This window comes from Aegilops tauschii, chromosome 3 (genome assembly GCF_002575655.3).
Source record: "Aegilops tauschii subsp. strangulata cultivar AL8/78 chromosome 3, Aet v6.0, whole genome shotgun sequence".
NCBI lineage: Eukaryota > Viridiplantae > Streptophyta > Magnoliopsida > Poales > Poaceae > Aegilops > Aegilops tauschii.
The window spans coordinates 221,735,875-221,807,963 of record NC_053037.3 but is presented as its reverse complement, the minus strand read 5'-3'; positions in this window follow the sequence as shown (position 1 = coordinate 221,807,963).

Sequence of the window (72,089 nt, the reverse complement as noted above, 5' to 3'; positions counted from 1 at the left end):
GATGCGGAGCATCCTACGATCATCCCCATGTACACTCGAGCCTACGCCTTTGGACCTAAGGTGAACCCACTCTTAAATGCTTCTCCTTTCCATTCATGTGAGACATGGTTGCTACCTAATGCAAGGACACTACATATGCCTAGGTACCAAGGAGACCCTCTCGGAGATGCTCGGAATGATGGACATGTCCCCAAGTACAAGGATGAAGGAGCACGATGAGAGGAACCGGAGAAAGGCTACAAGACCTGGACATCCGGCCAGGCCCCGGACATCCGGCCCCTCCCGCAAGCCCGGAAAATCCGGCGCCCATCGCAGAAGGCACACGAAGCTGAACAACGTCAGCTCGGACATCCGGCCAGAGGCCTGGACATCCGGCTCTTCCCGAGCGCCGGACATCCGACACCCCAGCCCGGACATCCGACCCCGCCTATCCAGAGTCTACAGAAGTTTGCACCACCAGCCCGGACATCCGGCCCCCATCCCGGACATCCGGCCCGTCGCCCGGACATCCGGCTCCGCCTGTCTGCACATAGTAAAGGGCCGAGGCCCGTGTACCCCTTCGACCCCCTAGACTATATATACTCCTTCTCCTCCATCTTTCTAGGGTTAGCAAAGGATTAGCTCATTTAGAGATAGATCTTTGCTCATCCATATCAGATCTACTCCACGAGAGAGACTGCGGCCCCACTACGGAGAAGATCCACCTTGGATTTAAGACCCCTCACGGGAAGATCCCCTCGTGGATTCAAGACCTCCTCACGGAGAAGAACCGGTTACCGTTTGTATCGTCCGTTGTTGACTTTGGATCCTGTATCTTACCTTTGTGTTCATCGATCTAGCGCATGTGTGATCTATTCTTGTTGGTTGTGTGATTTCTCTCGTGTTCCTCTCATGTTTCCCTCGTGTTTCCCCTCGTGTTCATCACATTCCTCGTAGGGATCCGCTCCTTTCGTGAAAGAATCGGCCATCTAGGGTTCCACCCTACATCATCTTGGATCAGAGCTTAGGTTGATCACGATTTCGGAGCCTCCCCGTTGTGTTTTCTAGCCTATTTTTGTTGATTTTGTCCCAAATTCGAAAATCCCCACCAAAAAATAGCCCCAATTTTTTTTTTTGGTTTGATGATGTTTTGTTGAATTAGATCCGTGGATTTGCTTTGTTACTTGTGGATCTAGCTTTCCCCCCAATTTTCCCCACTTTCCATCCACGAAATCTCTCCAATTTTGCCCCCGAAATCATCAATTTCTGCCCCCAAAATCGAGTTCCTCGAGTTCATCCTCGGATTTGGAGCCCGGACATCCGGCCCGTAGCCCCGGACATCTGGCCCCCCGGACATCTGGCCCGTGGCCTGGATATCTGGCTCCTGGAGCACATTTTCGCGCGCGGTTCTGGACATCAGGTCCCGGAAATCAGGCCAAAGCCCCGGATGTCCGACCCCTGTACATTTCAGCTTTTCCGTTTCACCGTTTTGTGCATAACTTCCATATCCGGAGTCCGATTTTCGTGTTCTTTAGCTCGTTGAGTAGCTATTGACATCCTCTATCCCTCTAGATAGGTCCCATCACCATTTGACTCCATCAAAGTTTTGGCACTTTGGCATCTTTGCCTAGGGCTTCCACCATAACTTTCGCATAACCACCACCGACTTCCACAACCTCACCAATTTTGTTCCCCATAGCATTTGTGGTTGTTTGAGTTGTGATTCGAGTCTCCTAAGGTGTTTCGGCTACTTAGGGACGGTTGCTTCTTCATCAGCCACCACCATAACTTCCGCATAGGCTTACCCACCATACACTTCCGACAACAACCTAACCCAATTTTGTTTGTGTTGTGAGTTGATTCTCCTAAGGTGTTTCGGCTACTTAGGGACCGTGCATCCAATTCCGACACCGTGTATAGTTCACCACCTTACCCTCGACTTCCGCATTGCGTCTCAAAACCAATCATTGCATTTCTGCAATCCCATTGAGCTTCCGCAAAACCACCACCGCTTACACTACCACCGTTTGACTTTTGTCCTTGAGATTTTGAGTTGTGGTTTTTCCGTTTCCTAAGGTGTTTCGGCTACTTAGGGACGAGTCTCCATCATCTTGGTATCTACATCAAGAACACCGCCACTCATCATCGCCAAGGACGGTAACCTCGACGACACCATTGTATATTCCCTTTGCAATTGCAATTGATAACCCCTAGCCCATTTTGCGTTACTTGCCTATCGAGACTAGCCATTTGAGTATTGCCGGCAACGTTACTTGTGCACATTAGTGGTCTACAACTTCCATTGCATACATACCATATCATATTGGTATCATATCATCTCGTGTGCCTCAAGTTTGTTCCCGCATATACACAATTGCTATCTTGGTTTGTGCATTTCGCAAAGTGGCCATACATACAAAAAAAAGAATAAGCTTTTAAGCAAAAGAGAAGAGCAAAGAATCTTGTAAGCAAATGCCATAGCATCATACCACATTGCATATAAGATTGTCATATTTGATCATCTTGGATAATCTTGAGCGAACACCGGGAACCATACATACATAGCATACTTGGGATAGAAAGTTTATCCATTTTGCATATCATAGGTTGTGCACAAGTGTCGTATCCGCCTATTGAGCAATCGTGCTAGCGTCTCTCTTGAGTTGTGCAACACGAGCGTTTTCCGTGGACTCCACATTTTGTGCTCATTCCTTGGTTGCACGACCCCATTTATCTATCCGTGTGTGTGTTTCCGTGTGCCATTCTTTGCTATTGGTCTACTTGTTTCACTTGCGAATTTGTGAATCTTTTTCAACATTATTGACTCTTGCTAACATTTTGCATCAAATTTTTGTGCCACTATCCTCACCAAGCTCCACCATAAACCGACAAGAATTGGTACCAATTGTGTTATTTCCTTGTTACACATTGAGTGATCATTGATCCATTTTCAACATCGGTCAAGGTACATTTGGTATAGTTCTTCTCTTTCTCCCACTCATATTTGCGCGAGTCTTGTGATGGATAGGCAAGGCATTTCATCTCCGGTCTTCGACAACAACGACGGCGTGAACAACTACATCACCAAAGCGTCCATCTTCGATCTACAACGACAAATGCAAGGGACAAAATCTACCTTGCGAGAGCGCCTCGACAACCTCGCATCGACATACGACACTCTGAAGCAAGAAAAAGGGACTACATCGACACCAAGTTGGGCGAGCTAAAGGATCAACTACGCGACATGGTGGACGACTACAAGTCTTCTTCCCCTTCATCATCCTCAAGGCGGTGGCGAGCAAGTCGATCATCTTCGGAGCGCCCACGCGATGCAAGCGCAATTCGTCCACGTCCACATCTCCATGGCGACCACCATCACATTCGTGATCCACATCGTCATGAAGGGCAAGTCACCTCCAAGCAACATGTGCACGACGACGATGAACGACATCTACTACGAGCTCAAGTACGACAACGACACCATCAACATGAAGATGCTCCACAAGCGCAAATGCACAAGTCCCAATAAGCACTACTTCACGCCAAGTCCAAGCTTCATGAGCATAAGAGAAGACCGTGAGACGAGCACCACCAAGACGGAGCTATGGCTACAACAACCACTTCGGCATCTTCGCCAAGTGCTATGAAGGCATCTTCACCTTCGGACGTACGGCATCTTCGCCTACTTCCCATGAGTTCGCCTACATCAACATCTTCAACAACAAGGCGACTACCTATGAGCGAGGGCGACACTTCCATCTTCGGAAGCCCCTCAAGGAAGATGGCCGAGCATGGGAATTCCCTTCGGTCATGGAGACGAGCTACGAGGTGCCACATCATATGGGCCTCCAACAACCAGACGGCGACAAGAAAGTTGAGCATGGGACTATCCCTTCAACCAAGGCGGCGATAAGAGTTGAGCATGGAGACATTTGCACCAACATCTCTCCGACACCCACATATCATGAGATGCCCCAATTCCCATGTGAGGAGAGCCACACCACCATGAGAGATATGAGTGACTCCACCATATGTGACATTGAGTGCATTTCCTATGACAGGAGGAGTGTGACCACCACTAGCCCCACACATGAGAGCATGCCACACATCCTATGTGAGGTTGAGAGCCATTTGAGTGACTCCACCAACCATATGAGCGAGAGCATCATACGGGGAGTGAGTGAGCCACAACACTTAGTGAGTGAGGTAGTTGACACGGCACATGAGGCCACTTTGATTTCTAACGACTTAACCTCTACTCCGAGTGTGTTTTCTTTGGTGCTAGGTCTCCTACATGACAACATGCCTATCCTTGACGAGTCCATACCTCCAATGGAGACAACGATGGCCATGGTGGACGATGATGCACCCCCACATGGTTCCATCAAGATGAAGATGACAACAAGTGGATCTTCGACACCTCACCTACAACACATGAGTGATGCTCCAAAGGTAACATAGGTGATGGTGCTTCTCTTGTCCCACTAGCGGACTATCTCACCAATGATTGCTTGCATGATGTTGACACACCTATTCCCATGCTTCATGCTAGTGCGACTTCTTCATGTCATGACTTACCAATTTATGATGAATATGATGATGAGCATGTTGAGTTGCCTAGTTGTGATTCTATGCTCCATAGGATATCATGTGAAAATTCTATTGGTCACTTCATGTTTGACAATCCATTGAACTTGTCATATGCTATGAGTGAGATCTCCCATATTGCTTCATTTCAATCTCAACATTGTAACTATGCATGCCCCATTAAGATAAATCCCATTTGCACTTATGGCATAGATGACGAGATGATGGTCATTGGCTTTTGTTTTTCATGTGATGATATTGCTATGCTTCTTTACATGATTTGTGCAATTCATCTACTATACCATGCCATGATCACATTGTTCCAAATATGCATTGTTTTGGATGTTGTAAATATTCTCCATGGGATGTTTCTACTAATGCTCATGAGGAGACCCCCATAGTTTCCTCATACATATTAGGAGATTTTGATGCATTCCATACATTGCATGATTCCCATAATTGCGTGCACCATATGCATTCCATGAATAACAATGCTCTACATATTTCCCATGATGCATTACATCCTTTGAGTCTCCATTATGCTATACATAACACCAAACCTATCATTATGGATGACATGTTTCTATACCACGCATCTCATTTATTTGAGCATTCGCTATTTTGTGCTAACTGACACAAGCACGTATGCATCATGATGGATGATGTGTACATCTACCACGCACACACAATTTTCCCTTTGTATTTGTTTTGTGTAGGTACTTATGAACACTCGTCAACCTCACAATCCCATGAGTTGACGAAACGAGCTCTTGAGAGGAAAGATGACTTGGGATCCCGTGGATTGTCCTTCCCACCATCCCCTTCGCGCAATGACTTCGCGCATTCCTTTTACTTGGCTCTCACATGGCTTTCGGCTATATATCACTTGTTATGTTATGTCCATTTTCCCGTGTTCACTTTGCATGCTATGCCTCTTTCTATGATTTTGCCATGCAATTGTGACCCTTGCTTGCTCTTACCCATGATTCACCATTATGATACTCCTATGTGTATTTGCATGCTTGGTGGAGATCCTTGTTGCTATTGCGATGTTTATCATGTGCCCCATGCTATTTATGCTATTTTGCTCATATCTTGCCTTTATGCTTGTGAAATGTCATGTGCATTATATATGCCCACTATTTGCACACATGACATGTTTGCCATGATTCCTTCCAGTACGTTGCATCTTCGCACTACTAGCTTGCTTGACTTGATCTCTATGATTGCTTGCTTTGTTGCATCACCCATGTTCCATTACTCGCTTTCTTGGGTTGATGACATATATGCTCATGCCTCTGACATGATATATCTTGTTTATTGTCACTTGCCTCCAATAATTGCCTCTATGCTTAATGATCTTGGAGACTTGGACACTTCACTTGGGATGCATGCTTGGTTGATTGAGCCTATTGTATTTGGTTGTTCTCGCATCATATGCCTCCATACTATGAAATGCTCCCTTGTCCTTTCCTATGATGAGCATGATACGTACACTTGTTGGGTATCTTACCACTCGAATGATAGGTTTTGCATGTACGCTAACCTCATTTGTTTTTCCGAGTGTTTGTCATGTTCTTTCATTTTGAAGGATTCTCAAGGCATTACCATCAAGAGACATAATGGTTTTGTGAAGGCGTATATGATGTGCAACACCAACATTTTCGACAAACTCATCAAGGTGAACTCCTTCCCTTTGAGCCATCCTCAAATACGCATATTGGATGGGTCATTCTTTCATTGTTGTTTCCTTCTTGTTGTCTACATGATACATCTCGCGAATGGAGGAGCGACATTGGAGATTGGCTCTATGGACCTTCACATTGAGGAGCGCTCGCACTTATTGGATGCACCTTCCAACCTCCACTCATGCCACGACATCGAGCATTGGCACATCAACACTCCTTTGACACATTGCATCAACACCTCCATATTTGTTGATTGTGCTCACACATGTCATGCTCGATGGACATATCATAGTCACCACAAGTTTGCACCCTATGCATGGATTGACTCACGTTATGCTTGTCTCTATTTCCATGTCATCCATGATATATGGGCTTGTACACTTCCTTAGCAAATTTGTTGTGATCTTTCTTGATGGCATATTCATACATCATGATCATATTGCCTACCATCAATTGCATGATAACTTATTCATATTGAGCATCCATTGCCATATTCATGCTATTGATCAACCGTCTCACTATGACACCATTTTGCACCATGGTTGGATTGATCATATTCACAACACATTTGTGTGCACAATGAATGCTTTTGCTCCCATGAATGATTTACATCTCATTCCATCTCATCATGCTAAGCTTCATGTGCTTTGTCATGAACAACCTTGCCTCGCAGACTCATTCTTACATGATGGACACCTTGTGTGCGCTAACCATTGTATTTCCAAGTGTCATTTGTGTTTGCTCTTTTTGCATGTGTACCACTCCGGAAACACCTTGGAGTACTTGGATTGCGCCATGACTTCCACTCCGTCCAATTACAATTCCGTCCACGACAACCGTTTCCATGGTGATGTGCATTTTGATCCAAGGTCGGATCTTTCCCAAGGGAGGGGAGATGATGCGGAGCATCCTACGATCATCCCCATGTACACTCGAGCCTACGCCTTTGGACCTAAGGTGAACCCGCTCCTAAATGCTTCTCCTTTCCATTCATGTGAGACATGGTTGCTACCTAATGCAAGGACACTACATATGCCTAGGAACCAAGGAGACCCTCTTGGAGATGCTCGGAATGATGGACAAGTCCCCAAGTGCAAGGATGAAGGAGCACGACGAGAGGAACCGGAGAAAGGCTACAGGACCCGAACATCCGGCCAGGCCCCGGACATCCGGCCCCTCCCTCAAGCCCGGACATCCGGCACCAGCCCGGAAATCCGGCGCCCATCGCAGAAGGCACCCGAAGCTGAACCACGTCAGCTCGGACATCCGGCCAGAGGCCCGGACATCCGGCTCTTCCCGAGCCGCCGGACATCCGGCACCCCAGCCCGGACATCCGACCCCGCCTATCCAGAGTCTACAGAAGTTTGCACCGCCAGCCCGGACATCCGGCTCCCAGCCCGGACATCCGGCCCGTCGCCCGGACATCCGGCTCCGTCTGTCTACGCACAGTAAAGGGCCGAGGCCCGTGTACCCCTTCGACCCCCTAGACTATATATACTCCTTCTCCTCCATCTTTCTAGGGTTAGCAAAGGATTAGCTCATTTAGAGATAGAGCTTTGCTCATCCATATCGGATCTACTCCACGAGAGAGACTGCGGCCCCTCTACGGAGAAGATCCACCTTGGATTCAAGACCCCTCACGGGAAGACCCCCTCGTGGATTCGAGACCTCCTCACAGAAAAGAACTGGTTACCGTTTGTATCGTCCGTTGTTGACTTTGGATCTTGTATCTTACCTTTGTGTTCATCGATCTAGCGCATGTGTGATCTATTCTTGTTAGTTGTGTGATTTCTCTCGTGTTTCCCTCATGTTTCCCCTCGTGTTCATCACGTTCCTCGTAGGGATCCGCTCCTTTCGTGAAAGATCGGCCATCTAGGGTTCCACCCTACATCACTAGGGTTTGAGAAGCTCGAGCTGGAGAGAGGTCGAGCGGGGTAAGGGAAGTGAGGAAAGGGAGAGGGGGTATTTATAGCCACGGTGAAAAACTATTTGCCCGAAGAAATTGGACGAACGTGCCCCTGACCCTTCTCATTTGCTTGACATGTGTCACCCACGTACTGAGAAGTGGAGATCGTGTTAGATCGTGGGTGAATAGATAAGTATATCGTGGGATGCGGAACGGTTTGAGCGGCAAAACCGAAATTTTTGGATAAGATAAGTTTTAACGTTGCGTTCACAAATTCTTCAGCTGACAAGGACACGGTGAAGATTTGAACGAGTTTCAAATAGAACGCATATGAAGAATTTGTGAATAGATTGGGTTGAGTATAGCATAGAGGGGGAAGGGTCCGATCACATTTACTTAGCAGAAAACCAACTTGAAGAATTAGCCATAAGTGAATGCTGTAGAGGACATAAACTCATATATATATATATATATATATATATATATATATATATATATATATATATATATATATATATATATATATGAAGAACAACGACGGAGAAGGTGAAGACAATGCAAAGTTGAAGAACATGAACAACTGAGGAATTTCAAAACTAAGGAAAAACTCAAATTGAAGATTTTCAACTTTTGTGGTGGCGTGACCCACCGTATAAGAATGATGATTTCAGACACCGCGTACAATTGTCGTAGGGCTCTGAGAATCAAATTCTTCATTAATTTCTTCACACTTAGAGTGTTATTCTTCATTGATTGAAGAAAAACGTTTCTTCATGTGTTGCACATCTAAGTCATCAATTTTGCATAAGTGTTAGGATGAGTCTCCTTTTCAAAGAACATTCGAAGATTCTAGGATATTTAGCTCACATCACAACTTGCTAAATCTCTTCTCATCCAAGGGCATTGTGAAGATATTGGCTAGATATTCTTCAGTCTTCACATGCTCAATAGAAATGTCGCCCTTCAACACATGATCGCGAAGAAAATGATGACGAATCTGAATGTGCTTTGTCTTCGAGTGCTGAACTGGGTTGTGAGCAATCTTGATGGCACTCTCATTGTCACAGAAGAGAGGCACATTCTTCACGTTGATGCCGTAGTCCTTGAGAGTTTGCTTCATCCACAGCAATTGAGCATAGGAAGAACCAGCAGCTATGTACTCAGCTTCAGCAGTAGACAGTGATACGCAGTTCTGTTTCTTCGAGGACCAACAGACCAAAGATCGTCCAAGGAAATGACATGTACCAGATGTTGACTTGCGGTCCACACGATCACCAGCATAGTCAGAGTCAGAATATCCAATGAGATCAGAAGCCGAGCCCTTGGGGTACCATAATCCAAGTGTTGGTGTGTGAGCTAGATATCGAAGAATATGTTTCACAGCCTTATGGTGTGATTCCTTCGTTGTAGCTTGAAATCGAGCACACATGCAAACACTAAGCATAATATCTGGCCTAGATGCACATAAATACAATAAGGAACCAATCATGGAGCGGTATACCTTTTGATCGAAGTCAATACCATTTTCATCAGTGCACAGATGGCCATTTGTGGGCATCGGAATTTTGACGCCTTTGCAATCTTGCATGCCGAATTTCCTCAGTACATCCTTGAGGTATTTCTCCTGAGATATGAATATGCCATTGCGCTGTTGATGAATTTGAAGACCTAAGAAGAATTTCAACTCTCCCATCATAGACATTTGATATTCTTCACTCATCATATAGGCAAATTAATCACTATAACGTTGGTCAGTACAGCCAAAGATAATATCATCAACATATATTTGGCACACAAACAATTCACCATCATAAGATTTAGTGAAAATAGTAGGGTCGAGTGAACCGAGTTTGAAGCCTTTCTTCATGAGGAATTCCTTCAAAGTATCATACCACGCCCGAGGGGCCTGCTTGAGGCCATAGAGGGCCTTATTGAGTCTGAAGACTTTGTCAGGATGCTTTGGATCTTCAAAACCTGGGGGTTGAGCAACATATACTTCTTCCTCAAGCTTACCATTGAGGAATGCACTTTTCACATCCATTTGATCTAAAGTGATATCATGATGGTTAGCATAAGCAAGTAATATGCGAATAGCCTCAAGTCTAGCAACAGGTGCAAAAGTTTCATCGAAATCAATTCCTTCAACCTGTGTGTAGCCTTGAGCTACTAGCCGTGCCTTATTCCTCACCACAAGGCCATTTTCATCTTGCTTGTTGCGGTAGATCCACTCTGTGCCAATGATATTGTGCTTGCAAGGATCTGGATGTTTAACCAGTTCCCAGACGTTGTTGAGCTCGAATTGATGTAATTCTTCTTGCATGGCCTAAATCCACTCAGGCTCCAGAAATGCTTAATCTACCTTAGTAGGCTCTGTGATAGAGACAAAAGCATAGTGCCCACAAAAGTTAGATAAATGTGAAGCTTTTGAGCGTGTGAGAGGACTTGGTGCTTCAATGTCATCGATGATCTTTTAAACTTGCACTTCTTTTGCAACGCGAGGATGAGTTGGTTGTCGTCGAGGAATTTGATCAGCATTTTCTTCAGCGCCATTTTCTTCAGCATTTTCTTCAGGTGCATTAGCTCGACGTTCTTCACGTTCTGGAATGAATTCTTCAGTAGATTCTTCGCTAGGAATGACATCCGCAGTAGCCTTGAACTTGATAGTTTCCTCAGGTGCTGGTTCATCTAGCATAGAGGGTAGGTGCTCTCTTTGCGAGCCATTAGTTTAATCAAATCGCACATCTACAGTTTCAACAACCTTGTGAAGAACGTTGTTGAAGACTCTGTAGGTGTGTGAGTCCTTTCCGTAACCAAGCATAAAACCTTCACGTGCTTTCGGTGCAAATTTAGCATTGTGATGAGGATCTCTAATCCAACATTTAGCATCGAAGACTTTGAAATAACTCACATTGGGTTTCTTGTCAGTGAGGAGTTCATAGGCAGTCTTCTTGAAGAATTTGTGAAGATATACCCTGTTGATGATGTGGCACGCAGTATAAATTGCCTCAATCCAGAAGTGACGAGGCGTCTTGTACTCATCAAGCATAGTGCGAGCCATCTCAACAAGAGTTCTGTTCTTGCGCTCCACGACGCCATTCTGCTGAGGAGTATAAGGAGCAGATAACTCACGAGTAATATCAAGTTCATCAAGATAGTCATCAAGACCAGAATTCTTGAACTCAGTTCCATTGTCACTTCTGATGTGCTTGATCTTCACACCAAAGTTGGTTGAAGCCCTCGAGGAAAATCGTTTGAAGACTTCCTGCACTTCATGTTTGTAAGTAACAATGTGTACCCATGTGTAACGAGAGTAATCATCAACAATAACAAAGCCATAGAGAGATGCATCATTCGTGACTGCTGAGTAATGGTTAGGACCGAAGAGGTCCATGTGAAGCAATTCGAATGGTCGAGTAGTGGTCATGATAGTCTTCGCTGGATGCTTAGCCTTGGTCATCTTTCCACCTTCACAGGCTCCGCATAAGTGATTCTTGAGGAATTTGACATTCTCAATGCCAATGACATGCTTCTTCTTCGCAAGCGTGTGCAAATTCCTCATGCCTGCATGACCAAGTCATCGATGCCATAGCCTGCCTTCTGAAGCTTTTGCAAGTAGGCACACAGCTGGTTGCGGTCCTGTAGAGAAATCAACAATATACAAGTCTCCTCTCCTAAAGCCTTCGAAGACTTTGGAATTGTCAGCTTCCATAACCACAACACAACGATACTTGCCAAAGACAACAACCATATGAAGATCACAAAGCATTGAGACAGACATGAGGTTGTATCCTAAGGACTCGACAAGCATGACTTTGTCCATGTGTCGATCCTTTGTGATCGGAACCTTACCTAGACCCAATACCTGACTTTTTCCTTTGTCAGCGAAGATGATATGCTTAAGATGCGATGGTGATAAGGGAGCATCCATCAATAGATTCTTGTCACCAGTCATGTGATTTGTACATCCACTATCGAGGACCCACTCAATGGCTTTGGGTTGATCATCCTGTAGATGAATTAGTGCAACTTACGAACTTCATATACTTCATCAGTGAAGAATATGGCATCACAATTCATTAGACCAATTTCATCAAGCAATGCAACAGTTAAAACAGTATGAGGACTTGAGAAATGAAAGTTCATTTCTTCATGATTAACCTGCGTCCTTTCAGGCACTTTTCAGGTCTCCAGCAAATTCTTCAGACGTTAAAGTACGTCTGGAGACCTGACCCTGCATAAAAGATTAGTTCTTTTTCTTCACCACCCACATCTGAAGGGGTGGCAAAGAGTTCATCACTCTGTGAGCTCCATACGAGAAAGGTGGCATAGAAGCCAATCCATTTCGTTTCACATAAGAGGAGTTAGGGTAAGCATATGAATAAGCAGAGAAATTCTTCGAGGACTTATGAACATAATGATTAGAAGAATAATGCTCATATTCACAGCCCTTCACTCTACCCTGCGAAACAGAGGGGTTAGCACGATGATGATCATATGAGGACTTTGATCCTTTTGAGGAATATGATCCACGCGAGGAATTCGATCCGTATGAGGACTTGGATCCATATGAAGAATTTGGTCCATATGAAGAATTTGATCTGGGGTTCCTATTCTTCATAGGTGGTGTCATGAGGACATTCACCTGAAGACTTTCAAGGCACCTTTTGGGAACCCAGATTTTCTTCATAGGAGAACCGTTCCTGCAGTTAGTGCCAACATATCTAGCAAATACTTCACCATTCTGATTTTTAAACAGTTTATAGTTGGAGTCAAATGACTCATCAGATGAATGAGAAGATTCACATGTAAAGCCAGATAGATTAGATGGATCAACTGGAGGTCCCTTTGCAGCAACCCATGAGGTTTTGGGGTACTGCTCAGGCTTCCAATATGTACCATCAGGATTGAGTTTCCTCTCAAAGGCAATACCCTCTTTCCTAGGGTTCCTGTTGAGGATCTGCTTTTTAAGCACATCACAAAGAGTCTGATGCCCTTTGAGGCTTTTGTACATGCCTGTCATGTACAATTCCTTCAGCCCCGCATCGTCAGTGATGCTAACAATGTCCTCAGATGAGGAATTAGTGATAGCAGAGACAGTTGAAGAATTTGTAGCATTAGAAGCATTTGAACATTCAGGTGAAGAATTAGCAGATTCACGTTCAATGCATTTCAAACATGGAGGAACAAATTCTTCCTGAGCAGCGCTGATTTGTTGAGCAAGTAATGAATCGCGCTCCTTCTGAAGATCTTCATAACTCACTCTTAGCTTCTCAAGATCTTGCTTTCTTTGAAGAAATTCATAAGAAAGCTGCTCATGATCAGATAAGAGAGTGTTATGTTGATCTTGAAGGGTGTCATATCTAGTATGAAGTCTCTGAAGACTTTCAGCCAAAGCTTTTGACTGATGCGTTTCTTCACCCAACATATCATCGCTCTTATTTAGCATGTATTGAACTTTTTCCAAAGCTCTTTGTTGTTTAGTGGCAAGGGAAGCAAGTTTGACATAACTGGGTCCAAATTCAGCACGAGATACATCATCACTTGACTCGGATAGGTAGCATTCAGTTACCTCAGAACTTTTTGCCATAAGGCATCATGATTCTGGTTCGAATGTCATCGCTTTGAGAGATTCCTTGAAGTCCTCACACCAAGGATCATGACGGGTTCGATGACCTTCATAGACCTCAGAGAGTCGGTCCTAGATAAGCTTCACATGATTGAGATGCATGATGTTCCTAAACTGATTTTGAGACAGATAGGAGCAGATGACGTCCTTCGCCGTGAGGTTAAGAAGAGTGTACCTGTGAATGTCATCAGCTTCCGCCGTCTTGCACAGGTCGGTAAGACCAATCTCAGTGACGGTCCACAGTTTGCTGTTCATCGCCATGAGGCGCTTCTTCATCATGGCCTTCCACTTGGGATACTCGTGACTGTCAAAGATGGGGCATGTCACTTTCTTCATACCTGCGGTTGACATAACTAAAACTCCAGGCGGTTAAACCAAAATCACATAGAACAAGGGAGTACCTTGCTCTGATACCAATTGAAAGTGCGTTATATCGACTAGAGGGGTGGTGAATAGGCGATTTTTATGAATTCTTCACTGAGGAATTTGCGGGTGAGGAAATTCCTTAGCGAAGAACTACTAGCAGCGGAATAAGTACTCAAGAGTAAGCATAGTAGAACATAGGCATGGTCATGATGATGAAATGAAAACAAACACACAGTACAGAAAGCGTAAACACAGGATAGCACATGATGAAGACACACAGACTGAAGAAATTGAACTGAGGAAATTGAGAAAGTCTTCAGTCAAAGTCTTCAAACATAGATATGACAAGCACACAACACAGCAATGAGGAAATGAAAGAGTTGAGGAAATAGAACCAGTAAGCTTGGTGAAGACAATGATTTGGTAGACCAGTTCCAACTGTTGTCTCAGTTGTACATCTGGTTGGAGCGGCTAGGTATTTAAACCTAAGGACACACAGTCCCGGACACACAGTCCTCACTGTATTCTCCTTGAGCTAAGGTCACACAGACCTCGCCCAATCACTCGTGGTAAGTCTTCAGGTGACTTCCGAACCTTCACAAACTCGGTCACTCGGCGATCCACAATTCCTCTTGGATGCTCTAGACCATGACGCCTAACCGTCTGGAAGAAGCACAGTCTTCAAAGGTAACAAGCATCGGATCCACACAGGATCAATCTCTTCAGTGATGCTCAATCACTTTGGGTTTGTAGGTGTTTGGGTTTGGGTTTTCCGCACTCGATGATTTTCGCTCAAAGTCCTCAGAGGATGGGATGCTCTCAAATGACAAGTGTCAGTTTCTCGCGGAGCAGCCAACAGCTAGTGGTAGTAGGGGGCGGCTATTTATAGCCTAGGGAGCAGCCCGACATGATAAGACATAAATGCCCTTCAATGATATGACCGTTAGGTGGATAAGATATTTTGGGACAACTGGCGCGTAGCACAGCAACTGTCGGAAATTTGAGGCTCAAATTCCTCAGGGCTATCATGTTCCTCACTGTGTAGGCAATCCGCACTGGCGAATTCCTAACTCCTCAGTCAGAACAAATTCCTCAGAGACCAGAAGAACTTCGTCTCTGTCACTAAAGAATATGACTGAACTTTATGAGAATTCCAATGGCTTCACTCGAAGGGATTGGTAGGTGTAGGATTTTGAGTTGAGCATCACATGGAAATTTTTCCTTAGTATTTCCTCGACCCCCTTTAACAGTAGGATGTTTCCTATGACTCAAGAAAGAGAAAATGCTACTATGAAAACAAAAGTCTTCACGCTTCATGTTCCTCAAATGAATACCAAGTCTTCAAGGTCACACCAATTTCTTCACTTTCAAAGTCTTCAGAAAGTCTTCAGAAATCCAAAGTCTTCAGTCAAAGAACTTCATTTTTAGGGGTCGACTTTCTCTGTAAATATCAAACTCCTCATAGACTTATAGACCTGTGTACACTCATAAAAACATTAGTCCCTTAACCTATAAGTCTTCAATACACCAAAATCACTAAGGGGCACTAGATGCACTTACATTCATCTTCTCAGACTTGGAGATGCGTGAGAGATCTTCAGACTGCACACTTGGTGCAGGAGGAGCAGTTGCCAGAGGCTTCGCTCGCGAAGCTTTTGGTGCAGTGGAAGGCTTCAAAGCCTTGGGTTTCTTCAGCTTCTTAGCCTTCGGTGGTGCAGGTGCTTCGTCAGAATCAGCGTCATCTGCAGGTTGATCCACGTCTGTCCCTTGAACCATAATATGAGTGATGAGACCTTCCAGGTTGTAGAAGGGCCCAACAAGATTGGGTTCAGCTTTGCGTGTGCCATTGGCACGAGGAGCAGAGGGACCGGGGTTGAAGTCTAATCACCGCGACTTCTTGTTTTCATTGGCCGAGTTCTTGGCAAACTGGAAGTTGCACTTGAACAAATTGTCGTCACGACACCATAGCAATGAAGATGGGTCGGCATCTGCAGGCTGTGGTCCACGGACCATGCAAGGGTAGAAGCCTTGTTCAATGGCTTCAGCTCCGGACCTAGGTGGAAGATTTTTGTACAAGATGTCTCCCAGCGTTGCTTGATGGCATTCTTCTCAGCATAATCCTGGGTCACAAACCTGTACTTGTACCATTGTTCTGCCCAATATCTTCGAATCCATTGGATTCGGGTTTTTCGCTGATTGTAGTCCTCCTCTGGATATGTCTTGTACAGCTCATAGAGGTCTGGTGGCAAATCCTTTGATGTGTTCCCATGGCGCTATCTGCCAGCCTTCCTAGCAGACTTTTCTGTTGCCATGAAGTTCATACTGAATGGCTTCAAGACTGTCAAAGGCTTCCGTCTGCTGGTCAGACAGGAACTCGCTTCGGGAGCGTTGATATGATGCTGCAAGAATTCTGCAAATGAATGCAGACTATGAGAACCAAGGGATTCTCCCACGGACATGTACCTGTGACAGCATTAGAGATGCGAGGGAAGGGGAAGAGGTCATATGAATTCTCAGAAGATTTTGAAGATAAATCAGTTTAGAAGACATTGACCTCATAGCGCGAAGACATTCACTTATATGTTGAGAGTTGGTTCCAGATTTGTACGAATCCAAGAATAAGTAAAAGTGAGGAATCTAACTACGTGTGAAGCATAAGTGAATATACTAGGCATCATATGAGATGCAGACATGATAGATCCAAATTTGTGGAGGCAGAAACCACTTTTGGTAGAAAGGATGAATCTATAGGATCTAAAAGACGGTAAAAAGAGGGTTTTAATTTACCACACGATGAACTGCTAGACGGAGTAGAAGATGAGGCCAAGCAGTTCGATCTTCCGTGCCCTAACTTGGCGATGGAGCACACCTACGACGGCGGCGGAGAAGTCGATGTCCGCGGCCGGCGTGAAGACGGCGTCGGACAGGTCGCGGCAGCTAAGCGCTTCATCGCCGGCGTCGTCGAGAGCTAGCGGTGGCGCTAGGGTTTGTCGAGGTGGAGAGGTGGAAGAAAGATTTTGACCGCGATTGGATGTGCATTTATAGGGAAAGGGACGGCATAGCGCAATTACGCAGGTGCCCCTGGCGGTTCACATATGAGGGACACGTGGCGAACATGCAACACATTGGGAGTTGTCCCACGTTCCCACGCCCGCCTGGACTGTCGGATGGTCGTTCCGGCTTGTATGGGTTTCAGGCAATAAGAATAGAGCATTTAAAACAGATTTAATGTTTGTCTCTGTATCTTCTACGACAAGGACACAGAGAAGACATTCGACTGTTTCAACAGAATGCATATGATTTGGATAGATAGAGTTTGCGGTAGAAAGCATAGAGAGGTTAGGGTCCGATCACATTCACTTAGTTCAAAAGATTCAAACGAGAAGACATAGCTATAAGTGAATGCTGTAGAGGACAGAACACTAATATATGTATATATCAGAATACAACCAAATCAACATTGTGAAGATAAACATGAAGACATGTTGATATTGAAGACAAACCAAATGCGAAGACATAGAAAATGTAACGCCATGAGAAAAACACTTCAAAAAGAAGAATTTGGTGGTGGCGTTACCCACCGTATAGGAAGTATTAGACCCAGACACGGCGCACAATTATCGTGGCGCTCCGAAGTCAAATTCCGCGTTAATGTATTCACACTTACAGTGTAAGTCTTCATTGATTGAAGATATACTTTGCTTCGTGTGTTGCTCATCTAAGTCATCAACATGCATAAGTGTTAGGATGTGTGCCTGATCACAGGACATTTGAGGACTCTAAGATATGTAGCTCATAGCGCAACTTGCAAAACCTTTTCTCATCCAAGGGCTTTCTGAAGATATCTGCCAATTGCTCTTCAGTGTTGACGTGAATGATATCAATATCTTCCTTCATAACATGATCTCTGAGAAAGTGATGACGAATTTCAATGTGCTTTGTCTTCGAGTGCTGAACTGGGTTCTTGGCAATCTTGATGGCGCTTTCGTTGTCGCAGTAGAGTGGTACTTGTTTCAGATGGATGCCATAGTCCTTGAGTGTTTGCTTCATCCATAGAAGCTGAGCGCAGCAAGATCCAGCAGCAATGTATTCAGATTCAGTAGTGGAGAGTGATACACAGTTCTGCTTCTTTGAAGACCAACAGACAAGTGATCGTCCTAGAAAGTGACATGTGCCTGATGTAGACTTGTGATCCACCTTGTCACCAGCATAATCAGCATCCGAGAATCCAACTAGATCAAACTCTGAGCCCTTTGGGTACCATAATCCTAATGTTGGGGTGTAAGCCAAATATCAAAGAATTCGCTTCACAGCTAAGTGATGCGATTCCTTTGGTGCCGCTTGAAATCGGGCACACATGCAAACACTAAGCATAATATCTGGCCTAGATGCACATAAATAAAGTAAAGAACCAATCATGGAGTGGTATACCTTTTGATCGAACTCTTTACCATTGGCGTCAGGACCCAGATGACTCTTGGTTGGCATTGGCGTCGTGTAACCTTTGCAGTCTTGCATTCCAAACTTCTTCAGGCAATCTTTGAGATATTTCTCTTGAGATATGAAGATGCCATTGCTTTGTTGATGGATTTGAAGACCAAGGAAGAACTTCAGCTCACCCATCATGGACATCTGATATTGCTCTTGCATCATGTGTCCAAATTCATCACTGTATTTCTGGTTGGTGCAGCCGAAGATAATGTCATCCACGTATATTTGGCAGACAAACAGTTCACCATCATATGTCTTCGTGAAGAGTGTGGGATCCAGGGAACCAGGTTTGAAGCCTTTGCTCTTCAGGAAGTCATTGAGTGTATCATACCAAGCGCGAGGGGCTTGTTTGAGGCCATACAGTGCCTTGTTTAGCTTGTACACCATATCAGGATGTTTTGGATCTTCAAAGCCAGGAGGTTGTGCAACATACACTTCTTCTTCAATCTTCCCGTTGAGAAATGCACTCTTCACATCCATTTGATACAGCACGATGTTGTGATGATTTGCATAGGCTAGCAATATGCGAATAGCTTCAAGCCTAGCCACAGGAGCAAATGTTTCATCGAAGTCAATCCCTTCAACTTGAGTGTATCCTTGAGCAACGAGATGAGCCTTGTTTCTGACAACTTGACCATGCTCATCTTGCTTGTTGCGATGTATCCATTTTGTGCCTATTATGTTGTGCTTGCGAGGGTAAGGACGCTTGACAAGTTCCTAGACATTGTTCAGCTTGAACTGTTGAAGCTCTTATTGCATAACTTGAATCCATTCAGGTTCCATGAAGGCTTCAGCAACTTTCTTGGGTTCAGATATTGAGACAAATGCAAAGTGCCCACAAAAATTTGCTAGCTGTGTTGCTCTTGAACGAGTGAGTGGACCAGGCGCATTGATGCTATCAATAATCTTCTCAATCTGTACTTCATTTGCAACACGAGGATGAACTGGACGAAGATTTTGTTCTTGCTGATCATTGTCATCGTTAGGAGGATTGTCTTCGGGCTGTGCATTGTCTTCTGGTTGATTAGGTGCAGAAATGATAAGTTCCTCTTCAGGCTGTGCTTCAGACGGTATGATTTCTCCAGTTCCCACGAGCTTGATGGATTCACTAGGTGGAACTTCATCTAGCACATTTGGCAGGTGCTCTCTTTGCGAGCCGTTAGTCTCATCGAACCGCACATCCACAGTTTCAACCACTTTATAGTGAAAGAGGTTGAAGACTCTGAAGGAGTGCGAATCCTTTCCGTAACCAAGCATAAAACCTTCATGTGCTTTCGGTGCAAATTTTGAAGTGTGATGTGGATCCTTGATCCAGCACCTAGCACCAAATACTCTGAGGTAAGTGACATTTGGCTTCTTACTAGTGAGGATTTCAAATGATGTTTTCTTCAGAAGCTTGTGAAGATAAACACAGTTGATGACATGGCATGCAGTATCGATAGCTTCAGGCCAGAACTTTCTTGGAGTCTTGTATTCATCAAGCATTGTCCGTGCCATCTCAATGAGCGTTCTGTTCTTGCGCTCCACGATGCCATTCTACTGAGGTGTGTATGGAGCTGAGAACTCATGAGTGATGCCTAATGTATCCAAGTAAAGGTCGAGGCCGGTGTTCTTGAACTCTGTGCCGTTGTCACTTCTGATATGCTTGATCTTGACGCCATAGTTGTCCATGGCACAGTTGGCGAAGCGTCTGAAGACGTCCTGCACTTCAGTCTTGTAGAGAATTATGTGCACCCGTGTGTATCTTGAATAATCATCAACAATGACGAAACCATAGAGACAAGTAGTAGTAGTGAGAGTAGAGTAGTGGGTAGGGCCAAATAAGTCCATGTGTAGCAGCTCGAAGGGTTGAGATGTCGTCATGATTGTCTTCGAGGGATGCTTGGCCCTAGTCATCTTTCCAGCTTCGCAGGCACCGCACAAGTGATCCTTCTTGAACTTGACGCCCTCGATGCCTATGAAATGCTTCTTCTTTGCGAGAGTGTGTAAGTTCCTCATGCCAGCATGCCCTAGCCTCCGATGCAAGAGCCAGCACTCTGAAGCTTTTGGAAGAAGACATACGGCAAGCCGTGGTCCTGCTGAGAAATCTACCATGTACAGATCATCTTTCCGGTACCCTTCAAAGACTAGAGAGTTGTCAGATTCCATTAGTACAAGGCAACGATATTTTCCAAATATCACAATCATGTTCAAGTCACAAAGCATTGAGACAGACATTAAGTTGAAACCAAGGGATTCAACAAGCATCACTTTATCCATGTGTTGATCCTTTGAGATTGCATCTCTACCTAGACCCAATACCTTGCTTTTACCAGTGTCAGCAAATGTGATGTGACTCTTGTCAGATGGACGTAAGGTTGAGTCCATGAGAAGACTTCGATCACCAGTCATATGATTAGTGCATCCGCTGTCCATAATCCATTCTAAAGCATGAGTTGTCATACCCTACAGTACAGTTAGGGGGATATGCTTCACCAAGAGTATTCTGAAGCATAAACATTTGACGGGCAAGAGGATTATCAAAGCTCAGATCAAGATTAGGACTGATAGGATGATTGTCAAGCGATCCAGGAACAAAATACATAGTAAGACCGTTTGGGTATTTGATCTTGCGCCCTACAAGATGTTTTAGGTCCCCAGCAATAGCATCAGACGCCTTTGATTTCCGGTTGGAGACCTTTCCCTGCAAAATAAAGTGAATTCTTCTTAACCACCCACATCTTCAGGGGTGGCTTAGAAGCAATGAGTCTAAGTGCAGCATCTGAGAACTTCGGCTTTGGAGCGCTAGCAAATAGCCTTGCAGGAGATGAATGATACTCATATGAATAAGTGGAAAAGTTCTTAGTTTTATGAACATAGAGGTTTGAAGACACACGCTCATATTCATAAGTTTGAGTATGATTTCCCTGCAAAACATTGGCGTTAGGGTGACTCAGTTGAGTCATGTATCTGTATGAAGCCTTTGGACCATATGAAGCCTTTGGTATGGGATTTGTCTTCCCAGGCGGTGTCATGATGACATTCACAGGAAGATTCTCAAGACAACTTTTGGGAACCCAGATCTTCTTCATAGGTGGCCCATTCCTGCAGTTAGTACCAATATACCTGGCAAACACTTCACCATTTTGATTCTTAAACAATTTATAGTTTGCATCAAAGGATTAATCAATGATAATAGGGTTAGCACAAGTGAAGCCAGATCAGGTGGATGGATCCACTGAAGGTCCCTTCGCAGCAACCCATGTGGTTTTGGGGTACTGCTCAGGCTTCCAGTAGGAGCCATCAACATTCATTTTCCTCTCGAACCCAACACCCTCTTTCCTAGGGTTTCGGTTGAAAATCTGCTTTTTGACGACATCGCACAGTGTCTGATGCCCTTTGAGACAATTGTACATCCCTGTTTCAAGCAATGTCTTCAACCTAGCATTTTCATCAGCAATAGTAGTGGTATCCTCAGCAGAGGGGTTAGTTTCCACATCAAGAATTGAAGATATTGCAACAGTAGCAGCAGTAGAACATTCAGCAACAGAAGTAGCGTTTTCACGCTCAAGGCATTTTAGACATGGTGGTTCAAATCCTTCTTGAGCGGGACTGATCTGTTGAGCGCGAAGTGACTCATTTTCTTTTTGAAGATCTTCATGAGCCACTCTCCATTTCTCAAGCTCTTGCTTCCTTTGAAGATAATCATAGGAAAGCTTTTCATGAGTGGTTGAGAGCGTTTCATGACAACTTTCAAGTTCCTGATACTTAACGACTTTCGAGTTCCTGATACTTAACGTGAAGATTTGTTATGTCTCAATTAAGGACTGAGAACGGGTCATTTCCGCGTCCAACAGGTCATCGCTTTTGTCTAACAGTTTTTGAGTATGTTCCATAGCTTTCTGTTGTTCAGTTGCAATTTTAGCAAGTGTTTTGTAGCTGGGTTTGGATTCACAATCAGAGTCATCTTCACTTGATGTTTGAAAGTAGGCATCGCGTGATTTTACCTTGGCACCACGTGCCATGAAGCAGTAGGTGGGAGCAGAGTCGTCCTTGTCATTAGCATCAGCGTTGGTGACGGGGCCATCGTCTTCAGTATTGAAGATAGACTTGGCGACGTAGGCTGTAGCTAGAGCCAGACTTGCAACGCCAGGGTCGGACTCCTCCTCAAACTCCACCTCCGCCTCCTCAGATGCAGACTCCTCCTCTGAATCCATCTCCTTGCCAACAAAAGCACGAGCCTTGCCAGATGAGCTATTCTTATGAGATGAAGACTTGGATGAGGACTTGGATGAGGACTTGGATGAGGACTTGGATGAGGACTTGGAAGAAGACTTTGAGGATTTCTTCTTCTTCTTGTCATCAGAATCATATTCCTTGCTCTTCTTCTTGTTGTTGTTCTCATTGTGCCACTGTGGACACTCAGAGATGCAGTGTCCTGGTTTCTTGCACTTGTGACATGTTCTCTTCTTGTAGTCATGAGTGGAAGCTTCATCATTTCTTGATCTGGATCGTGAAGACTTTCTGAAGCCCTTCTTCTTGGTGAACTTCTGGAACTTCTTCACAAGCATAGCAAGTTCCTTTCCAATGTCTTCAGGATCATCAGAACTGCAGTCAGATTCTTCTTCAGATGAGGAAACAATTTTTGCCTTCAAAGCACGAGTTCGACCATAGTTGGGAGCATAGATATCTCTTTTCTCAGATAGATGGAACTCATGTGTGTTGAGCCTCTCAAGTATGACAGACGGATCGAGTGTCTTGAAGTCAGGGCGTTCTTGTATCATCAGGGCAAGGGTGTCGAACGAGCTATCAAGAGATCTCAGTAGTGTCTTGACGAGTTCATGCTTGGTGAGCTCAGTGGCGCCGAGAGCACGAAGCTCATTTGTGATGTCAGTGAGGCAATCAAACATGAGCTGGACATTCTCGTTGTCGTTTCTCTTGAAGTGGTTGAAGAGGTTGCGAAGACACTGATCCTTTGATCTCTCTGGGTTGAGACGCCTTCGTTGACCATGGAGAGCCAGTCCCAGACTAGCTTCGACGTTTCCAGAGCACTCACATGGCCATACTGTCCTTTGGTCAGATGACCACAGATGATGTTCTTCGAAGTAGAATCCAGTTGAATGAACTTCTTGACATCAGCAGGGGTGACACCTTCACCAGTCTTGGGAAAGCCATTCTTGACGACATACTAGAGGTCGACATCAATGGCTTCAAGATGCATACGCATCTTATTCTTCCAGTAGGGATGTTCAGTTCCATCGAAGATGGGACAAGCAGCAGAGACTTTGATTATCCCTACAGTCGACATAGCTAAAACTCCAGGTGGTTAAACTGAATCACACAGAACAAGGGAGTACCTTGCTCTGATACCAATTGAATGTGCTAGTTATCGACTAGAGGGGGGGTGAATAGGCGATTTTTATGAAAGTCTTCAAAACATGAGAGTTTCGAAGACAAACAATAGAAATGAACCTATTGATATGCAGCGGAAGGTAGACTACACTAGGAAAGCCATAGTCAAGAATGCAATGAAGTGAAAGCACAAATACTAATAGCAGCTAGGTAGTAAAGATCAGGATGGAAGATAGTATGAAGCCAAACAATGATATTGGTCACACAGTGAAGTCAAACAGGTAGTGCAAACAGGCAATGACTTAACGAAGACGAACTGTAAGTAAAGAGAGGGTGTAATGCCCACGATGCGGCTATATCTCCCATGTGTCGAGGCACGACTTAGAGGCATAACCGCATAGTGGTTTAGTCGCAAGAAGGGTCATCTTCACACAATCCCATGTAATGAACAAGAATGGGATAAAGAGTTGGCTTACAATCGCCACTTCACATAATACATAAATATAATTCATAAATCATCCAAAATACAAACATAGACCGGCTGCGGTCAAGATCCAAATGAAAATAAGATAACCCCAAATGCTAGATCCCCGATCGTCCCAACTGGGCTCCACTACTGATCATCAGGAAAAGACACATAGTAACGACCACGTTACTGGTCGAACTCCCACTTGAGATCGACCCCATCATCTGCACTGGCATCGTCGGCACCTGCAACTGTTTTGGTAGAATCTGTGAGTCACGAGGACTGAGCAATCTCACGCCCGCGAGATCAAGACTATTTAAGCTTATAGGAAAGGAAGGGGTAATGAGGTGGAGCTGCAGCGGCAATAAGCATATATGGTGGCTAACATACGCAAAAGAGAGCGAGAAGAGAAGCAACGGAGCGGTCGTCAACTAGCAATGACCAAGAAGAGATCCTGAACTCCTACTTACGTCATTCATAACTCAAACCGTGTTCACTTCCCGGACTCCGCCGAGAAGAGACCATCACGGCTACACACGCAGTTGATGTATTTTAACTGGGTCAAGTGACAAGTTCTCTACAACCGGACATTAACAAATTCCCATCTGCCTCATAACCGCGGACACGACTTTCGAAAGATAATACCCTGCAGGGGTGTCCCAACTTAGACCATCATAAGCTCTCACGGTCAACGAAGGATAAACCTTCTCCCGGAAAAACCCGATCAGTCTCGGAATCCCGGTTTACAAGACATTTCGACAATGGTAAAACAAGACCAGCAAAGCCGCCCGATGCGCCGACAAATCCCGATAGGAGCTGCACATATCTCGTTCTTAGGGAACACCGGATGAGACATCCTACGAGTAAAACCAGACCTCGAGTTTCCAGGAGGGGGCCCTGCAGTCTACTAAGTTCGGACCAACACTCGAAGGAGCACTGGCTCGGGGGGGGGGGGGTTAAAATAAGATGACCCTCGGGCTCGCGAAAACCCGGGGGAAAAGGCTTAGCTGGAGGAGTTTTATTCAAGGCGAACTGTCAAGGGGGTCCCATAAATCACCCGACCGTGTAAGGAACGCAAACTCAAGGAACATAATACCGGTATGACAGAAACTAGGGCGGCAAGAGTGGAACAAAACACAAGGCATAAGGCCGAGCCTTCCACCCTTTACCAAATACATATAGATGCATTAATTAAATAAGAGATATTGTGATATCCCAACGTATCCATGTTCCAACATGGAACAAACTTCAACTTCACCTGCAACTAGCAATGCTATAAGAGGGGCTGAGCAAAAGCGGTAACTTAGCCAAACAACGGTTTGCTAGGAAAGGATGGTTAGAGGCTGACATGGCAAAGCAAAGATAGAAGTGATTTCGAGGGGTGGTCATCTTGCCTGCAAGGTTCTCAGAGTTGTCGAAAGCATGATCCTCGTAAGCGTACTCGACAGGTTCCTCGTTCACGAACTCGTCTCCCGGCTCTACCTAAGACAAGAACACAAGCAACGGAACCACAATCAATCACGAGGAATGCACAAACAACATGATGCAAAACATGTACGATATGCAAGATATGATATGCAAGATGTGATATGCGATGCATATGCGTGCTCCGGAAGAAAAAAGATGAACAAGTCAGTAACTTGGCAAACAAAGCATGCCACTGGAAAGATGAGATGATTTCGGTCGAAATCAATATAAAGATCACCGGAAACGGATGCACGGTTTGCAAATGGCAAGCAAAACAAGAATGACATGAATCTGCGATAAACAGCATGATAGCACTTAAAATGCAACAAGTAGCAAAGCTACAGCACTCCAACATAGCAACAAAGCATATGGAAGTAATCTACAGGAGATGTTTGACAAAAGATGAACTGTGAGCTATGGCTATATCACAACATATCAAGCTCAAACAAGCATGGCAAAAGTGCAAAAGATAACAGGTTTACAGACTTTGTGAAATTACTGGACATGCAGAAAACAGCATCAGGTAGCAATGTTCAGAGCACGAAATCAGCATGCTACAGGAAATTAACATAGTAAAACAAGGTATGGCAGTGTTCTACTAAATGCATATGACAAAAATCCCTTACTGACCATAAGCCAAAAAGGACCACAAGATATGATGGCAAGCATGTAAACATAGCAAGTATCGTTAACAGGTTTCAGACTTGGCAGAAAATAGAGCATGGCAGAAATAATAATATGTAGGCCTCTTTGTGAGCTTGATGCACTCACCACAAAGCAATGCATGACAAAACAAGCATACCTAAAGCAAGATGGCATGTTTATGAAGCTAACCATGGCAAGAGAAAGTACATAGCATGCATGGATCAACTACAATAAGCTTGGCAAAATTGCATATCATGTTAAGAATCTGCCAGAAATATTTTATAGCAAAAGTAGAGCAATATTGAGTCATGCTACGGCACTCCATAATTGCAAATAATTACAGGAATGGATCAACTACAACAATATCTACAAAACATCCTTACTGAACATCTCCAAAATATGCATGGATCTCTCTGTAGCATCAAGTTTACATGGCAACAAAATAACAGCAGACAAGGACTTCTCTAAGTCCCTGAAATCAGAAACATTACGGGGCCTAGTTTGCATGCTTGTGCTAGTCACCACAGAGAACACAAAAATACATGGCATCCACCCTTGGAAAGATGGCATGTCATAAAATAAAACACATGTAGAGCTCATGCCCATAAGATGCACAGGTTAAATGATACAAAAATGACAAATCTCAAAGTTCTGATAAGAACCAGCAGATAACAGCAACTAGCCCTCTTGCAACAGAGATTTGGGCATCAAGATGACCTCTAATGAACATGGTGCAATTGAAAAAAATGTAGAGCATCACGAGACGAACAATTTGACATATTACACGCGCGAAACGGAGCTATATGCAAAGAGTTATGCACTGATGAACATGGGCACATGCTGGAGAAATATCAAGACTTGGCAGTTTCGGGGGGGAGAGAAAGTCAACTGCTACAGTAGCAGATCGAGATCTGGATCGAGGCACTGGTGCTCGGGCACGGGCTCGTCGGCCGGAGTGGAGGAAGGCCGCGGCCGACGTCGGGGAAGGGCGCCGGAGGAGGAGGCCGGAGGGGCGCCGGTGGCGGTGCGGCGAGGCGGCGGCGCGGCAGGCCGGCGGGCCGCCGGGCGGCGCCGCGGCGGCGGAGGCGCGGTGGAGCTGCGGGGAGGCTCGGGCGCGGACGGGCCATGCGGGTCCGCTACGGGCCCGGCGGGCCCGCGGCGCGGGCGGCGATGTGGGGCGCCCGAGAGATGACATGGCGCGCCCCTATTGGCTGTGGGCGGCGGCGGTTTTGTCCGGCCGGCGGCGGACACGTCCGGCGCGGCGCGAGGAGCGGGTTAGGGTTCGTCTGCGATTCGTTTACGGGAGGGGAAGGAGTTTTATAGGTAGAGGGAGCTAGGAGGCTCCAAATGAGGTGCGGTTTTCGCCCATACGATCGTGATCGAACGACCTAGAGCATGGAAGAGAGTTTGGTGGGTTTTGGGCTGGTTTTTAGGGGGGTTTTGCTACAACACACAAATGGAGTTTGCGGATGCCCGGTTAACCGTTGTAGTACCAAACTACCTCCAAATGGAACGAAACTTGACCGGTGGTCTCCGGGTGGTATATTAAGGCCACTTGACAAGCCTCGGTCCATTCCGAGAACGTTAGACACCCGCTCACGAAAGAAAATAAGAGGGGTGCATTGGAGGAGATGGGAGTGCCGGATTGCAAAACGGACAACGGGGAAAATGTTCGGATGCAAGAGACGAACACGTATGCAAATGCAATGCACATGATGACATGATATGAAAAGCATGACATGAACAAAAAGCAAAACGAGAAACAAAACCCGACCACGGAGGGAATATCATAACACATAGCCGAAAATGGCAAGAGTCGGAGTTACCAATAAGGCAAGTTACATGCGGGGTGTTACAACACTCCACCACTACGAGAGGATCTCGTCCCGAGATCTAGGACTGAAAGAACTCCGGATATTCGGAGCGGAGATGGTCCTCGCGTTCCCAGGTGGCTTCCCGGTCGGACTGGTGCGACCACTTCACTTTCAGGAATTTGATTGACTTGTTGCGAGTCTTGCGCTCAGTTTCTTCAAGAATAGCAACGGGGTGCTCATGATAAGACAAATCTTCTTGGAGGTCAATCTCTTCGAAGTTGATAGTGCGCTCAGGCGTCTTGAAGCACTTGCGGAGCTGTGACACGTGGAACACATCGTGCACGTTCGCGAAGTTGGAAGGAAGCTCAAGTTGATAGGCGAGGTCGCCTCTTTTGCCAACGATCTTGAAAGGACCCACGTATCTAGGGGCAAGCTTCCCTTTGATACCGAATCGACGAGTGCCTTTCATTGGAGAGACGCGGAGGTAGACATGGTCACCGATCTCGAAAGCCCTTCTGGCGCGATTGCGCAGCTTTGAGATTATCACGGATGACTTTACACATTTCTTCAGCTTCAGTGATTAAGTCATTGCCAAGAAGTTGGCGTTCACCAGTCTCTGACCAATTGAGAGGAGTACGGCACTTTCTGCCATAGAGAATCTCGAATGGGGCCTTGCCCGAACTCGCATGGAAGCTGTTGTTGTAGGAGAATTCAGCATATGGAAGACAATCTTCCCATTTCATGCCAAAGGAAATGACACAAGCCCTGAGCATATCTTCAAGAATTTGATTGACTCGCTCGACTTGGCCACTAGTTTGAGGATGGAAAGCTGTGCTGAAGCGAATGTTAGTGCCCATGGCCTTCTGGAAGGAGTCCCAGAACTTAGAGGTGAAGATGCTTCCACGATCAGAAGAAATCAATTGTGGAATGCCGTGCAAAGAGACAATTCTAGAGGTGTATAGCTCTGCCAGCTGAGCTGCTGTGATGGATTCTTTGATTGGAAGGAAATGAGCCACTTTAGAAAGCTTGTCAATGACAACGAAGATAGCATCATTTCCGCGCTTGGACTTTGGAAATCCAGTCACGAAGTCCATTTCGATATGATCAAACTTCCATTCTGGGATAGCAAGAGGTTGAAGGAGACCAGCTGGTCGTTGGTGTTCTGCTTTCACTCTTCGACAGACATCACATTCATTCACGAATTGAGCAATTTCTCGCTTCATTCGAGTCCACCAATACGACTGCTTGAGGTCATGATAATGTTGGAAATATGCCCTAGAGGCAATAATAAATGGTTATTATTATATTTCTTTGTTCATGATAATAGTCTATTATTCATGCTATAATTGTATTGTCCGGAAATCATAATACATGTGTGAATACATAGACCACAACCTGTCCCTAGTAAGCCTCTAGTTGACTAGCTCGTTGATCAACAGATAGTCATGGTTTCCTGTCTATGGACATTGGATGTCGTTGATAACGGGATCACATCATTAGGAGAATGATGTGATGGACAAGACCCAATCCTAACCATAGCATAAAAGATCGTGTAGTTTCGTTTGCTAGAGCTTTTCCAATGTCAAGTATCTTTTCCTTAGACCATGAGAACGTGCAACTCCCGGATACCGTAGGAGTGCTTTGGGTGTGCCAAACGTCACAACGTAACTGGGTGACTATAAAGGTGCACTACGGGTATCTCCGAAAGTGTCTGTTGGGTTGGCACAGATCGAGACTGGGATTTGTCACTCCGTGTGACGGAGAGGTATCTCTGGGCCCACTCGGTAATGCATCATCATAATGAGCTCAATGTGACTAAGGCGTTAGTCACGGGATCATGAATTACGGTACGAGTAAAGAGACTTGCCGGTAACGAGATTGAACAAGGTATTGGGATACCGACGATCGAATCTCGGGCAAGTAACATACCGATCGACAAAGGGAATTGTATACGGGATTGATTGAATCCTCGACATCGTGGTTCATCCGATGAGATCATCGTGGAACATGTGGGAGCCAACATGGGTATCCAGATCCCGTCGTTGGTTATTGACCGGAGAGGCGTCTCGGTCATGTCTGCATGTCTCCCGAACCCGTAGGGTCTACACACTTAAGGTTCGGTGACACTAGGGTTGTAGAGATATATGTATGCGGAAACCGGAAAGTTGTTCGGAGTCCCGGATGAGATCCCGGACGTCACGAGAGGTTCCGGAATGGTCCGGAGGTGAAGAATTATATATAGGAAGTCAAGTTTCGGCCACCGGGAAAGTTTCGGGGGTTACCGGTATTGTACTGGGACCACCGGAAGGGTCCCGGGGGTCCACCGGGTGGGGCCACCTATCTCGGAGGGCCCCGTGGGCTGAAAGTGGAAGGGAACCAGCCCTTAGTGGGCTGGGGCGCCCCCCTTGGGCCTCCCCCCATGCGCCTAGGGTTGGGAACCCTAGGGGGGCTTCCCCCTTGCCTTGGGGGGCAAGGCACCCCTTTCCACTCCTTGGCCGCCGCCCCCCCCCAACCCTAGATGGGTTTTGGCCGGCCCCCCCTCCCAAGGGGGCCTATATAAAGGGGGGGAGGGAGGGCAGCAACCTACAGCCTTGGGCGCCTCCCTCCTCCCCTGCCACACCTCTCTCTCTCTCGTAGAAGCTCGGCGAAGCCCTGCCGGAGAACCGCTACATCCACCACCACGCCGTCGTGCTGCTGGATCTCCATCAACCTCTCCTTCCCCCTTGCTGGATCAAGAAGGAGGAGACGTCGCTGCACCGTACGTGTGTTGAACGCGGAGGTGCCGTCCGTTCGGCACTCGTTCATCGGTGATTGGGATCACGGCGAGTACGACTCCGTCATCCACGTTCATTGGAACACTTCCGCCCGCGATGTTCAAGGGTATGTAGATGCACTCCCTTCCCCTCGTTGCTAGTATTCTCCATAGATGCATCTTGGTGAATGTAGGAAAATTTTAAAATTATGCTACGATTCCCAACAGTGGCATCATGAGCCAGGCCTATGCGTAGTTACTATGCACGAGTAGAACACAAAGCAGTTGTGGGCGTTGAGTTTGCCAATTCTTCTTGCCGCTACTAGTCGTTTCTTGTTTCGGCGGCATTGTAGGATGAAGCGGCCCGGACCGACCTTACACGTACGCTTACGTGAGACAGGTTCCACCGACTGACATGCACTAGTTGCATAAGGTGGCTAGCGGGTGTCTGTCTCTCCTACTTTAGTCCGAACGGATTCGATGAAAAGGGTCCTTATGAAGGGTAAATAGAAATTGGCAAATCACGTTGTGGTCATACGTAGGTAAGAAAACGTTCTTGCTAGAAACCTACAAACCACGTAAAAACTTGCAACAACAATTAGAGGACGTCTAACTTGTTTTTGCAGCAAGTGCTATGTGATGTGATATGGCCAGAAGATGTGATGAATGATATATGTGATGTATGAGATTGATCATATTCTTGTAATAGGAATCACGACTTGCATGTCGATGAGTATGACAACCGGCAGGAGCCATAGGAGTTGTCTTTATTATTTTGTATGACCTGCGTGTCATTGAATAACGCCATGTAATTTACTTTACTTTGTTGCTAAACGGGTTAGCCATAGAAGTAGAAGTAATCGTTGGCGTGACGACTTCATGAAGACACAATGATGGAGATCATGGTGTCATGCCGGTGACGAAGATGATCATGGTGCCCCGAAGATGGAGATCAAACGAGCATAATGATATTGGCCATATCATGTCACTATTTGATTGCATGTGATGTTTATCATGTTTTTGCATCTTATTTGCTTAGAACGACGGTAGTAAGTAAGATGATCCCTTATAATAATTTCAAGAAAGTGTTCACCCTAACTGTGCACCGTTGCGAAGGTTCGTTGTGTCGAAGCACCACGTGATGATCGGGTGTGATAGATTCTAACGTTCGAATACAACGGGTGTTGACGAGCCTAGCATGTACAGACATGGCCTCGGAACACACGCAATACACTTTGGTTGACTTGACGAGCCTAGCATGTACAGACATGGCCTCGGAACACGGAGGACCGAAAGGTCGAGCATGAGTCGTATAGAAGATACGATCAACATGGAGATGTTCACCGATCTTGACTAGTCCATCTCACGTGATGATCGGACACGGCCTAGTTGAATTCGGATCATGTTTCACTTAGATGACTAGAGGGATGTCTATCTGAGTGGGAGTTCATTAAAAATTTGATTAGATGAACTTAATTATCATGAACTTAGTCTAAAATCTTTACACTATGTCTTGTAGATCAAATGGCCAACGTTGTCCTCAATTTCAACGCGTTCCTAGAGAAAACCAAGCTGAAAGATGATGGCAGCAACTATACGGACTGGGTCCGGAACCTGAGGATCATCCTCATAGTAGCCAAGAAAGATTATGTCTTAGAAGCACCGCTAGGTGAAACACCAAATCCTGAGAACCAAGACGTTATGAACGCTTGGCAGCAGCGTGCTGATGATTACTCCCTCGTTCAGTGCGGCATGCTTTACAGCTTAGAGTCCGGTCTCCAAAAGCGTTTTGAGAAACATGGAGCATATGAGATGTTCGAGGAGCTGAAACTGGTTTTTCAAGCCCATGCCCGGGTCGAGAGATATGATGTCTCCGACAAGTTCTTCAACTGTAAAATGGAGGAGAACAGTTCTGTTAGTGAGCACATACTCAGAATGTCTGGGTTGCACAACCGCTTGACTCAGCTGGGAGTTAATCTCCCGGATGACGCGGTCATTGACAGAATCCTTCAGTCGCTTCCACCAACCTACAAGAGCTTTGTGATGAACTACAATATGCAGGGGATGGAAAAGACCATTCCCGAGGTATATTCAATGCTGACATCAGCGGAAGGGGAGATCAGAAAAGAACATCAAGTGTTGATGGTGAATAAAACCACTAAGTTCAAGAAGGGCAAGGGTAAGAAGAACTTCAAGAAGGACGGCAAGGGAGTTGCCGCGCCCGGTAAACCAGTTACTGGGAAGAAGTCAACGAATGGACCCAAGCCCGAGACTGAGTGCTTTTATTGCAAGGGAAGTGGTCACTGGAAGCAGAACTGCCCCAAATACTTAGCGGACATGAAGAAGGCCGGCAACACCAAAGGTATATGTGATATACATGTAATTGATGTGTACCTTACCAGTACTCGTAGTAGCTCCTGGGTATTTGATACCGGTGCGGTTGCTCATATTTGTAACTCAAAACAGGAACTATGGAATAAACGGAGACTGGCGAAGGACGAGGTGACGATGCGCGTCGGGAATGGTTCCAAGGTCGATGTGATCGCCGTCGGCACGCTACCTCTGCATCTACCCACGGGATTAGTTTTAAACCTCAATAATTGTTATTTAGTGCCAGCTTTGAGCATGAACATTGTATCTGGATCTCGTTCAATTCGAGATGGCTACTCATTTAAATCCGAGAATAATGGTTGTTCTATTTATTTGAGAGATATGTTTTATGGTCATGCCCCGCTGGTCAATGGTTTATTTTTGATGAATCTCGAACGTGATGTTACACATGTTCATAGTGTGAATACCAAAAGATATAAAGTTGATAACGATAGTCCCACATACTTGTGGCACTGCCGCCTTGGTCACATTGGTGTCAAGCGCATGAAGAAGCTCCATGCAGATGGACTTTTGGAGTCTCTTGATTACGAATCATTTGACACGTGCGAACCATGCCTCATGGGTAAGATGACCAAGACTCCATTCTCCGGAACAATGGAGCGAGCAACCAACTTATTGGAAATCATACATACCGATGTGTGTGGTCCAATGAGTGTTGAGGCTCGCAGAGGATATCGTTATGTTCTCACTCTCACTGATGATTTAAGTAGATATGGGTATGTCTACCTAATGAAACACAAGTCTGAAACCTTAGAAAAGTTCAAGGAATTTCAGAGTGAAGTTGAGAATCAACGTGACAGAAAAATAAAATTCTTACGATCAGATCGTGGTGGAGAATATTTAAGTCACGAATTTGGTAGACACTTAAGGAAATGTGGAATAGTTTCACAACTCACGCCGCCTGGAACACCTAAGAGAAATGGTGTGTCCGAACGTCGTAATCGCACTCTATTGGATATGGTGCGATCTATGATGTCTCTTACCGATTTACCGCTCTCATTTTGGGGCTATGCTTTAGAGACTGCCGCATTCACTTTAAATAGGGCTCCGTCGAAATCCGTTGAGACGACACCGTATGAATTATGGTTTGGGAAGAAACCTAAGCTGTCGTTTCTAGAAGTTTGGGGATGCGATGCTTATGTCAAGAAACTTCAACCTGAAAAGCTCGAACCCAAATCGGAAAAATGCGTCTTCATTGGATACCCTAAGGAAACTATTGGGTATACCTTCTACCTCAGATCCGAAGGCAAGATCTTCGTTGCCAAGAACGGGTCCTTTCTGGAGAAGGAGTTTCTCTCGAAAGAATTGAGTGGGAGGAAAGTGGAACTTGATGAGGTGATAGTCACCCCTTCCGAACCGGAAAGTAGCGCAGCACGGGAAAATGTTCCTGTGGTGCCTACACCGACTGGGGAGGAAGTTAATGATGATGATCATGAAGCATCGGATCAAGTTACTACTGAACTTCATAGGTCCACAAGGACACGTTCCGCACCAGAGTGGTATGGCAACCCTATCCTGGAAATCATGTTGTTAGACAACGGTGAACCTTCGAACTATGAAGAAGCGATGGCGGGCCCGGATTCCGACAAATGGCTACAAGCCATGAAATCCGAGATAGGATCCATGTATGAAAACGAAGTATGGACTTTGACTGACTTGCCCGATGATCGGCGAGCCATAGAAAACAAATGGATCTTTAAGAAGAAGACGGACGCGGATGGTAATGTGACCTCTACAAAGCTCGACTTGTCGCTAAGGGTTAACGACAAGTTCAAGGGGTTGACTACGATGAGACTTTCTCACCCGTAGCGAAGCTGAAGTCCGTCCGAATCATGTTAGCAATTGCCGCATACTATGATTATGAGATATGGTAGATGGACGTCAAAACGGCATTCCTTAACGGCTTCCTTAAGGAAGAGTTGTATATGATGCAGCCGGAAGGTTTTGTCGATCCTAAGAATGCTAACAAAGTATGCAAGCTCCAGCGCTCAATCTATGGGCTGGTGCAAGCATCTCGGAGTTGGAACATTCGCTTTGATGAGATGATCAAAGCGTTTGGGTTTACACAGACTTATGGAGAAGCCTGTGTTTACAAGAAAGTGAGTGGGAGCTCTGTAGCATTTCTCATATTATATGTGGATGACATACTATTGATGGGAAATGATATAGAATTCTTGGAAAGTATAAAGGCCTATTTGAATAAGTGTTTTTCAATGAAGGACCTTGGAGAAGCTGCTTATATATTAGGCATCAAGATCTATAGAGATAGATCAAGACGCCTCATTGGTCTTTCACAAAGTACATACCTTGACAAGATATTGAAGAAGTTCAATATGGATCAGTCCAAGAAGGGGTTCTTGCCTATATTGCAAAGTGTGCAATTGAGCACGGCTCAATGCCCGACCACGGCAGAAGATATAGAAAAGATGAGTGTCATCCCCTATGCCTCGGCCATAGGTCTATTATGTATGCCATGCTGTGTACCAGACCTGATGTAAACCTTGCCGTAAGTTTGGTAGGAAGATACCAAAGTAATCCCGGCATGGAACACTGGACAGCGGTCAAGAATATCCTGAAGTACCTGAAGAGGACTAAGGATATGTTTCTCGTTTATGGAGGTGACGAAGAGCTCGTCGTAAAGGGTTATGTCGACGCTAGCTTCGACACAGATCTGGATGACTTGAAGTCACAGACCGGATACGTGTATATTTTGAATGGAGGAGCAGTAAGCTGGTGCAGTTGCAAGCAAAGCGTCGTGGCGGGATCTACATGTGAAGCGGAGTACATGGCAGCCTCGGAGGCAGCACAGGAAGCAGTCTGGATGAAGGAGTTCATTACCGACCTAGGGGTGATTCCCAATGCGTCGGGCCCGATGACTCTCTTCTGTGACAACACTGGAGCCATTGCCCTTGCGAGGGAGCCCAGGTTTCACAGGAAGACCAGGCATATCAAGCGTCGCTTCAACTCCATTCGTGGAAGTGTTCAAAATGGAGACATAGATATTTGTAAAGTACATACGGACCTGAATGTAGCAGATCCGTTGACTAAACCTCTCCCTAGGGCAAAACATGATCAACACCAGGACGCAATGGGTGTTCGATTCATCACAATGTAACTAGATTATTGACTCTAGTGCAAGTGGGAGACTGTTGGAAATATGCCCTAGAGGCAATAATAAATGGTTATTATTATATTTCTTTGTTCATGATAATAGTCTATTATTCATGCTATAATTGTATTGTCCGGAAATCATAATACATGTGTGAATACATAGACCACAACCTGTCCCTAGTAAGCCTCTAGTTGACTAGCTCGTTGATCAACAGATAGTCGTGGTTTCCTGTCTATGGACATTGGATGTCGTTGATAACGGGATCACATCATTGGGAGAATGATGTGATGGACAAGACCCAATCCTAAGCATAGCATAAAAGATCGTGTAGTTTCGTTTCCTAGAGCTTTTCCAATGTCAAGTATCTTTTCCTTAGACCATGAGATCGTGCAACTCCCGGATACCGTAGGAGTGCTTTGGGTGTGCCAAACGTCACAACGTAACTGGGTGACTATAAAGGTGCACTACGGGTATCTCCGAAAGTGTCTGTTGGGTTGGCACGGATCGAGACTGGGATTTGTCACTCCGTGTGACGGAGAGGTATCTCTGGGCCCACTCGGTAATGCATCATCATAATGAGCTCAATGTGACTAAGGTGTTAGTCACGGGATCATGCATTGCGGTACGAGTAAAGAGACTTGCCGGTAACGAGATTGAACAAGGTATTGGGATACCGACGATCGAATCTCGGGCAAGTAACACACCGATCGACAAAGGGAATTGTATACGGGATTGATTGAATCCTCGACATCGTGGTTCATCCGATGAGATCATCGTGGAACATGTGGGAGCCAACATGGGTATCCAGATCCCGCTGTTGGTTATTGACCGGAGAGGCGTCTCGGTCATGTCTGTGTTGGGAATCGTAGCATAATTTTAAAATTTTCCTACGCTCACCAAGATGCATCTATGGAGTCTACTAGCAACGAGGGGAAGGGAGTGCATCTACATACCGTTGTAGATCGCGAGCGGAAGCGTTCCAATGAACGTGGATGACGGAGTCGTACTCGCCGTGATCCAAATCACCGATGACCGAGTGCCGAACGTACAGCACCTCCGCGTTCAACACACGTACGGTGCAGCGACGTCTCCTCCTTCTTGATCCAGCAAGGGGGGAGGAGAGGTTGATGGAGATCCAACAGCACGACGGCGTGGTGGTGGATGTAGCGGGTCTCCGGCAGGGCTTCGCCGAGCTTCTGCGAGAGAGAGAGAGGTGTTGCAGGGGAGGAGGGAGGTGCCAAAGGCTGTAGTGTGCTGCCCTCCCTCCCCCCCTTTATATAGGCCCCCTGGGGGGGTGCGCAGCCGTAGGAGATGGGATCTCCAAGGGGGGGGCGGCGGCCAAGGGGGAAAGGGGTTGCCTTGCCCCCCAAGGCAAGAGGGAACTCCCCCCCCTAGGGTTCCCAACCCTAGGCGCATGGGGGGAGGCCCAAGGAGGCGCCCCAGCCCACTAGGGGCTGGTTCCCCTCCACTTTCAGCCCACGGGGCCCTCCGGGACAGGTGGCCCCACCCGGTGGACCCCCGGGACCCTTCCGGTGGTCCCGGTACAATACCGATAACCCCCGAAACTTTCCCGGTGGCCGAAACAGGACTTCCTATATATAATTCTTCACCTCCGGACCATTCCGGAACCTATCGTGACGTCCGGGATCTCTTCCGGGACTCCGAACAACTTTCGGGTTTCCGCATACATATATCTCTACAACCCTAGCGTCACCGGACCTTAAGTGTGTAGACCCTACGGGTTCGGGAGACATGCAGACATGACCGAGACGCCTCTCCGGTCAATAACCAACAGCGGGATCTGGATACCCATGTTGGCTCCCATATGCTCCACGATGAAATCATCGGATGAAGCACGGTGTCGAGGATTCAATCAATCCGTATGCAATTCCCTTTGTCAATCGGTATGTTACTTGCCCGAGATTCGATCGTCGGTATCCCAATACCTTGTTCAATCTCGTTACCGGCAAGTCTCTTTACTCGTACCGCAATGCATGATCCCGTGACTAACGCCTTAGTCACATTGAGCTCATTATGATGATGCATTACCGAGTGGGCACAGAGATACCTCTCCGTCATACGGAGTGACAAATCCCAGTCTCGATCCGTGCCAACCCAACAGACACTTTCGGAGATACCCGTAATGCACCTTTATAGTCACCCAGTTACGTTGTGACGTTTGGCACACCCAAAGCACTCCTACGGTATCCGGGAGTTGCACGATCTCATGGTCTAAGGAAAAGATACTTGACATTGGAAAAGCTCTAGCAAACGAAACTACACGATCTTTTATGCTATGCTTAAGTTGGGTCTTGTCCATCACATCATTCTCCTAATGATGTGATCCCGTTATCAAGGACATCCAATGTCCATAGTCAGGAAACCATGACTATCTGTTGATCAACGAGCTAGTCAACTAGAGGCTTACTAGGGACAGGTTGTGGTCTATGTATTCACACATGTATTACGATTTCCGGACAATACACTTATAGCATGAATAATAGACTATTATCATGAACACATAAATATAATAATAACCATTTATTATTGCCTCTAGGGCATATTTCCAACAGTCTCCCACTTGCACTAGAGTCAATAATCTAGTTACATTGTGATGAATCGAACACCCATTGCGTCCTGGTGTTGATCATGTTTTGCCCTAGGGAGAGGTTTAGTCAACCGATCTGCTACATTCAGGTCCGTATGTACTTTACAAATATCTATGTCTCCATTTTGAACACTTTCACGAATGGAGTTGAAGCGACGCTTGATATGTCTGGTCTTCCTGTGAAACCTGGGCTCCTTCGCAAGGGCAATAGCTCCAGTGTTGTCACAAAAGAGAGTCATCGGGCCCGACGCATTGGGAATCACCCCTAGGTCGGTAATGAACTCCTTCATCCAGACTGCTTCCTGTGCTGCCTCCGAGGCTGCCATGTATTCCGCTTCACATGTAGATCCCGCCACGACGCTTTGCTTGCAACTGCACCAGCTTACTGCTCCTCTATTCAAAATATACACGTATCCGGTCTGTGACTTCGAGTCATCCGGATCTGTGTCGAAGCTAGCGTCGACGTAACCCTTTACGACGAGCTCTTCGTCACCTCCATAAACGAGAAACATATCCTTAGTCCTCTTCAGGTACTTCAGGATATTCTTGACCGCTGTCCAGTGTTCCTTGCCGGGATTACTTTGGTACCTTCCTACCAAACTTACGGCAAGGTGTACATCAGGTCTGGTACACAGCATGGCATACATAATAGACCCTATGGCCGAGGCATAGGGGATGACACTCATCTCTTCTATATCTTCTGCCGTGGTCGGACATTGAGCCGTGCTCAATTGCACACCTTGCAATACAGGCAAGAACCCCTTCTTGGACTGATCCATATTGAACTTCTTCAATATATTGTCAAGGTATGTACTCTGTGAAAGACCAATGAGGCGTCTTGATCTATCTCTATAGATCTTGATGCCTAATATATAAGCAGCTTCTCCAAGGTCCTTCATTGAAAAACACTTATTCAAATAGGCCTTTATACTTTCCAAGAATTCTATATCATTTCCCATCAATAGTATGTCATCCACATATAATATGAGAAATGCTACAGAGCTCCCACTCACTTTCTTGTAAACACATGCTTCTCCATAAGTCTGTGTAAACCCAAATGCTTTGATCATCTCATCAAAGCGAATGTTCCAACTCCGAGATGCTTGCACCAGCCCATAGATTGAGCGCTGGAGCTTGCATACTTTGTTAGCATTCTTAGGATCGACAAAACCTTCCGGCTGCATCATATACAACTCTTCCTTAAGGAAGCCGTTAAGGAATGCCGTTTTGACGTCCATCTGCCATATCTCATAATCATAGTATGCGGCAATTGCTAACATGATTCGGACGGACTTCAGCTTCGCTACGGGTGAGAAAGTCTCGTCGTAGTCAACCCCTTGAACTTGTTGATAACCCTTAGCGACAAGTCGAGCTTTGTAGATGGTCACATTACCATCCGCGTCCGTCTTCTTCTTAAAGATCCATTTGTTTTCTATGGCTCGCCGCTCATCGGGCAAGTCAAAGTCCATACTTTGTTTTCATACATGGATTCTATCTCGGTTCATGGCTTCTAGCCATTTGTCGGAATCCGGACCCGCCATCGCTTCTTCATAGTTCGAAGGTTCACCGTTGTCTAACAACATGATTTCGAGGACAGGGTTGCCGTACCACTCTGGTGCGGAACGTGTCCTTGTGGACCTACGAAGTTCAGTGGCAACTTGATCCGAAGCTTCATGATCATCATCATTGACTTCCTCTCCGGTCGGTGTAGGCACCACAGGAACATTTTCCCGCGCTGCGCTACTTTCCGGTTCGGAAGGGGTGACTATCACCTCATCAAGTTCCACTTTCCTCCCAGTCAATTCTTTCGAGAGAAACTCCTTCTCTAGAAAGGACCCGTTCTTGGCAACGAAGATCTTGCCTTCGGATCTGAGGTAGAAGGTATACCCAATAGTTTCCGTAGGGTATCCTATGAAGACGCATTTTTCCGATTTGGGTTCGAGCTTTTCAGGTTGAAGTTTCTTGACATAAGCATCGCATCCCCAAACTTTTATAAACGACAGCTTAGGTTTCTTCCCAAACCATAATTCATACGGTGTCGTCTCAATGGATTTAGACGGTGCCCTATTTAAAGTGAATGCGGCAGTCTCTAAAGCATAGCCCCAAAATGAGAGCGGTAAATCGGTAAGAGACATCATAGATCGCACCATATCCAATAGAGTGCGATTACGACGTTCGGACACACCATTTCTCTGAGGTGTTCCAGGCGGCGTGAGTTGTGAAACTATTCCACATTTCCTTAAGTGTGTACCAAATTCGTGTCTTAAATATTCTCCACCACGATCTGATCGTAAGAATTTTATTTTCCTGTCACGTTGATTCTCGACTTCACTCTGAAATTCCTTGAACTTTTCAATGGTTTCAGACTTGTGTTTCATTAGGTGGACATACCCATATCTACTTAAATCATCAGTGAGAGTGAGAACATAACGATATCCTCCGCGAGCCTCAACACTCATTGGACCGCACACATCGGTATGTATGATTTCCAATAAGTTGGTTGCTCGCTCCATTGTTCCGGAGAACGGAGTCTTGGTCATCTTACCCATGAGGCATGGTTCGCACGTGTCAAATGATTCGTAATCAAGAGATTCCAAAAGTCCATCTGCATGGAGCTTCTTCATGCGCTTGACACCAAAGTGACCAAGGCGGCAGTGCCACAAGTATGTGGGACTATCGTTATCAACTTTACATCTTTTGGTATTCACACTATGAACATGTGTAACATCACGTTCGAGATTCATCAAAAATAAACCATTGACCAGCGGGGCATGACCATAAAACATATCTCTCAAATAAATAGAACAACCATTATTCTCAGATTTAAATGAGTAGCCATCTTGAATTAAACGAGATCCATATACAATGTTCATGCTCAAAGCTGGCACTAAATAACAATTATTGAGGTTTAAAACTAATCCCGTGGGTAGATGCAGAGGTAGCGTGCCGACGGCGATCACATCGACCTTGGAACCATTCCCGACGCGCATCGTCACCTCGTCCTTTGCCAGTCTCCGTTTACTCCGTAGTTCCTGATTTGAGTTACAAATGTGAGCAACCGCACCGGTATCAAATACCCAGGAGCTACTACGAGTACTGGTAAGGTACACATCAATTACTTGTATATCACATATACCTTGGGTGTTGCCGGCCTTCTTCTTGTCCGCTAAATATTTGGGGCAGTTCCGCTTCCAGTGACCACTTCCCTTGCAATAAAAGCACTCAGTCTCGGGCTTGGGTCCATTCTTTGACTTCTTCCCGGTAACTGGTTTACCGGGCGCGGAAACTCCCTTGCCGTCCTTCTTGAAGTTCTTCTTACCCTTGCCCTTCTTGAACTTGGTGGTTTTATTCACCATCAACACTTGATGTTCTTTTCTGATCTCCCCTTCCGCTGATTTCAGCATTGAATATACCTCGAGAATGGTCTTTTCCATCCCCTACATATTGTAGTTCATCACAAAGCTCTTGTAGCTTGGTGGAAGCGACTGGAGGATTTTGTCAATGACCGCGTCATCCGGGAGATTAACTCCCAGCTGAGACAAGCGGTTGTGCAACCCAGACATTCTGAGTATGGGCTCACTAACAGAACTGTTCTCCTCCATTTTACAGCTGAAGAACTTGTCGGAGACTTCATATCTCTCGACCCGGGCATGAGCTTGAAAAACTAGTTTCAGCTCCTCGAACATCTCATATGCTCCATGTTTCTCAAAACGCTTTTGGAGACCCGGTTCTAAGCAGTAAAGCATGCCGCACTGAACGAGGGAGTAATCATCAGCACGCTGCTGCCAAGCGTTCATAACGTCTTGGTTCTCAGGGATTGGTGCTTCACCTAGCGGTGCTTCTAAGACATAATCTTTCTTGGCAACTATGAGGATGAGCCTCAGGTTCCGGACCCAGTTCGTATAATTGCTGCCATCATCTTTCAGCTTGGTTTTCTCTAGGAACGCGTTGAAATTGAGGACAACGTTGGCCATTTGATCTACAAGACATAGTGTAAAGATTTTAGACTAAGTTCATGATAATTGAGTTCATCTAATCAAATTATTAATGAACTCCCACTCAGACAGACATCCCTCTAGTCATCTAAGTGAAACATGATCCGAGCTCAACTAGGCCGTGTCTGATCATCACGTGAGACGGACTAGTCAAGATCGGTGAACATCTCCATGTTGATCTTATCTTCTATACGACTCATGCTCGACCTTTCGGTCCTCCGTGTTCCGAGGCCATGTCTGTACATGCTAGGCTCGTCAAGTCAACCTAAGTGTATTGCATGTGTTCCGAGGCCATGTCTGTACATGCTAGGCTCGTCAACACCCGTTGTATTCGAACGTAAGAATCTATCACACCCGATCATCATGTGGTGCTTCGAAACGACGAACCTTTGCAACGGTGCACAGTTAGGGTGAACACTTTCTTGAAATTATTATAAGGGATCATCCTACTTGCTACCGTCGTTCTAAGCAAATAAGATGCAAAAACATGATAAACATCACATGCAATCAAATAGTGACATGATATGGCCAATATCATCATGCTCCTTTGATCTCCATCTTCGGGGCACCATGATCATCTTTGTCACCGGCATGACACCATGATCTCCATCATCATGATCTCCATCATTGTGTCTTCATAAAGTCGTCACGCCAACGATTACTTCTACTTCTATGGCTAACGCGTTTAGCAATAAAGTAAAATAATTTACATGGCGTTATTCAATGACACGCAGGTCATGCAAAATAATAAAGACAACTCCTATGGCTCCTGCCGGTTGTCATAATCATCGACATGCAAGTCGTGATTCCTATTACAAGAATATGATCAATCTCATACATCACATATATCATTCATCACATCTTCTGGCCATATCACATCACATAGCACTTGCTGCAAAAACAAGTTAGACGTCCTCTAATTGTTGTTGCATGTTTTTTACGTGGTTTGTAGGTTTCTAGCAAGAACGTTTCTTACCTACGTATGACCACAATGTGATTTGCCAATTTCTATTTACCCTTCATAAGGACCCTTTTCATCGAATCCGTTCCGACTAAAGTAGGAGAGACAGACACCCGCTAGCCACCTTATGCATCTTGTGCCTGTTAGTCGGTGGAACCTGTCTCACGTAAGAGTACGTGTAAGGTCGGTCCGGGCAGCGACCAAGGAGTGGAAAGGGGTGCCTTGCCCCCCAAGGCAAGGGGGAAGCTCCCCCCTAGGGTTCCCAACCCTAGGCGCATGGTGGGAGGCCCAAGGGGGGCGCCCCAGCCCACTAAGGGCTGGTTCCCTTCCACTTTCAGCCCACGGGGCCCTCCGGGATAGGTGGCCCCACCCGGTGGACCCCCGGGACCCTTCCGGTGGTCCCGGTACAATACCGGTAACCCCCGAAACTTTCCCGGTGGCCGAAACTTGACTTCCTATATATAATTCTTCACCTCCGGACCATTCCGGAACCTCTCGTGACGTCCGGGATCTCATCCGGGACTCCGAACAATTTTCTTGCCGCTACTAGTCGTTTCTTGTTTCGGCGGCATTGTAGGATGAAGCGGCCCGGACCGACCTTACACGTACTCTTACGTGAGACAGGTTCCACCGACTAACAGGCACAAGATGCATAAGGTGGCTAGCGGGTGTCTGTCTCTCCTACTTTAGTCGGAACGGATTCGATGAAAAGGGTCCTTATGAAGGGTAAATAGAAATTGGCAAATCACATTGTGGTCATACGTAGGTAAGAAACGTTCTTGCTAGAAACCTACAAACCACGTAAAAAACATGCAACAACAATTAGAGGACGTCTAACTTGTTTTTGCAGCAAGTGCTATGTGATGTGATATGGCCAGAAGATGTGATGAATGATATATGTGATGTATGAGATTGATCATATTCTTGTAATAGGAATCACGACTTGCATGTCGATGATTATGACAACCGGCAGGAGCCATAGGAGTTGTCTTTATTATTTTGCATGACCTGCGTGTCATTGAATAACGCCATGTAAATTACTTTACTTTATTGCTAAACGCGTTAGCCATAGAAGTAGAAGTAATCGTTGGCGTGACGACTTCATGAAGACACAATGATGGAGATCATGATGATGGAGATCATGGTGTCATGCCGGTGACAAAGATGATCATGGTGCCCCGAAGATGGAGATCAAAGGAGCATGATGATATTGGCCATATCATGTCACTATTTGATTGCATGTGATGTTTATCATGTTTTTGCATCTTATTTGCTTAGAACGACGGTAGCAAGTAGGATGATCCCTTATAATAATTTCAAGAAAGTGTTCACCCTAACTGTGCACCGTTGCAAAGGTTCGTCGTTTCGAAGCACCACGTGATGATCGGGTGTGATAGATTCTTACGTTCGAATACAACGGGTGTTGACGAGCCTAGCATGTACAGACATGGCCTCGGAACACATGCAATACACTTAGGTTGACTTGACGAGCCTAGCATGTACAGACATGGCCTCGGAACACGGAGGACCGAAAGGTCGAGCATGAGTCGTATAGAAGATACGATCAACATGGAGATGTTCACCGATCTTGACTAGTCCGTCTCACGTGATGATCGGACACGGCCTAGTTGAGCTCGGATCATGTTTCACTTAGATGACTAGAGGGATGTCTGTCTGAGTGGGAGTTCATTAATAATTTGATTAGATGAACTCAATTATCATGAACTTAGTCTAAAATCTTTACACTATGTCTTGTAGATCAAATGGCCAACGTTGTCCTCAATTTCAACGCGTTCCTAGAGAAAACCAAGCTGAAAGATGATGGCAGCAACTATACGGACTGGGTCCGAAACCTGATGATCATCCTCATAGTAGCCAAGAAAGATTATGTCTTAGAAGCACCGCTAGGTGAAGCACCAATCCCTGAGAACCAAGACGTTATGAACGCTTGGCAGCAGCGTGCTGATGATTACTCCCTCGTTCAGTGCGGCATGCTTTATAGCTTAGAGCCGGGTCTCCAAAAGCGTTTTGAGAAACATGGAGCATATGAGATGTTCGAGGAGCTGAAACTGGTTTTTCAAGCTCATGCCCGGGTCGAGAGATATGATGTCTCCGACAAGTTCTTCAACTGTAAAATGGAGGAGAACAGTTCTGTTAGTGAGCACATACTCAGAATGTCTGGGTTGCACAACCGCTTGACTCAGCTGGGAGTTAATCTCCCGGATGACGCGGTCATTGACAGAATCCTTCAGTCGCTTCCACCAAGCTACAAGAGCTTTGTGATAAACTACAATATGCAGGGGATGGAAAATACCATTCCCGAGGTATATTCAAGTGTTGATGGTGAATAAAACCACTAAGTTCAAGAAGGGCAAGGGTAAGAAGAACTTCAAGAAGGACGGCAAGGGAGTTGCCGCGCCCGGTAACCAGTTACTGGGAAGAAGTCAACGAATGGACCCAAGCCCGAGACTGAGTGCTTTTATTGCAAGGGAAGTGGTCACTGGAAGCGGAACTGCCCCAAATACTTAGCGGACATGAAGAAGGCCGGCAACACCAAAGGTATATGTGATATACATGTAATTGATGTGTACCTTACCAGTACTCGTAGTAGCTCCTGGGTATTTGATACCGGTGCGGTTGCTCATATTTGTAACTCAAAACAGGAACTACGGAATAAACGGAGACTGGCGAAGGATGAGGTGACGATGCGCGTCGGGAATGGTTCCAAGGTCGATGTGATCGCCGTCGGCACGCTACCTCTGCATCTACCCACGGGATTAGTTTTAAACCTCAATAATTGTTATTTAGTGCCAGCTTTGAGCATGAACATTGTATCTGGATCTCGTTTAATTTGAGATGGCTACTCATTTAAATCTGAGAATAATGGTTGTTCTATTTATTTGAGAGATATGTTTTATGGTCATGCCCCGCTGGTCAATGGTTTATTTTTGATGAATATCGAACGTGATGTTACACATGTTCATAGTGTGAATACCAAAAGATGTAAAGTTGATAAAGATAGTCCCACATACTTGTGGCACTGCCGCCTTGGTCACATTGGTGTCAAGCGCATGAAGAAGCTCCATGTAGATGGACTTTTGGAGTCTCTCGATTACGAATCATTTGACACGTGCGAACCATGCCTCATGGGTAAGATGACCAAGACTCCATTCTCCGGAACAATGGAGCGAGCAACCAACTTATTGGAAATCATACATACCGATGTGTGTGGTCCAATGAGTGTTGAGGCTCGCGGAGGATATCGTTATGTTCTCACTCTCACTGATGATTTAAGTAGATATGGGTATGGCTACCTAATGAAACACAAGTCTGAAACCTTTAAAAAGTTCAAGGAATTTCAGAGTGAAGTTGAGAATCAACGTGACAGAAAAATAAAATTCTTACGATCAGATCGTGGTGGAGAATATTTAAGTCACAAATTTGGTACACACTTAAGGAAATGTGGAATAGTTTCACAACTCACGCCGCCTGGAACACCTCAGAGAAATGGTGTGTCCGAACGTCGTAATCGCACTCTATTGGATATGGTGCGATCTATGATGTCTCTTACTGATTTACCGCTCTCATTTTGGGGCTATGCTTTAGAGACTGCCGCATTCACTTTAAATAGGGCTCCGTCGAAATCCGTTGAGACGACACCGTATGAATTATGGTTTGGGAAGAAACCTAAGCTGTCGTTTCTAAAAGTTTGGGGATGCGATGCTTATGTGAAGAAACTTCAACCTGAAAAGCTCGAAACCAAATCAGAAAAATGCGTCTTCATTGGATACCCTAAGGAAACTATTGGGTATACCTTCTACCTCAGATCCGAAGGCAAGATCTTCGTTGCCAAGAACGGGTCCTTTCTGGAGAAGGAGTTTCTCTCGAAAGAATTGAGTGGGAGGAAAGTGGAACTTGATGAGGTGATAGTCACCCCTTCCGAATCGGAAAGTAGCGCAGCACGGGAAAATGTTCCTGTGGTGCCTACACCGACTGGGGAGGAAGTTAGTGATGATGATCATGAAGCATCGGATCAAGTTACTACTGAACTTCGTAGGTCCACAAGGACACGTTCCGCACCAGAGTGGTACGGCAACCCTGTCCTGGAAATCATGTTGTTAGACAACGGTGAACCTTTGAACTATGAAGAAGCGATGGCGGGCCCGGATTCCGACAAATGGCTAGAAGCCATGAAATCCGAGATAGGATCCATGTATGAAAACGAAGTATGGACTTTGACTGACTTGCCCGATGATCGGCGAGCCATAGAAAACAAATGGATCTTTAAGAAGAAGACGGACGCGGATGGTAATGTGACCATCTACAAAGCTCGACTTGTCGCTAAGGGTTATCGACAAGTTCAAGGGGTTGACTACGATGAGACTTTCTCACCCGTAGCGAAGCTGAAGTCCGTCCGAATCATGTTAGCAATTGCCGCATACTATGATTATGAGATATGGCAGATGGACGTCAAAACGACATTCCTTAACGGCTTCCTTAAGGAAGAGTTGTATATGATGCAGCCGGAAGGTTTTGTCGATCCTAAGAATGCTAACAAAGAATGCAAGCTCCACCGCTCAATCTATGGGCTGGTGCAAGCATCTCGGAGTTGGAACATTCGCTTTGATGAGATGATCAAAGCGTTTGGGTTTACACAGACTTATGGAGAAGCCTGTGTTTACAAGAAAGTGAGTGGGAGCTCTGTAGCATTTCTCATATTATATGTGGATGACATACTATTGATGGGAAATGATATAGAATTCTTGGAAAGTATAAAGGCCTATTTGAATAAGTGTTTTTCAATGAAGGACCTTGGAGAAGCTGCTTATATATTAGGCATCAAGATCTATAGAGATAGATCAAGACGCCTCATTGGTCTTTCACAAAGTACATACCTTGACAAGATATTGAAGAAGTTCAATATGGATCAGTCCAAGAAGGGGTTCTTGCCTATATTGCAAGGTGTGCAATTGAGCACGGCTCAATGCCCGACCACGGCAGAATATATAGGGTCTATTATGTATGCCATGCTGTGTACCAGACCTGATGTAAACCTTGCCGTATGTTTGGTAGGAAGATACCAAAGTAATCCCGGCATGGAACACTGGACAGCGGTCAAGAATATCCTGAAGTACCTGAAGAGGACTAAGGATATGTTTCTCGTTTATGGAGGTGACGAAGAGCTCGTCGTAAAGGGTTACGTCGACGCTAGCTTCGACACAGATCTGGATGACTCGAAGTCACAGACCGGATAAATGTATATTTTGAATGGAGGAGCAGTAAGCTGGTGCAGTTGCAAGCAAAGCGTCGTGGCGGGATCTACATGTGAAGCGGAGTACATGGCAGCCTCGGAGGCAGCACAGGAAGCAGTCTGGATGAAGGAGTTCATTACCGACCTAGGGGTGATTCCCAATGCGTCGGGCCCGATGACTCTCTTCTGTGACAACACTGGAGCCATTGCCCTTGCGAAGGAGCCCAGGTTTCACAGGAAGACCAGGCATATCAAGCGTCGCTTCAACTCCATTCGTGAAAGTGTTCAAAATGGAGACATAGATATTTGTAAAGTACATACGGACCTGAATGTAGCAGATCCGTTGACTAAACCTCTCCCTAGGGCAAAACATGATCAACACCAGGACGCAATGGGTGTTCGATTCATCACAATGTAACTAGATTATTGACTCTAGTGCAAGTGGGAGACTGTTGGAAATATGCCCTAGAGGCAATAATAAATGGTTATTATTATATTTCTTTGTTCATGATAATAGTCTATTATTCATGCTATAATTGTATTGTACGGAAATCATAATACATGTGTGAATACATAGACCACAACATGTCCCTAGTAAGCCTCTAGTTGACTAGCTCGTTGATCAACAGATAGTCATGGTTTCCTGTCTATGGACATTGGATGTCGTTGATAACGGGATCACATCATTAGGAGAATGATGTGATGGGCAAGACCCAATCCTAAGCATAGCATAAAAGATCGTGTAGTTTCGTTTGCTAGAGCTTTTCCAATGTCAAGTATCTTTTCCTTAGACCATGAGATCGTGCAACTCCCGGATACCGTAGGAGTGCTTTGGGTGTGCCAAACGTCACAACGTAACTGGGTGACTATAAAGGTGCACTACGGGTATCTCCCAAAGTGTCTGTTTGGTTGGCACGGATCGAGACTGGGATTTGTCACTCCGTGTGACGGAGAGGTATCTCTGGGCCCACTCGGTAATGCATCATCATAATGAGCTCAATGTGACTAAGGCGTTAGTCACGGGATCATGCATTGTGGTACGAGTAAAGAGACTTGCCGGTAACGAGATTGAACAAGGTATTGGGATACCGACGATCGAATCTCGGGCAAGTAACATACCGATCGACAAAGGGAATTGTATACGGGATTGATTGAATCCTCGACATCGTGGTTCATCCAATGAGATCATCGTGGAACATTTGGGAGCCAACATGGGTATCCAGATCCTGCTGTTCGTTATTGACCGGAGAGGCGTCTCGGTCATGTCCGCATGTCTCCCGAACCCGTAGGGTCTACACACTTAAGGTTCGGTGACACAAGGGTTGTAGAGATATATGTATGCGGAAACCCGAAAGTTGTTCGGAGTCCCGGATGAGATCCCGGACGTCACGAGAGGTTCCGGAATGGTCCGGAGGTGAAGAATTATATATAGGAAGTCAAGTTTCGGCCACCGGGAAAGTTTCGGGGTTTACCAGTATTGTACCGGGACCACCGGAAGGGTCCCGGGGGTCCACCGGTGGGGCCACCTATCCCGGAGGGCCCCGTGGGCTGAAAGTGGAAGGGAACCAGCCCTTAGTGGGCTGGGGCGCCCCCCTTGGGCCTCCCCCTAAGCGCCTAGGGTTGGGAACCCTAGGGGGGAGCTTCCCCCTTGCCTTGGGGGGCAAGGCACCCCTTTCCACTCCTTGGTCGCCGCCCCCCCAACCCTAGATGGTTTTTGGCCGGCCCCCCTCCCAAGGGGGCCTATATAAAGGGGGGGAGGGAGGGCAGCAACCTACAGCCTTGGGCGCCTCCCTCCTCCCCTGCAACACCTCTCTCTCTCTCTCTCTCTCTCGCAAAAGCTCGGCGAAGCCCTGCCGGAGAACCGCTACATCCACCACCACGCCATCGTGCTGCTGGATCTCCGTCAACCTCTCCTTCCACCTTGCTGGATCAAGAAGGAGGAGACGTCGCTGCACCGTACGTGTGTTGAACGCGGAGGTGCCGTCCGTTCGGCACTCGGTCATCGGTGATTTGGATCACGGCGAGTACGACTCCGTCATCCACGTTCATTGGAACGCTTCCGCTCGCGATCTACAAGGGTATGTAGATGCACTCCCTTCCCCTCGTTGCTAGTATACTCCATAGATGCATCTTGGTGAACGTAGGAAAATTTTAAAATTATGCTACGATTCCCAACAGATACATCTTCGTACTTCCAGGATGAATGGATAGGAGAGAATTGTGCGCCTCGTTCATAATGACTTTCCTTAGATCACCTTTAGGAACCACAATCCGGTCCTCGAAGAGTAAAGTGTCTCTATCATCAATGCGATAGCACTTGTATTTGGAAAGACCCTTGTCGATACCACGTTTCACCTTCTTCACCATGGCATCAAGGAGTTGTTCTTCACGAATTTGATCTTCCAAAGTAGGAGAGACTATGAGGTTGGCAAGAAAGCCTTGAGGAACAACTTGGAGATTCAGCTTGCGGAAAGCTTCACAAAGATCCGGTTGGAAAGGCTTGAGAATTAAGCTGTTGCAATAAGCCTTCCTTCTTAAAGCATCTGCAATGACATTTGCTTTGCCTGGAGTATATTCAATACTTGGATTGTATTCTTGAATCATTTCGACCCATCGAGTCTGCGTGAGGTTGAGGTTGGGTTGAGTGAAGATGTACTTGAGACTCTTGTGATCGGTGAAAATGTCCACTTGTCTTCCCAACAAGAGATGTCTCCACGTTATCAATGCATGGACAACTGCCGCCAACTCAAGATCGTGAGTGGGATAGTTCTTCTCGTTGGGCTTCAACTGACGAGAGGTATAGGCCACAACTTTCTTCTCTTGCATTAACACAACACCGAGACCTTGGAGAGAAGCATCACAGAAAACTTCAAATGGCTTTGATTCATCAGGAGGAGTCAAGACAGGAGCTGTGACAAGTTTCTCTTTGAGAGTGTTGAAAGCAACGTCACACTCAGGAGACGAGACATACTTCACATGCTTCTGGAGGAGGTTGGAAAGAGGCTTTGCAATCTTGGAGAAGTACTCAACGAATCTTCGGCAATAGCTTGCAAGACCAAGAAAACCGCGGAGCTGCTTTACATTCTGAGGAGGTTCCCAATTCACAATTGCGGACACCTTCTCGGGGTTATCAGCGATGCCCTTGGCAGAGATGATGTGACCAAGGAAAAGAACTTCATCAAGCCAAAACTCACATTTGGAGAACTTCGCATAGAATTGATACTCTCTGAGCTTGTCGAGCACCAATCGCAAATGTTTGGCATGATCCTTCTTATTCTTGGAGAAGACCAAGATATGATCGAGATACACCAGGATGAATTCATTGGTATAGGGGTTGAAGATGAAATTCATCATCCGAGAACATACTGGAGGAGCATTGACAAGGCCGAAAGACACGACAGCATATTCATAAGAGCCAAAGCTTGTTCTGAATGCTGTCTTGGGAATATATTCTTCACGAATGCGAATCTGATGATAACCCATTATCACATCAGTATCAAAAAGAACTTTTGCAGGAATATCATTAACAGGAAGATTACCCATTATCACATCAGTAGATTCCTCCGCTTGAGCTGCATTCATCATGTTCACCTTTGCAGACTTTGGATTATGTTTGACCACTGCATTGCTGGAAGATCTGACAGGAGGAGGAGGAGGCAGACGCCTTTGGTTGAAGCACTTGTTAGCATAGTGACCTTTCTGCTGACATTTGTTGCAAGTCACCTCTGAGAGTGGACGGTGATAAGGAGCATTGGACTTTGGAGCTTGATTCTGAGACTTGTTCTGATAGCCAGAGTTGGAAGAGTTGGAAGAACCATGGCCACCTTTGTGCTTCTGCTGGTATGGCTGACGAAACAGAGGAGGAGGAGGCAACCAGAACTTCTGTTGCTTAGCAGTCACAAGTGAGGAAGAACACTGAACTGCGTCTCTGACTCTCTTCTTTGAAGCCTCACACTTGAGCTGAGCAGCCTCTTGCTTCAGTGCCATATTGTAGAATTGATCAAACTGAGTAGGCTCAACAAGAACGAGAGCTAACTGCAGATCCTCTCTAAGGCCATCTCTGAAGTGATAGATCATGCTTCTCTCATCAGGAATGTCTTGTTTAGCGAAGCGAGCAAGTTTCTGAAACTGGATGTTGTATTGATACACAGACATGTTGCCTTGCTTGAGATTGCGGAACTCCTCACGCTTGCTCTCAACAACACTTTGTGGAATGTGGTGCGCTTTGAAGTCCCGATAGAAGTCAGTCCAAGTGATCACACGACCTCCTCTGGAATCTTTGTATTGCTGAAACCAATCAGCAGCTTGGTCCTTGAGCTGAAAAGAAGCAAACTTGACATAGTCCTCAGGCCTGACATTGCTACATTCAAAATGCTTGTTGATGTCCCCGAGCCAATCATCGGCATCCGTGGCCTCGGCACAGTAGCTGAAAGACTTGGGCTGATTTGCGAGAAACTGGTTGAGGGTAGCGAAGTGAGGCTGATTGTTGCCTTGACCTTGATTGCCTTGATTGCCTTGCCCTTGGGTGCGTTCTTGCAACAGTTGCAGAATCATCTGAGCATTGGCGTTGGTGGCTGCCATGATTGCTTGCCATGCCTCCGGAGGTGGAGGTGGTGGCGGAGGGTTCGCTTGACTCCCTTCATTGCGATCCGGATTCTGACACGTTGGCGGAGCCATCCTGAAGAGGGTGACATCCGTTAGCATCTTGATAGATTAATAGATAAGTAGAATCAACGGATAGAAATTGCAACATATAGTCTTCACAATAAACATTCGAACGAGGATGAACGAATGAATTCTGTAGTAAATCATCACACTTCCATAAGTTGTAAGTTGAAAAGCCACTTAGAAAAGATATGGAATCAACATATGACTTCGAAGCAACTCGAATACCACAATACAAAACAAAACAAAGTATTGGCTTGCAGAATGAGCCGGAACAAACATATGATAGAGGTTTCGTCCATAGTTTTCGTGGTGGGGCCCACACGGGCTCAATCGTACAGCACCATCATGTACAAGGCTGTGCACATGACATACGAAGCGTCCCCGAGTCGGCATAGCCAAGGACTCTTTAAGACACTACGAGAGCACTGTAAAATCAACCGTGTACAGGCGGACCACTAGACGTCGAACCCCAATCTCATATCATGCGTCTGTCGGAAAGATATCCTAAGGCTACTAGAATTCCCACTTATAAACTCCCGAGACTTTCTGGTTATGCAATCTGGTGTTGGGGATACAGGGGACACAAAATATATCACACAAACTAGCAATCCCTAGATCCAGCTGTATCCATCCGTCAACACATAACCAAGAAACCTTCGGAAATCGTTTACCTCAACCTTCGAAAAACATCTGTTATACAAGTTATGGCAATACTCCCGAACTCCCGCCCCAGTGTTGGGTGGCGTCGAGGTGATCTCACCAACAACTGCATAAAAGAGATTTCGATGTCGGCGAAACTCAGGTATTCCAGAACTGCAACGATAAAATTGTGACGACAATACCTCGGAGCTCAACTCCCCGGGACACTGCCACAACCCCTAAATGTCAGGAGGCACCAGGAACAATGTTCTCATCACAAAACCATCGGAACGATTCCAAGATACCCGCGTGATCCAAATTTTTTTTTTTGTAAAATTTGAGGGGAGAAGAGTCAAAACTTCTACACCAGGAGACCTCACCAGAGCGACGAAGGGACTGAGGAGTAAAAATAATCCTACTCTCCGATATATATAATCCTAAGACTCAAAACATTTTTGTTCTAGACTCAACAACGCCAGCGATTCGATCAAGCAGGGGCTCCTAAGTCGGGGATGGCTCTGATTACCAACTTGTAACGCCCACGATGCGGCTATATCTCCCACGTGTCGAGGCACGACTTAGAGGCATAACCGCATAGTGGTTTAGTCGCAAGAAGGGTCATCTTCACACAATCCCATGTAATGAACAAGAATGGGATAAAGAGTTGGCTTACAATCGCCACTTCACACAATACATAAATAAAATTCATACATCATCCAAAATACAAACATAGACCGGCTACGGTCAAGTCCCAAATGAAAATAAGATAACCCCAAGTGCTAGATCCCCGATCGTCCCAACTGGGCTCCACTACTGATCATCAGGAAAAGACACATAGTAACGACCACGTTCCTCGTCGAACTCCCACTTGAGATCGACCCCATCATCTGCACTGGCATCGTCGGCACCTGCAACTGTTTTGGTAGAATCTGTGAGTCACGAGGACTCAGCAATCTCACGCCCGCGAGATCAAGACTATTTAAGCTTATAGGAAAGGAAGGGGTAATGAGGTGGAGCTGCAGCGGCAATAAGCATATATGGTGGCTAACATACGCAAAAGAGAGCGAGAAGAGAAGCAACGGAGCGGTCGTCAACTAGGAATGACCAAGAAGTGATCCTGAACTCCTACTTATGTCATTCATAACTCAAACCGTGTTCACTTCCCGGACTCCGCCGAGAAGAGACCATCACGGCTATCTACGCAGTTGATGTATTTTAACTGGGTCAAGTGACAAGTTCTCTACAACCGGACATTAGCAAATTCCCATCTGCCTCATAACCACGGGCACGGCTTTCGAAAGATAATACCCTGCAGGGGTGTCCCAACTTAGCCCATCATAAGCTCTCACGGTCAATGAAGGATAAACCTTCTCCCGGAAAAACCCAATCAGTCTCGGAATCCTGGTTTACAAGACATTTCGACAATGGTAAAACAAGACCAGCAAAGCCGCCCGATGCGCCGACAAATCCCGATAGGAGCTGCACATATCTCGTTCTCAGGGCACACCGGATGAGACATCCTACGAGTAAAACCAGACCTCGAGTTTCCAAGAGGGGGCCCCGCAGTCTACTCAGTTCGGACCAACACTCGAAGGAGCACTGGCTCGGGGAGGGGGGGGGGTTAAAATAAGATGACCCTCGGGCTCGCGAAAACCCGGGGGAAAAGGCTTAGGTGGCAAATGGTAAAATCAAGGTTGGGCCTTGCTGGAGGAGTTTTATTCAAGGCGAACTGTCAACGGGGTCCCATAAATCACCCGACCATGTAAGGAACGCAAACTCAAGGAACATAATACCGGTATGACAGAAACTAGGGCAGCAAGAGTGGAACAAAACACCAGGCATAAGGCCGAGCCTTCCACCCTTTACCAAATATATATAGATGCATTAATTAAATAAGAGATATTGTGATATCCCAACATATCCATGTTCCAACATGGAACAAACTTCAACTTCACCTACAACTAGCAACGCTATAAGACGGGCTGAGCAAAAGCGGTAACTTAGCCAAACAACGGTTTGCTAGGAAAGGATGGTTAGAGGCTGACATGGCAAAATGGGAGACATGATATAGCAAGTGATAGGTAGTGCAGCATGGCAATAGAGAGAACATCTAGCAAAGAAAATATAGATGTGATTTCGAGGGGTGGTCATCTTGCCTGCTAGGTTCTCAGAGTTGTCGAAAGCATGATCCTCGTAAGCGTACTCGACAGGTTCCTCGTTCACGAACTCGTCTCCCAGCTCTACCTAAGACAAGAACACAAGCAACGGAACCACAATCAATCACGAGGAATGCACAAACAACATGATGCAAAACATGTATGATATGCAAGATATGATATGCGATGCATATGCGTGCTCCGGAAGAAAAAAGATGAACAAGGCAGTAACTTGGCAAACCAAGCATGCCATTGGAAAGATGAGATGATTTCGGTCGAAATCGATATAAAGATCACCGGAAACGGATGCACGGTTTGCAAATGGCAAGCAAAACAAGAATGACATGAATCTGCGATAAACAGCATGATAGCACATAAAATGCAACAAGTAGCAAAGCTACAGCACTCCAACATAGCAACAAAGCATATGGAAGTAATCTACAGGAGATTCTTGACAAAAGATGAACACTGAGCTACGGCTAGCTCACAATATATCAAGCTCAAACAAGCATGGCAAAAGTGCAAAAGATAACAGGCTTAGACTTGGTGAAATTACTGGACATGCAGAAAACAGCATCAGGTAGCAATGTTCAGAGCACGAAATCAACATGCTACAAGAACTGAACATAGCAAAACAAGGCATGGCAGTGTTTTACTAAATGCATATGACAAAAATCCCTTACTGACCATAAGCCAAAAAGGACCGGAAGATATGATGGCAAGCATGTAAACATAGCAAGTTTCGTTAACAGGTTTAAGATTTAGCAAAAAATAGAGCATGGCAGAAATAATAATATGTAGGCTTGATGCACTCACGAAAAAGCAATGCATGACAAAACACGCATACCTACAGCAATATGGGATGTTTATGAAGCTAACCATGGCAAGATCAAGTACATAGCATGCATGGATCAACTAGAATAAGCTTGGCAAAATTGCATATCATGTTAAGAATCTGCCAGAAATATTTTATAGCAAAAGTAGAGCAAGATTGAGTCATGCTATGGCACTCCATAATTTCAAACAATTGCAGGAATGGATCAATTAAAACAATATCTACAAAACATCCTTAGTGAACATGGCAACAAAATAACAGCAGACAAGGACTTAGAGAAATCACTAAGTCCCTGAAATCAGAAACATTACGGGGCCTAGTTTGCATGCTTGTGCTAGTCACCACAGAGAACAAAAAAAATACATGGCATACACCCTTGGAAAGATGGCATGGCATACAACCAAAACACATGTAGAGCTCATGCCCATAAGATGCACAGATTAAATGATACAAAAATGACAAATCTCCAAGTTCTGATAAGAATCAGCAGATAACAGCAACTAGCCCTCTTGCAACAGAGATTTAGGCATCAAGATGACCTTTAATGAACATGGTGCAATTGAACAAAATGTAGAGCATCACGAGACGACCAATTTGACATATTACACACGCGAAACAGAGCTATATGCAAAGAGTTATGCACTGATGAACATGGGCACATGCTGGAGAAATATCAAGACTTGGCAGTTTCGGGGGGGAGAGAAAGTCAACTGCTACAGTACCAGATCCAGATCTGGATCGAGGCACTGGTGCTCGGGCACGGGCTCGCCGGCCGGAGTGGAGGAAGGCAGCGGCCGACGTCGGGGAAGGGCGCCGGAGGAGGAGGCCGGAGGGGCGCCGGCGCGGTGGTCGGTGCAGGGCGGCGCCGGCGGCGGTGCGGCGAGGCGGCGGCGGCGCAGGCCGGCGGTTCGGCGGGCGGCGGGGCAGGCCGGTGGGTCGCCGGGCGGCGCGGTGGATCTGCGGGGAGGCTCGGGCGCGGGACGGGCCGCGCGGGTCTGCTACGGGCCGGCGGGCCTGCGGCGCGGGCGGCGATGTGGGGCGCCCGAGAGATGACGTGGCGCGCCCCTATTGGCTTTTGGCGGCGGCGGTTTTGTCCGACCGGCAGCGGACATGTCCGGCGCGGCGCGAGGAGCGGGTTAGGGTTCGTCTGCGATTCGTTTACGGGAGGGGAAGGAGTTTTATAGGTAGAGGGAGCTAGGAGGCTCCAAATGAGGTGCAGTTTCGCCCACACGATCGTGATCGAACGACCAAGAGCATGGAAGAGAGTTTGGTGGGTTTTGGGCTGGTTTTTAGGGGGGTTTTGCTACAACACACAAATGGAGTTTGCGGATGCCCGGTTAACCGTTGTAGTACCAAACGACCTCCAAATGGAACGAAACATGACCGGTGGTCTCCGGGTGGTATATTAAGGCCACTTGACAAGCCTCGGTCCATTCCGAGAACGTTAGACACCCGCTCACGAAAGAAAACAAGAGGGGTGCATCGGAGGAGATAGGAGCTCCGGATTGCAAAACGGACAACGGGGAAAATGTTCGGATGCAAGAGACGAACACGTATGCAAATGCAATGCACATGATGACACGATATGAAAAGCATGACATGAACAAAAAGCAAAACGAGAAACAAAACCTGACCACGGAGGGAATATCATAACACATAGCCGAAAATGGCAAGAGTCGGAGATACAAATAAGGCAAGTTACATGCGGGGTGTTACAGAGGGAGAGGATAGAACCAGTCACTTGGTGAGGACACATGATTTGTTGTACCAGTTCTAGTTGTTGTGGCAACTGTACGTCTGGTTAGGGAGGCTGAGATTCAACTCAGACGACCACGTCTTCACCTTATTCCCCTAGAGCTAAGGACACCCAGTCCTCACCCAATCACTCTGGTAAGTATTCAAGGTAGACTTCCAAACCTTCACAGACTTCGTTCACTGGCGATCCACAATGACTCTTGGATGCTCAGAACGCGACGCCTAACCGGCTGCAGGATTCATAGTCCTCAAGTGTAACAAGTCTTCAGGTCACGCGGATAGAAAGACTTCAGTGATGCCTAACACTCTTTGGCTCTAGGTGTTTGAGCTTTGTCCTCGCAAGGATTTCTCTCTCTCTCAAAAGCTTCGGAGGTGGGTTGCTCTCAAATGACAAAAGTCGTGCACTAACTCTGAGTAGCCACCAATTTATGGTGTAGGGGGTGGTCTATTTATAGCCCTTAGGCAACCCGACCTGATTTGTCCGAAATGACCCTGGGTCACTCAGGAACTGACACGTGTTCCAACGGTCAGATTTCAAACACACGCGGCAACTTTACTTGGGCTACAAGTAAAGCTGACTCATCCAGCTCTGGATAAGATTTTCTCTCATTGTCTTCGCTCGAAGACATAGGATTTTCGTTGAGCATCACTTCAGTCACTCTGACTTTGTTCACTGGGACCCCACTTAACAGTACGGTGGTTCCTATGACTCAACAAAGAAGAAGAGGAAACAAGGAAACAACTAAGTCTTCGCGCTCCATAGTCTTCACGCGATGTCTTCTCATGTCATAGTCTTCAATGTGAATATCTTCACATACCACCTTTGTCTTCAATGTCTTCATACATTTTTCGGGGTCATCTCCAGTAGGTAAACCGGATCAATGAGGGACTACTACCTGTGTTATCCTGCAATTCTCACAAACACATGAGTCCCTCAACCAGGTTTGTCGTCAATACTCCAAAACCAACTAGGGGTGGCACTAGATGCACTTACAGCCACAAGCCATTATGGGCTCTGGCATAGTTGAGTATGTTGTGTGACCTCGGAAAGACTGTGTCTCGATCATCCGTTTCTCAAACATCATGTAGTGCGGGAAATTCAATGGAGGAGATCAAGTCTTGTGGGGAGAAGTGCGCAAGCCTCTGCAGAGTGTACAAACTAACCATGATTAGCCGTGTCCCCGGTTATGGACATCTTGAGTATCTGGTATTTGAATTATTGGTTGATCTCATCACTTTACTTAATGAATTTGTTGGGTTATTAATAATTTTGGGATTGAGTTGGAGGAACCTTCTCAATAACGGCATCAACTTGGTAGAAAAATAAAATTTATTCCTTTATTGTAGGAAAAAATTGGCTTTATGAAAAATTTAAACTTAGAGCCTCCACCAGCCAAATATGCATGTAGTGATAGCTATTATTCATCATTGCTCTATGGTGTGAATTTGCCAGTACATTCAATCTACTGACCTACATGGCTGCAACATCTTATGTTGCAGGAATCTTACGACGAGTAAGTGATACGTTAGCATTACGTTGTCTACACTCAACTTTGCCGTTGGTGTTGTTGGGAACTCCACAACCTTGTTGTTACTTCCGCTATATGGATTGAGGTAATAGTATTTACGTTACTTTTACATGTGATTGCACTCTGTTATAAATCCTTGAGTACTATGTGTGTCAGCATACCGATCCAGGGATGATACTTAAACACAGAGACTTGACCCATTCGGGTTGGGTCGCTACAATTTTCCATTTGCCTCTCGTTTTCCTCTCCCCCACTTCTAAAACATTTTTAGAAAAATACAAAAAGATTTGCCTTTTTATTCTCCCTTCTTCCATTCGTCTTTTTGTTCCCTTTTATTTGCTCGATCGGTCTTTGCCACCATGTATGAATCTGGGGAAATTATCGTTGAAAAAGATAGCAGTGATTTTGATGGTAGTTTTAATGATGTTGCCAACAATGATCCTAATGGAGAAGAACCTACTATTACTCATACTAAAAAAACACCGTGTAGGTAGTGGTAACATTTTTGGAAAAGTGGTTATTCAACATTTATTTACTTGTGCCGGTACTTTGCCTATGCTTGGGGGGTCAATTCTGAATAAAACAATTAGTCTTGCGGATGCGATCTCTTTGCTTATAGTTGAATTGGAAAGACAATTTATTCACCTGCATCCATGCATACAAAGGCTTTTACTAGAATTTTCCAATATTCATTATCCTTCTGTTAAGCATGTCACCACTATATTTCTAGCTCACGAATTTAGGTTTATCATGAAAGAGGCCGGCGAAATATTTGCTCATTATAATATTAATGGTGGTTGTCCCCCTATAGAGGATAAACTTCTTAATTAAGAATAAACTAGGAGATTGCAATCTCCGGATTATGCTGCTTACAATGAAAACCTAAGAAAGAGAGTTCCTATCGATGTTTTGATTGATAAAGTTCTGAGCTCAACAATAATCTTTCTATATAAAGGAATGGGTTAGGGTTTGTGCTTTAGGATAAACTTAGGGCTTTTAATCAAAGGAACTTTTACAATGAAGAAATAGTTATCAATTACAAAGGGACAAAGGAGGAACCAATTCCTCCCAAACTTGATCTTATAGATCCGTACCCTATCAAATTTAGCCCTTTTGATTATTTTTGTTTGCCAAAAAGGAAGCTTGATGCCGAGAGGAGGGAGTATGAGATGAGCATGGACGATCTCCCTCACTTCTATTACAATACCTAGATCTATGTTTTTATGCCTAGCTAAGGGCGTTAAACAATAGCGCTTGTTGGGAGGCAACCCAATTTTATTTTTGTTCTTGCTTTTTTGGTTTTGGTTTTCAATAAATAATTCATCTAGCCTCTGGTTAGATGTGTTTTCATGTTTCAATTAGTAATTGGGCCAAGTAAGACCTTTGGGATGGCTTACGGTGATAGTTGATTTGATCTTGCTGAAAACTGAAACTTTTGTGCCGAGTAAAATAATTTTCATAAATCATAGAATCGTGATTTTGATCTGCTTTTTTACAAAAGATTTATATACAAATTTCCCAGGTTGTCCTAATTTTTCAGAATTTTTGGAGTGACAAAAGTATTCGAAGTTTACTGATTTCTACAAACTGTTCTGTTTTTGACAGATTCTGTTTTCTATGTGTTATTTGCTTATTTTGATGAATCTATGGGTAGTATCGGGGGTATGAACCATGAATAAGTTGGAATACAGTATATATTACACCAATATAAATAAAGAATGAGTTCACAACAGTACCAAAAACTGGTAATTTATTTTCTTATACTAACGGATCTCATGAGTTTTCTGTTGAGTTTTGTGTTGTGAAGTTTTCATGTTTTGGGTAAAGATTTGATGGACTATGGAATAAGGAGTGGCAAGAGACTAAGCTTGGGGATGCCCAAGGCACCCCAAGGTAATATTCAACTACAACCAAGAGCCTAAGCTTGGGGATGTGCTACTTCTTGAGCTTGCGTTGGTTTTTCCCTGGAAGAGGAAAGGGTGATGCAGCAAAGTAGAGATAATTATTTCCCTCAGTTTGAGAACCAAGGTATCAATCAAGTAGGAGATAACGCACAAATCACCGAATACCTGCAAAAACAATCAAACAACTTGCACCCAACGCAATAAAGGGGATGTCAATCCCTTCACGGTTACTTGCAAAAGTGAGATCTGATAGAGATAGATAAACGATAAAGTAAATATTTTTAGTATTTTTGGTTTATAGGTCGGAAAGTAAAATATTAAAAACATAGTATATCGGAAACTTATATGATGGAATATAGAAACTTATATGATGGAAAATAGACCCGGGGGCCATAGGTTTCACTAGAGGCTTCTCTCAAGATAGAAAATAATACGTTGGGTGAAGAAATTACTGCCGAGCAATTGATAGAAAAGCACAAAGTTATGACGATATCTAAAGCAATGATCATGAATATAGGCCACACGTCCATGTCAAGTAGACCGAAACGATTCTGCATATACTACTATTACTCCACACATCTACCTCTATCCAGCATGCATCTAGAGTATTAAGTTCATAAAGAACAGAGTAACGCATTAAGTAAGATGACATGATGTAGAGGAATTAACTCAAGCAATATGATGAAAATCCCATCTTTTTATCCTCGATGGAACAAATCATCGCGAAGGTTTCATTCCGTTTGGACTCTGTTTGGTATTCCTTTTCCGTGAAACTCAAAAACAAGGAAAACAACAGGAACCGGCACTGGGCTCTAGGTTAATAGGTTAGTCCCAAAAATAATATAAAATGGAATATTAATGAATGTAAAACATCCAAAACAGATAATATAATAACATGGAACAATAAAAAATTATAGATACGTTGGAGACGTATCAAGCATCCCCAAGCTTAACTCCTGCTCGTCCTCGAGTAGGTTAATGATAAAAATAGAATTTTTGATGTGGAATGCTACCTAACATATTTATCTGTGTAATTTTCTTTATTGTGGCATGAATGTTCAGATCCATAAGATTGAAAACAAAAGTTCAATATTGACATAAAAACAATAATACTTCAAGCATACTAACAAGGCAATTATGTCTTCTCAAAATAACATGGCCAAAGAAAGCTTATCCCTACAAAATCATATAGTTTGGCAATGCTCCATCTTCATCACACAAAATATTAAACTCATGCACAACCCCGATGACAAGCCACGCAATTGTTTCATACTTTTGATATTCTCGAACTTTTTCAACTTTCACGCAATACATGAGCGTGAGCCATGGACATAACACTATAGGGGGAATAGAAGGTGGTTGTGGAGAAGACAAAAATAAGGAGACAGTCCCACATCAACCAGGCGTATCAACGTGCTATGGGGATGCCCATCAGTAGATATTAATGTGAGTGAGTATGGATTGCCATGCAACGGATGCACTAGAGCTATATGTTTATGAATGCTCAAAAAGAAACTAAGTGGGTGTGCATGCAACACGCTTGCTCACGAAGACCTAGGGTAATTTGAGGAAGCCCATCATTGGAATATACAAGCCAAGTTCTATAATGAAAAAATCCCACTAGCATATGAAAGTGACAACATAGGAGACCCTCTATCATGAAGATCATGGTGCTACTTTGAAGCACAAGTGTGGTAAAAGGATAGTAACATTGCCCCCTTCTCTCTTTTCTCTCATTTTTTGACTATAAACAGTAGGGTATAACCCCACTGTAACTTTTATTAAAGAATAAATAACAAAATAACAAGAGTAGTCTGATAGACTTGAGGTAAGCCCTGAAACAAAACAGAGAAATAAAGAGATAAAGAGAAAACTAAGAAAAGAACTAAATAAGGACTATAAAAAACTAACTAAGAAAACTAAGAAAAGAAAGAAGCAACTACTAAAACAGAACAAAAGTAATTACAAAAAAGCTTCCAACCAAATAGAGAACCGCCTTTCATACTTCTGCTTCATCCTATATTTGACTAGCTTGAGTTCCTCCAGGAAGATGAATTTCCAGCCTTGGAATGAAGGTGCTATATTCTCAAAGATCTTATTATTTCTGGTGATCCAAATGGCCAATGACCCTAGAATAACGATCTCCATAAAGAAAGGGTAATTGAGATTATCCTTCAGATCTTGAAATGCTTCTAACACTGATAAGTTGTGTGTTCTTGTTGGACAAATAAAATCCCAACACTGCTTTGCAAAGGGGCATCCCCAAAAGAGATGATGGAGTGTTTCTTCCTATTGGCAATCCCTCAGTGCACAATTGTATGCTTCTAGCTCAAAGCTCTTTCGTCTAAGCAAGTTCCTTGTGTTAACTCTATCATGTAACAGCATCCAGAAAAATACCTTATGTTCGGGCTGACATGAGCTCTTCCAAATCCAATTGAATTGAGGTGGGGTTTGTTTGTGTCCAATAAGTACATTGTATGCTTTGATGGAGGAATAGAATTCATTTCCCATATGTAGCTCCATGTGTCCATTGAGGCCAAGTATTCAGATTGACTCAAAGAGATGCATATGTCCTCCATTTTTAAAAATACCTCATATGCTTGTGTTGTCAGAGGTAAATAGAACAAGTCCTGAAGATATTCAGTGTTAACCACTTGCTGGACATTTAATTGTGGATTTTTGGCAACTGAATGCAAGTGTGGAATTTGTGTTTGAGGACAGATTGATGCCACAGATCATCCCAGAAGAATGCACTTTTACCATCTCCCACATTACATCTGGCAATTGCTTTAAACTGATCAATGAGTGCCAGGTTGGATTTCCACCAGAAGAAGCCTACAATACGATCTCCTAGAAGTTGCCCATTACTGTAAGAAGTCTTCCAAATTAAATTGACCCGAGGTATATCATCTCTATTGAAGAACTTGCGAAGGTTTTTCATAAGTAGTGTTTTGTTCTATGTGTAAATGTCCATGACCCCCAATCCTCCTTGACTTTTGGGTCTGCAGACTATGTGCCAAGCCACCAGTGCTGCTCTGTGATCCTCCATGTCAGGGCTTCTACATAGACAATGCCTTAAATATTTTATTATCTGTTTATTAATGGTGATAGGTATGTCCAAACAGCACATGAAGAAGATTGATAGTGATGCAAACACTGGTTTAACCAGTAACAACCTTCCTGCGTGAGTCATGAAAGTAGATATACCAGCTAATCTCTTAGCAATCCTGTTAACAAGAGGAAGACATTGTTCCACAGTTGGTTTGTATATTCCCATGGGAAGTCCGAGATAAGTAAAAGGGAAATTTCCCCTGGCAGATTGCAAAGTGTTTGTAAAAAGATCTACTCTGCCTTCTGCAATGTTAACAGGAACCATGATTGATTTTCCATAACTGACCTTAAGTCCAGTTGCTGATGCAAAAGTATTTAAGAGTGCTTTGAGGCATATCGATTGTCTAGCATTTGCTTGCATGATAACCAGAGTGTCATCTGCTTACTGTACTATTGGGAAATCAGGGCATGAGTTGACTTGTAATGGTGGAGTGATAAGATTTAGTCTCATGGCTTTGTTGAGTATAGACTGTGGCAAATCAACAGCCAACACAAATATTAATGGAGAGTAAGGATCTCCCTATCTCACTCCTCATCTAATGTAATTTTTTTCCTAGGCACGCCATTTAACATCACAGCTGACGATGCAGATTAAAAGATTCATTGCATCCAGGAAATCCATTTTTCTCCAAAGCCCTTTGATCTGAAAATGTCAATGATTGCTTGATGTTCAATAGTGTCAAAAGCTTTTTCAAAATCCAGTTTAATTACTAACATTTCTTCCTTTGACTTGTGACATTGGTGAATATACTCATATGCCCATCCTAGACAGTCTTGAATTAGTCTGGTTTTTAGGAAGCCATATTGGTTAAGGTGCACCATCTTTAGGATAACTCTTTGCAGTCTATTTGCAAACAACTTTGTAATAATTTTAAGCACTCCATTGAGCAAAGAAATTGGCCTGAAGTCATTTGGGGAGAGTGGCACTTCTTTTATTGGGATCAGAGTAATGAATGATGTGTTGATGCTTTCAAGATTTACATTGCCAACATGGAAAGCCATGATAAGTTCAGTAACATCCACTTTAATAATATCCCAGCAAGCTTTGATGAACTCATTATTAAAACCATATGGACCTGGAGATTTATTTGTAGGAAGATTCTTTACCACATCATCAATTTCCTCCTGTGTAAATGGTTTTTCCAAGTCTTGGAACACTTGAGGGTCCACTGTGTGTTCATACAGGCCATTTAAATCAAAGTGCATTGTACGCCCATTGGATTGTCCTAATCTTTTTTTTGAATGCCTCCCAAAGGATGGCAGCTTTTCCTTCATGATCTGTAACTTCCACTTGATCTTCATTCAGAAGCATTGCAATTTTATTATGTTTGTGATTAATGGAAGCCTTGGTATGAAAGAATTTAGTGTTCTCATCCCCAAATTTAACTCCTTTAATTTTACCTCTTTGCTTCTAGTAGGTTTTTTGATTGTTGAATACTGTCAGCAGAAACTCCTTTAGCAAGGTTCTACAGTTGCCTTCAAACATAGTTAGATCCCTATATTCCTCAATCAAATCCCATAGGAAGATGCAAGCATTTAAATCCTCAATCTGTTTTTAAGACAGGACAAGCTTTTAGCCCACAATTTTAGAGCTCTTCTCAAGTTTTTGAACTTGGCATTGATCTTTTTTGCAGGGCCAGTGTAGTCCACAGGTATGTTCCAAGCTGCCCGGACAACTTGTTTGCCTTCAAGCTCTCTCTTTTTTTTTATTTGGGCCTTCTCTCTTTTTTTGGGCCTCTTTGTTTTCGTCCGGAGTCTCATCGTGACTTGTGGGGGAATCATAGTCTCCATCATCCTTTCCTCACATGGGACAATGCCTTAATAATGATGATCATCACACTTTTATTTACTTACAACTCAAGAATTACAACTCGATACTTAGAACAAAATATGACTCTATATGAATGCCTCTGGCGGTGTACCGGGATGTGCAATGAATCAACAGTGACATGTATGAATGAATTATGAACGGTGGCTTTGCCACAAATACGATGCTAACTACATGATCATGCAATGCAATATGACAATGATGGAACATGTCATAATAAACGGAGCGGTGGAAAGTTGCATGGCAATATATCACGGAATGGCTATGGAAATGCCATAATAGGTAAGTAGTGTGGCTGTTTTGAGGAAGGTATATGGTGGTTGTATGGTACCGGCGAAATTTGCGCGGTACTAGAGAGGCTAGCAATGGTGGAAGGGTGAGAGTGCGTATAATCCATGGACTCAACATTAGTCATAAAGAACTCACATACTTATAGCAAAAGTCTATTAGTTATGGAAAAGGTACTATACGCATGCTCCTAGGGGGATTGATTGGTAGGAAAAGACCATCGCTCGTCCCCGACCGCCACTCATAAGAAAGAGAATCAACAAATAAATCATGCTCCGACTTCATCACATAGCGATTCACAATACGTGCATGCTATGGGACTCACAAACCTTAACACAAGTATTTCTCAAATTCACAATACTCACTAGCATGACAATAATATCACCATCTTTATATCTCAAAACAATCATAAGGAATCAAAATTCTCATAGTATTCAATGCACTTTATATGAAAGTTTTTATTATATCCCTCTTGGATGCCTTTCATATCAGGACTAAATTTATAACCAAGGCAAATTACCATGATGTTCAAAGACTATCAAAATAATATAAGTGAAGCATGAGAGTTCAATAATTTATATAAAATAAAACCACCGCCGTGCTCTAAAAGATATAAGTGAAGCACTAGAGCAAAATTGCCTAGCTCAAAAGATATAAGTGAAGCATATAGAGTATTCTAATAAATCACGATTCATGCGTGTCCATCTCAAAAGGTGTGTATAGCAAGGATGATTGTGGCAAACTAAAAATCAAACACTCAAATCATACAAGACGCTCCAAGCAAAACACATATCATGTGGTGAATAAAAATAAAGCCTCAAGTAATGTTACCGATAGATGAAGACGAAAGACGAGATGCCTTCTGGGGCATCCCCAAGCTTAGGCTCTTTCCACTCCTTATTCCATAGTCCATCAAATCCTTACCCAAAGCTTGAAAACTTCACGATATAAAAGTAAACAGAAAATCTCATAAGCTCCGTTAGTATAAGAAAATAAATCACCACTTTTTGTACTGTTGTGAACTCATTATTTATTTAATTGGTGTAATATATATACTGTATTCCAACTTTTCCATGGTTCATACCCCCCGATACTACCCATAGATTCATCAAAATAAGCAAAGAACACATAGAAAACAGAATCTGTCAAAAACAGAACAGTCTGTAGTAATCTGTAACTCTCGAATACTTTTGTAATTCCAAAAATTCTGAAACATTAGGACAACATACAAAATTTGTATATCAATCTTGTGTAAAAAATTCAGAATTTTATCACACTTCCATGATTTTTAAAAATTCTGGGACTGGGCGCAAAAGTTTATGTTTTTCAGCAAGATCAAATCAACTATCACCCTAAGCCATCCCAATGGTCTTACTTGGCACAAACACTAATTAAAAGTCAAAAACCACATCTAACCTGAGGCTAGATGAATTATTGATTGCAAAACAGAACCTGAAAAGCAAAAACAAAAAAGAAAATTGGGTTGCCTCCCAACAAGCGCTATTGTTTAACGCCCTTAGCGAGACATAAAAACACGAATAGATCTAGGTATTGTCATCTTTGGTATGCAATTTCTTTCTCATTAAATATATCCTCCAAAACTCGTCTTAACAAATCTATCCTTTCCTTGATTTCCCTTCTAGTAGATGAACTCAAATCATTGAAAGGACTTTGATTAGTTATTTTGACATTCATAAACCCGTAATCAAGATCATCACCATAGATGTCGTCATAAACAATACGTATCTCGTTTCTAACGGGTTCCTTCATCATCTTATTCAACCAATCCCTATTAAATCCTACATAAATTCCCCTAGTAATCCACTCAAATTCCTCGAAGGTCTCGAGGTACAAAGCTTGCAAGATTTCTGAATAGGGAACTCTCCTCCTAAGATTTTCGCTATAAGATTGATAATCCCTAGATTCCAAACTACGCACCGTTTCTTTATCATGGAGGATATCTTCAATTGGAGGATATTTTTTATAGAAAGCAAAAATATCCCTAGCTTATTGTATTAATTATAAAATCAAATTCTCGCATAAGGATGATAGTAGCAATCTTTTTAGCCAAAGGATGATTAATATTTGGAAGCTCATAAAACACTTTTTGTAAGGCAGGATGAATGTGCACAAATTTTCTTTCTAGTTTCTCAACGAGCATAACAATGGCGTCCGCATAATAGTTTGAATCGAGAAGAATAGATTTTTTATTAATAGGCATAGATCCCATACAATGAAAAAATTCTTGAATAACACTTTCCCAATAATATTACCGACCCCCACACGAAAAGTTTTTGCTTTGTAATTAGGTGGAGTTTCAACTTCATGATCCAAACAACAAGATTCAAGTTTTTCCTCAAGATTTTCGATGATAACTTCCCCCGATTCAGACATGGCTGCAACAAACCAATCTAGCAAACAAACAAACAAAAGGCAAACGAAGAAGACGAACGGTAGAGGGCGAAGACAAGGCAAAGGAAAAGGCAAATCTTTTGGAAAATCTTTTAGAAGTGGGGGAGAGGAAAACGAGAGGCGAATGGCAAATAATGTAATGCAAGAGATGAGAGTTTATGATGGGTACCTGGTATGTATTGACTTGGCGTAGATCTCCCTGGCAATGGCGCCAGAAGTTCTTCCTGCTACTTCTTCAGCTTGTGTTGGTTTTTTCCCTTGAAGAGGAAAGGGTGATGCAGCAAAGTAGAGATAAGTATTTCCCTCAGTTTGAGAACCAAGGTATCAATCCAGTAGGAGATAACGCACAAATCACCGATACCTGCAAAAACAATCAAACAACTTGCACCCAACGCGATAAAGGGGTTGTCAATCCCTTCACGGTTACTTGCAAAAGTGATATTTGATAGAGATAGATAAATGATAAAGTAAATATTTTTGGTATTTTTGGTTTATATATCAGAAAGTAAAAGATTGCAAAATAGTTGATCGGAAACTTATATGATGGAAAATAGACCCGGGCGTCATAGGTTTCACTAGAGGCTTCTCTCAAGATAAAAAATAATATGGTGGGTGAACAAATTACTGCCGAGCAATTGATAGAAAAGTGCAAAGTTATGACGATATCTGAGGCAATGATCATGAATATAGGCATCACGTCCGTGTCAAGTAGGCCCAAACGATTCTGCATCTACTACTATTACTCCGCACATCGACCGCTATCCATTATGCATCTAGAGGGTTAAGTTCATAAAGAGCGGAGTAACACATTAAGTAAGATGATATGATGTAGAGGAATTAACTCAAGCAATATGATGAAAACACCATCGTTTCATTATCGATGGCAACAATACAATACGTGCCTTGCTGCCCCTACTGTCACTGGGAAAGGACACCGCAAGATTGAACCCAAAGCTAAGCACTCCTCCCATTGCAAGAAAAACCAATCTAGTTGGCCAAACCAAATCGATAGTTCGAAGAGAATTACAAAGATATCAAAACATGCATAAAATAATTCAGAGAAGATTCAAATAATATTCATAGATAAGCTGATCATAAATCCACAATTCATCTAATCTCAGCAAACACACCGCAAAAAGTATTACATCGAATAGATCTCCAAGAACATCGAGGAGAACATGGTATTGAGAATCAAAGAGAGAGAGAAGAAGCCATCTAGCTACTAGCGATGGACCCGTAGGTCTGTGGTAAACTACTCACGCTTCATTGAAAGGGCAATAGAGTTGATGTAGAAGCCCTCCGTGATCGAATCCCCCTCCGGCAGGGTGCCGAAAAAGGTCCCTAGATGGGATCACATGGGTACAGAAGGTTGCGGCGGTGGAAAAGTGTTTTCGTGGATGCGTCTAGTGGTTTGGGGATATTTGGGAATATATAGGTGAAAGAATTAGGTCAGGAGGGTCACGGGGGGCCCACAAGGGTGGGGGCGCGCCCTACCACCCTAGGCGCGCCCTCCGTCCTTGTGGCCGCC